Source organism: Lactuca sativa, chromosome 3 (genome assembly GCF_002870075.4).
Source record: "Lactuca sativa cultivar Salinas chromosome 3, Lsat_Salinas_v11, whole genome shotgun sequence".
Taxonomy (NCBI): Eukaryota; Viridiplantae; Streptophyta; class Magnoliopsida; order Asterales; family Asteraceae; genus Lactuca; species Lactuca sativa.
Window position 1 is genome coordinate 36,650,084 of NC_056625.2, and position 72,089 is coordinate 36,722,172.

The 72,089-nt window shown below is 34.9% G+C and overlaps 3 protein-coding genes and 2 long non-coding RNA genes across 7 annotated transcripts; 3 read left to right on the forward strand and 2 right to left on the reverse strand.

Moving 5' to 3' along the window:
- Positions 1-4,748: 4,748 nt before the first annotated feature.
- LOC111876385 (sodium/hydrogen exchanger 1) lies at positions 4,749-8,548 on the forward strand. Of its 2 annotated transcripts, XM_023872897.3 has the most exons (16): positions 4,749-4,923; positions 5,031-5,074; positions 5,139-5,377; positions 5,556-5,674; positions 5,770-5,867; positions 5,989-6,048; positions 6,135-6,181; positions 6,273-6,467; positions 6,593-6,639; positions 6,739-6,805; positions 6,906-7,006; positions 7,091-7,192; positions 7,370-7,508; positions 7,613-7,675; positions 7,772-7,855; positions 7,935-8,548. In XM_023872897.3, the coding sequence occupies exons 3-16, from the start codon at positions 5,171-5,173 to the stop codon at positions 8,286-8,288; spliced, it is 1,683 nt and encodes a 560-aa protein (XP_023728665.1). In that variant the 5' UTR covers positions 4,749-4,923; positions 5,031-5,074; positions 5,139-5,170; the 3' UTR covers positions 8,289-8,548. The 2 variants fall into 2 exon arrangements, with proteins under 2 accessions (XP_023728665.1, XP_023728664.1); XM_023872896.3 differs by lacking the exon at positions 5,031-5,074.
- A 1,213-nt stretch (positions 8,549-9,761) lies between these two features.
- Positions 9,762-16,618, forward strand: LOC128132590 (uncharacterized). Its single transcript, XR_008230723.1, has 2 exons — positions 9,762-10,044; positions 16,383-16,618. It is a non-coding gene; the product is annotated as an uncharacterized LOC128132590 (long non-coding RNA).
- A 1,013-nt stretch (positions 16,619-17,631) lies between these two features.
- LOC111876390 (uncharacterized) lies at positions 17,632-20,207 on the forward strand. Of its 2 annotated transcripts, XR_006189741.2 has the most exons (4): positions 17,632-17,832; positions 18,074-18,186; positions 18,299-19,152; positions 19,238-20,204. It is a non-coding gene; the product is annotated as an uncharacterized LOC111876390 (long non-coding RNA). The 2 variants fall into 2 exon arrangements; XR_002845005.3 differs by having other exon boundaries at positions 17,632-18,186; positions 19,238-20,207.
- Positions 20,208-28,807: 8,600 nt separating this feature from the next.
- Positions 28,808-31,807, reverse strand: LOC128132591 (sugar transporter ERD6-like 16). Its single transcript, XM_052769211.1, has 14 exons — positions 31,736-31,807; positions 31,552-31,617; positions 31,362-31,427; positions 31,185-31,260; positions 31,040-31,104; positions 30,874-30,966; positions 30,671-30,751; positions 30,508-30,592; positions 30,375-30,421; positions 30,180-30,242; positions 29,970-30,029; positions 29,627-29,740; positions 29,296-29,410; positions 28,808-29,096 (listed from the first exon to the last, which is right to left on the reverse strand). The coding sequence occupies exons 1-14, from the start codon at positions 31,799-31,801 to the stop codon at positions 28,981-28,983; spliced, it is 1,113 nt and encodes a 370-aa protein (XP_052625171.1). The 5' UTR covers positions 31,802-31,807; the 3' UTR covers positions 28,808-28,980.
- A 3,929-nt stretch (positions 31,808-35,736) lies between these two features.
- Positions 35,737-39,417, reverse strand: LOC111876383 (sugar transporter ERD6-like 16). The gene is made up of 16 exons (XM_023872894.3): positions 39,085-39,417; positions 38,941-39,003; positions 38,762-38,851; positions 38,187-38,246; positions 38,003-38,068; positions 37,843-37,908; positions 37,658-37,733; positions 37,502-37,566; positions 37,311-37,403; positions 37,098-37,178; positions 36,921-37,005; positions 36,736-36,845; positions 36,594-36,653; positions 36,384-36,497; positions 36,173-36,287; positions 35,737-36,051 (listed from the first exon to the last, which is right to left on the reverse strand). The coding sequence occupies exons 1-16, from the start codon at positions 39,280-39,282 to the stop codon at positions 35,921-35,923; spliced, it is 1,473 nt and encodes a 490-aa protein (XP_023728662.1). The 5' UTR covers positions 39,283-39,417; the 3' UTR covers positions 35,737-35,920.
- Positions 39,418-72,089: the final 32,672 nt, after the last annotated feature.

The following is a 72,089-nucleotide window of genomic DNA, read 5'->3' on the forward strand; positions in this document are numbered from 1 at the left end:
TTGCTTTCATGAAATAGAAATAGGCATTTATATAAGGGTCCTTCATCATCACAAACACATATGATAAATCATATTAGGTATAGTTTATAGTACATTATCACTACGAACATACTAAGGAAAGTACACAATGATAAACTATAATAGGTATAGTTTATGGTACATTATCACTACAAACATACTAAGGAAAGTACATATATGATAAAGTATAATAGGTATAGTTTATGGTACATTAATACTACGAACATACTAAGGAAAGTACACCTATGATAAACTATAATAGGTATAGTTTATGGTACATCAACACTACGAACATAACTCACTCTACACGTAAACTCGTTGAATCAAATTTGTGAGACCACTTCAATATACTCTTAAAGTACTGTTTAAATTCATGTATTATAACCGTAATCTCTTGTAGGGAGAGCATGATACTTGTGTATAGATCTATATTGAGACTGACAATCTCGCACCATGAGCTGCTTGCAACAGTTAGACCGGTAGGTCTGGGGTGACAAATGTCAAAATAGTCCGACGCCTGAAGAACGTCGAAATAGGCTTACTATGTTAACTACATGGTTATAATATTTCACATAGGGAAACAGCGACACATATAGTTTACGGGGATTCTTACATTTCAAAAAGGGTTTTCACTTACTCTACACGTAAACTCGTTGAATCAAATTTGTGAGGCACTACTTCAATGTACTCTTAGATACTGTTTAAAGTACTGTATTATAACCATAATCTCTTGTAGGGAGAGCGTGTGTCTAGATCTATATTGGGACTGATAATCCTGCACCCTAAGCTGCTTGCAATAGTTAGACCGACAGGTCTGGGGTGACAAATGTCAAAACAGTCCGACGCCTGAAGAACGTCGAAACATGCTTACTATGTCAATTGCACGGTTATAATAACTTACATAGGGAAACGACACATATAGTTTACGAGAATTCCTACATTCATAAGGGTTTTATTTATTTAAAACTGCACTTACTATCATAAGTATGGAAGATACTTGTACAATTCGTTCTTTGAGCTTTAAGACTACGACTCATTCTATAAGGAAAATATTGGATTTTTCTTGAACATACATTACATTTACAAAGAAAGAAGTTCTAATTATGCACTACTGCAGTACACTATTTCCAAGAACAAACACTCACTCTTATCGGTCTTAGGGTAGTTAAGACTACATTTCGTCTAGAATGGTTAGATTCCATACATAACTGCTACGGGTATACGGCAGGGTTATATAAAATTTAGACACGATCGACTTGGAAATGGTTGAGTATGCCTTAGATCCTGTTCATTGTTTGGTTGTGGGCTTAGGGCAGACCCATTATATTCGACGGTTTATTCGATCTTGATTTTTATATAACTTATATACACTGGGGGATTATAGAAGGAAATTATAGGTCTTTCTAGGAGTACACTATTTTATGATGCAGACACTCACATATATGGAGTAACTTTCACCCAAGAGCTTGCATACTTAAGGGTTGTATCATCATAAAACTACATTGCACAGTTTTCAAGTATAAAACAACTTTCATTTCTGAAATCATGCATCCAAAGGGTTTTTATACAAATTTAAAATCTACGTAATATTACTACTCAAGAATACGATAACATTTATACATTTTGGTCCGAAGGGACTAAGATTACATTCCATTTTACTAAGAAAATATATGATTTTCTGGAGGAATATACGAACATTTTCAAGGAACAAAGAACTTATTTTCTAAAACAAAATACTTATGAACTCACCAACTTAAATGTTGATACACTTTCAAAATTACTTGTATTCTCAGGAAACCAGTAGGCATGTATTTGCACAGGTTTTCAAGAAGACGGAGCATAATAGCTTATAGTCTTAATTTTTACTATATACATTCAGAGTCATTCAAGCTAGGTTTCAAATACAATGTAACCATTATATTATCATTACAATGGTTGTTGTTGCTTTGATTACTATTATTCAATTGTGATGATATTGTACATGACGTCCTCCGCCCTTGAACGTTTCCACCGTCTCGGTTTGGGGGTGTGACAGAGACCATACCCAACTAAGAGCGGCCATCTAGCAGAGTATTGATGACAATCTCAGACTCTTCTAAATAGTTCAATGGAATACTAGCAAGCTCGCAACCTGTAGGTGTTAATAAATTATACTATCCGTGAGTATGAATTGTATGTTCATTCGAGTACTCTATCCCCCTCATGATTGTCTTACTGACATGTATTGCTAAGGAATCCCCGATGCAATGTTGTCTACTCGTTATAAAGATCCTCTAGGATATGTCTCTTGAGATTATCATTTAGGACCGAAGAGTGAGAATAACGGGAATGTGTAATGGGGATTAATCTATTTGATGTGGTGTGTATATATATATATATATATATATATATACATACACACACACACACTTAAAACAACATAATAATAATAATAATAATAATAATGTGGGTTGGAAACCCTATGTGTTTACCAAGTTTTCCAACCTGACCCGCTCAGTTTCCTTGTATCACATGTAGTGGTACAAAGGTACATGAATGATGAAAGATTGAAGGATATATAGACTGTTAGTCTAAGATACTGTAATGTCTATTTATGTTTATGCTTCTTGTATTAGTTATGACATCTCATAATTTTTAATAATCAATGGAAAATATTTCTCTGGAAATACTTTTATGGGACAAATTTCGCATTTATAAATAAACTCTGTTTTAAATAAGCATAAATAAATATTTTTAAAATGGCCGAAAAGTTAGGGATGTTACAAATAAAACTTGAGAAGATACTTCCTTTATTTTTCTTTTCTTTCCCTGTTTAAGAAAAAACTCAAGAACACCTATTTCTTTCCCTTCCATCCTTAAAAAACTTAAAAACATTCATTTTCTCTTCTTTATTTGTATCTCTTTTCTTCAAAAAGAACTCTGAGAACATAACATATGAGTTTGCAAGATTTTTTTTCGAAAATCCCGTATAATGGTGGATCAATATCAATTTTTAATTAACAAATAACGCCTAATTTTTGTGTTTTAGCAAATAAAAGAAAAGAAGGTGATAGAAACTAAGGAGAGAAAAGAAAAGAAATAAAAGAAAAATAAATTTGTATTTCGTGTCCCTGAATTGAAGAGAATTAAAAGAAAATTTTAACATTTTGTTTTTTTTTTTTTTTTTTTCTCTCTATCATTTTAAATTGAAAGATTTTTTTTTTTCACATTTCTATCATTTTTTTTTTCCTTTTTAAGTTGAATTGGAAGACAAGGTGTAAATGTTTATAACTAAAAACAAAATAAAGAATACTAACCGACCAGTTCCAAAAAAAATTGCCGGCAAAATTAATAAACTTTCAAACATATTGAAAAGATTATAAAAACACAGTGATGTTTTTATCTGTTTTTTCAGTGTAAAAAAAATCTAAAGAATACCAACAGACCATACCAGTTACAAAAAAATTACCAGCAAAATTAATAAACTTTCAAAAAATATTAAAAAGATTATAAAAACACAGTGATGTTTTTATTGTTTAGTCAGTGCAAAAAAAAGATCCGAGGGTAACAAGGTCATTTTTAAAGCAGTTGGTATGGACTTAGTAAAAGAGGCGTGGGGAAGGGCAAAAATGGTGCCTTAAAAGTGAGCGAGTGAGAGCGAAAGTATGACAGTAATGAGTGGTCAGCATGGAAGCATAACGAAAAGGAAATGAGTGCGTGTATCCTGGTTTGAACATTATTATTTGCTTGTGGGTCCTCCAACTTTTGTTTTCTCTATTTTCAGCCCCTTTCTTTTCACGACTCATACATTTGAGACCCATCCCCACTCCAACCAATTATCACCTTTCCAACCCAAACATTCAAAGTCTTCTATATTCTTTCCCTTAAAGAAACTTTCAAAAGTCAATCTTTTTAAAAGGTTCATTATTTAAAATTGCGTACATCATTACAAATGAAGTAGGGTTAATAGTTGTTCTCTCTTACATCCTTATTGAAGATTATTATTGTTGTTTAGTGTAACATAGTTTTCAAAATTATGTGTGACATTTAAATATAGTAAATTTTACAAAACATAATAAAATATTAACATTTTTTTTAAGAAAATGACAAAGTAAAAAGCTTATAATTATAATCTTACTCTAAAGAGTCAGTTGACGTACTAATTGATAGCTGAAAAACCACTTAATAAAAAATAATGTTTGAAAAAAATGCTGAGAAACTAATAGAAATATATAACATGACATAAAAACACATTTAATATACTATATTTTTTTTATAATTAATTATGGATATAATTATAATTTTTTTAAAAAAACTTATGAAAAGTTAGTTTAACTAGATTTTAGTTATTTTAATTGCTAAACATTTCAACTTAAAAAAGATCAAAAAATAAGTTAACTTATCACTTATCTGTAACATGTCAAACACATATTATAATTATTAGGATATCTTAGAATTAAAAACTGTTTCTAATTCATCTTCATGATTTTTCAGTTTATTATCATATATTTTTCTTATGTTAATAATGTTACTAATAGAGTAATTTATCGCTCGCATAAAATTCAAACGACAAAACTTGTAGAAGTTATATAAGGGACTGATCGTCGCATAGTTGATACTTTAGGAAAAACATTGACTATAATTAAGTTGTAAGGACTCAATTTGTACGTGTTGGATAGCTCAGGGTCCTGAAAATTTTGAGCAATATTTAAACTTGCCCCTCTCTTCTCTCTCTCCCTCCATATATGAATACCTCCACTTCTTGTTCGTGGCCTTCCAGCATTCTCCTTTTTTCTCTGGAGAGTGAAACCTAATATTGTCGCCGATCGTTCAGAATTCGTTTTCATTTTTTTGAAGTGTTGAAATCCAGGCCGAATCATCTCTCTGTTACGTTGTTCAAATTCGTCGATCTATGCTATCGTTTTGGTAATTTCAACTCTATACATGGCTCTGTGTGTGCGTCTGCGTCAGTATGTATTCGTTTTTTGGTTTAACGCTAAAATCCGTATGTATCCGTTTTTTATATAATACAGAAGTGGGATTGTATGAATAATTGGAGGTGGCGACCCCCATTGAGGTTTTCATGTGTTTATTTATCGACGTGATATTGTGAATTTCTAATTTACGAATTGTTTTGACAGGTGAAGGGCTTCTGATATTGGTCGTTAGTTTGATGGAAGGGCCTGATCAATTGGCTACAATGGGGGCTGATTTAGGATCATTGGTTGGAAAGATGAATACTACTACACTTAGCACCTCAGAGTACGCTTCCATTGTTAATATGAATCTGTTTGTTGCTCTTCTTTGTGCTTGTATCGTGATTGGCCATCTTTTGGAGGAGAGCCGGTGGATGAATGAATCTATCACCGCCCTATTCATCGTAAGTATATTTATGCTAATCATTAAAATCGAAACAATACGTTTATTTTTCTGGAATTTGATGAAATCTTTATAGATTTAATCACAGGAGTTGTGAATTCTGATCAATTTTTTTGGTGATCAAAGGAGAAAAAGAAATTTGAATTTAATAGTTACTTTTTCGTGGATGACAATGACAGGGTCTATGCACTGGTGCTATTATTTTGTTAAGTACTGGAGGAACAAATTCACATCTGTTTGTCTTTAGTGAAGACCTTTTCTTCATTTACCTTCTTCCACCGATCATCTTCAATGCAGGGTGTGTTTTACTCTTTTCAAAAGTTATATATGATTATGAATTATGATCTGTTTGCTTTGAATGTTTCTATTTTCTTTGCAATAAAAAATCAACAGGTTCCAGGTAAAGAAGAAACAGTTTTTCCGCAATTTCATGACCATTGTGCTATTTGGTGCTATTGGCACTGTAATATCCTTCACCATCATCTCATATGGTATAAACCAACATCTTCACTTTAATACAATCTCCATTTCATATTTTTATCATATGATAAAATATATGTAGATTTTGTAAATTATCACATATGAACAATTTTGTCTAACTTCTTTTTACAGGGGCTATAAACATTTTCAAAAGAATGAATGTTGGCTCTCTTGACCTAGGAGATTTTCTTGGTATCATTTACTCCTTACTTTTTATCACTTTTCATTAATGTCTCTTAATTTCCTAACATTTCCAACTTTTTTTTTTTCCTTTCCAGCCTTAGGTGCAATCTTTTCTGCAACAGATTCTGTTTGCACTTTGCAGGTCAATAAACATCATTAAGATTTTATATAATCATAATTAAAGTATTAGACCCTGTTTGTGAGATAACATATTATCTTATTTAACAATCCAGGTGCTGAATCAAGATGAGACCCCTTTATTGTACAGTTTGGTGTTTGGGGAAGGGGTAGTGAATGATGCCACATCAGTAGTGATCTTTAATGCAGTCCAAAACTTTGATTTAAGTAGGATCACAACAAGTGATGCATTTCAGTTAGTAGGAAATTTCTTCTATTTATTTGTCACAAGCACAGTCTTAGGAGCTGGTGTGAGTCTCATCTATCCATATTCTTAACAATTTTCCTAAATATTCAGCATTTAAAAAATTAAATTCTGTCTTGGAAGACATGATCATGTGACGTCTGACGTGGCATTTTATCTCTCTTTATGCAGGCTGGGCTGTTAAGTGCGTATATCATAAAAAAGTTATACTTTGGAAGGTACATAGAATTATAGATTGCATTTTTTTTTCTTCATAAGTTGATATTTTTATATATATATAAAAAAAAAAAACTATTCTTTGGGTTGCTGAATTATAGACATTCAACGGATCGAGAAGTTGCTATCATGATTCTAATGGCTTATATGTCATATATGCTAGCTGAAGTAAGATTTTTCCCACATTTAGCTTTCAACCTATATTAGTTAATAAGCTTTGGGTAGTTAGTTAGGTACTTAATAAATAACACTTATTCTATGTTTGCAGTTATTCTATTTGAGTGGCATTCTCACAGTATTCTTCTGTGGAATTGTAATGTCCCATTACACTTGGCATAATGTTACAGAAAAATCAAGAGTCACTACCAAGTATGCCTACCTACTCTAATTGTAATACTATATTTTTGAAGAACTCATTAGCTCATCACTATCTTTACTCACTCATATTTTCAGGCATGCCTTTGCAACACTGTCGTTTATTTCAGAGCTTTTTATCTTTCTTTATGTTGGTATGGATGCTTTGGATATTGAAAAATGGAACTTCGTACAAGACAGGTATTTTGCATAAAACTTAGGCCCCAATCCATTTGTTACATCTGACAGAATAGAACAGAACAAGTTGCACTGTGTTGTTTATTGTGCTTTGGACAGAAACCGATGTTAATGATACAAAAGTCGTAAATGCCCTTCTCATCCTCGTCATAATCGTTTCTTTTTTTTTTGGTATGTCAGCCCTGGAAAATCAATCGGAGTGAGCTCAATTTTACTGGGGTTAGTTTTGGTTGGAAGAGGATGCTTTGTTTTCCCCTTATCATTTTTAGCCAACTTAGCAAAGAAGAATGCACACGAGAAAATTACTTTTAGGCAGCAAGTAAGTACTAAGTATGATCTTATTATTAATCTTCATGTTTCCACTTTAAGCATCTTACTAAAAATAAATCCTCAACTTCTTACCTTAAACTTTGATATTTTAAGGTTTTGATTTGGTGGGCTGGTCTTATGAGAGGTGCTGTGTCCATGGCCCTTGCTTATAACCAGGTCAATTATTTAATAATTTTTTTTTAAACCATGAGTTATAACATCTATCATGGTTTTAAGTCTCTACTAGTCTATAACTTTTTGTTCATGGTCCAGTTCACAAGGCTAGGTCATACACAGTTGCGTGGGAATGCAATCATGATAACAAGTACAATCACTGTAGTCCTTTTCAGTACAGTGGTAAAGTACTCTTAATCTTGGTTACTATTTAACATAACATGTTTGTTTGTTTTTTTTTAATATATTTTTTTTTGGGTAGGTTTTTGGATTGATAACAAAGCCTCTAGTGAGGCTATTGCTACCTCCATCTAAAAACATGTCGCGAATGGCTTCGTCAGAGCCAACGAGCCCAAAATCGTTTGTGGTCCCGCTTTTAGGAAATGAGCGGGACCCGGAAGCTGGAGGGGGTCAAGAAGCAACATCGGTGCTCCATCCAGCGAATCTACGTGTGCTTCTTTCAACACCTTCTCATACAGTTCATTATTATTGGAGAAAGTTTGATAATGCTTTTATGCGTCCTGTTTTTGGGGGTCGTGGTTTTGTCCCGTATATTCCGGGGACACCTACGGAACAAAGTGTTCATAATTTGATCCCTGAAGGGGGGAATAACTGAAAAAACAAAACGGCTTTTAATTTTATTTATTTTTGGGATATTATATATGGTGCTGGGTTTGTTGTTTTATAGGGCAGACTTAAAGGAGGCAATTAATTAAACAGATAGTCAAGTGAAGTGAGTGATGGTTTGATTCAATTTTGGTTTTGTAAATTATGTTGTTTTATTTCATATTTATATATGTGTAACAAATCTCATGAGTATTTGTTTGATTTTGTATATCTCATTACATATATCAATGAATATGGATATTAATATTGTACGCTGTCCATTATCTGCCTAGCTATCTGTAGTGTGATATCATATATAAATTAAATGGAAAACATATAGAAACTCAGAATTTTCAGTGTTAATTAAATGTCGTAGAGTAGCAACATATTTTCATATATGTTTCGTTTTCTGCTACCTTCAATTTGTATACCATATCTCTTTAAACATGGAAAAAGGTTCCACCTTGCAGCTTGATTATATTTTTAGCTTGCACAACTAATGTTGATTATGTGACATCTACATGACTACATGTCATATGTGTGGCGATCGCTATGTGTAAATGTAACTTTTAAAAGTCACAAAACATATTTTCCGGTTTGTCTAACTTAGGTCGTTCTTTTTTCTTACACGTTTACTCATTGTACTTTCAAGATCTCTCTAACCTTTATAGTGATAAAATAATCATAATGCCCCCTCAGTTGTGTACCTCTTTACCAAACACCCTTTTTGTTGCCCCTTGTGATCTCCTCGCTGGCCACCACCTTCCTAATTTGGTCTACTCTGTGCTTCACACACCACAGCAAATCTGTCGCTGTGGGATGGGATTTAACAACGGATTTCCCGTGGATACAAAGCCGTCGCATAAAACGGCATAGGAAAACTTTAACCATGATTAGCGACCAAACTAGCTGTCGCTAATTCGATACCAAACAAACAGTCACAACTTTGTCGGAGGTCAGCAACAAATATTTTGCCAACAAAATAGCGATAGATTGTGATAGACTTGTTAGAAATGGAAAGTCGCAATGCTAAATTAACAGGTTTTTTGTTAGAAAATAAAATATAAATTATATCCATATATTTCTATATTAAGACATAAAAATCTAAAAAACAAACAAAACCTTATCAATCTAAGCAATACGCATAAATCTACAAACATAAAAACAAAGCCGGTTGGTTGATTATGAACGCGTGCAAAAATAAAAAAATGGGCCCCTAACAAATTTGGATTAACAACGCCGCCGACTCCATTTTAAACTCATTGAAATCAATCTTTCTTGTATGATGATTTCTTCTTAATGCTAAATGGAACTAGACATGAAGAAGACCAAGACCAAGACCAAGACTAAGAAGAAGCAGACCATCGATTCCAAATGGAACCTGGACGAAGTCATCCAATACTCCATAAATGATTGTTCATGAAGATTACCATTAATAGAATCCGATGGTGGTAATAATTTGATGGCAGGATTTGACCAACAAAACAACGTAAGTTGTCGAATCAAAAGCGCATCTTCAGGTTCTGAAATTTTGTTTAATTGGATTTGAGTAATTTGACCAACAAGATAACAAACGTCGTCGAATAAAAAAACACATCTTCAAGGATTCTATGTTTCGTTACTAACTTTTCAACTTATTGTACTTAATTGATTGGTTCCTTGAAATGTTTTCCCTATATATGAACATCAATTCTATGTTTGGTTACTAATTTGCTTCTTCTCCTTTTGTTTTTGTTATCAAGGAGTGCATGACAATGGAAAAGAAGGTACACAAACTGTCAAAATAATTCAGAGCCTTTGTTTGTCATTATGCACGTTTTATTTACCCTTTTACCAAGTCTAGCTAATTGAATAAGTCCAACCCATATAGGCATGTGATTACTGTTTTTATGCAGATAGGTAGAGTCACTTTCCTAGTTTTTAGCTTTGCTTTAGTTGTTTAAATAGGATGGCAATATGCCCATTTAGTATTATCTCCTGTTATGTGAATAAAGTGCAGAATTTGCCCTCCTGTTATGTGTTCATTTTTGTTTTACTTTCCTGCCCTTTAGACTTGTGTTCCTCTTTTGTCCATGTCTAATACCAACATTTGTTATCAAAGCAAACCTGGTGCATGCCCAAATATCAATCTCTTGAAGAGATGACAGGAAACAATGGTAATGGTGAAAAAGATAGTCAGGTCACACTTCATTATCCAATGTTGTCAAGGTCCAACTATGCTGCTTGGGCAATCAAGATGAGGGTGTTCATGCAGGCCCAAGGAGTTTGGGATGCTGTTGAACCTAGGACTACAAACACAGTAGTTGAAGTTAAGAAGGACAAAATGGCATTGACGACTATTTATCAAGGGATACCAGTGGATTTGCTGTTGTCATTTTGAAGACAATGTTTATGGGGGCAGACAGAGTGAGAACAGCAAGAGTTCAAACTTTAAAAGCAGAATTTGAAGCCTTGAATATGAAGGAGTCAGAAAGTGTAGATGAGTTCACTGTAAAGGTGAATGATATAGTAAGCACTATGCGTGCTCTGGGTGACACCATGGAAGAAGAATATGTAGTGAAGAAGCTATTAAGAGCAGTTCCATCCAAGTTCCTATAGTTTGCTTCTACACTGGAACAATTTGGGGATTTGACTGTGATGACAGTTGAAGAAGTAGTGGGAAGATTGAAGGCCCATGAAGAACGTATGAAAGGCCATAGTGAACCAGATGATAAAAAGCTTCTCATGACTTAACAAGAATGGACTGAAAAGAACAAGAAGAAGGCTGAAGGTGACTCCAAAAGCACCCCAAAAGGGAACCGTGGTGGATCTTGGTCATCACGGGGAAGAGGAAGGGGTCGAGGCAGAGGTGGTGGACGCAGTGGTCGTGGAAGAGGCAGCTCTCATCACCAAAAGAATGGGAACAATGGTGGGACCATTAGTCAAGACAAGAGTAGTGTACAATGCTATAATTGTCAAGATTATGGACATTATGTTGCTGAGTGTAAGAATCCAAGAAAAGAAAGAAATCAAGAAAATAACTTGATTCAAGAAGACAGGGAACCAGCCCTCCTATTGTCATATCTTGAAGATAGAGAAGTCGGTGAAGTATTCTTAAATGAAGAAAGTGTGAATCCAAAGTTAAGAACAAGGCAAGGAGAGTTGAACCAAAGTAAAGTGTGGTACCTTGACATTGGGGCAAGCAATCACATGACTGGTGACAAGGACAAGTTCCGTGATTTGAACAAAAAAATTCAAGGGTATATAAAGTTTCAGAATGCATCCAAAGTTAGAATTAAAGGAAAAGGCTCAATTGTGTTTCAGTGCAAAGATGGTGGTCAATGAAAGCTGAATGAGCTATACTACATTCCTGATTTGTGCAGTAATATAGTTAGCTTGGGTCAGTTAGCAGAGGGAGGAGATGAAATCAGGATTAAGGACCCATTTTTATGGGTTCATGATGCTACTGGAAAACTGTTAATGAAGGTCCAAAGGTCACCCAATAGAATCTACAAGATAGAGCTGGAAGAGGCTAGAGCAGTGTGTCTGACTGCTCAAATCAATGACCCAACATGGTTGTGGCATGCGAGATTGGGTCAGATAAACTTCAATTCAATGAAGCACATGGCAGAAAAGAAGTTGATTGAAGGGATACCCAAGATAAACATTCCTTTACAGCCTTGTGAAGGGTGTTTAGTGAGAAAGCAGACAAGGAATCCTTTCCCCTCACACACGAATTACAAATCAAAGAAGATACTGGAACTTGTTCATGGGGATCTTTGTGGCCCGGTTTCACTTCCTACACCCTCAGGGAACAGGTATTTCATGTTACTGGTTGATGACTATAGCAGGGTGATGTGGGTTTATTTGATGAAAACGAAAGATGAAGCTCTTCAAATCTTTAAGAACTTTAGAGGGAAGGTAGAAATCAAAACAGGTGAAAAAGTGAAGGTTCTTAGAACGGACCATGGGGGTGAATTTCTGTCAAACCAATTCACCTCATACTATAATGAGACAGGATTGGAGAGACACTACACATCACCATACCCCCCACAACAAAATGGTGTGGTGGAGAGACGAAACCGAACAGTATTGGAGATGGTTAGATGTAATTTGAAGACCATGAGAATGTCAGACATCCTGTGGGGCGAAGCTGTAACTCACTCGGTTTATGTCCTAAACAGGGCACACACGAAAGCATTGAAAGACACAACTCCTTACGAGATGTGGACTGGGAGAAAACCACATGTCGAACACCTTAGGGTGTTTGGTTGTGTCGCACATATGAGAATTGCAAAAGGCCACCTGAAGAAATTAGACGAGAGGAGTATGAGATTGGTTCATCTAAGAATTGAAAAGGGAACAAAGGCTTATAGGTTGTTGGACTTGGATACTGGGAAGATATATGTGAGCCGAGACATACTCTTTGATGAACAACAAGGTTGGGTGTGGGAGAAGTGTAGGAAGATTAAAGCGATACCAGGTATGAGTTTCACTGTCGAAGATTACAACCTAGACGAGGTTTATGATGATGAAGTCGAGTGGGAACCTAATACACCACAACAAGAACATGGTCCATCGCAAATTGATAGTAATTGGGCTGAAGGTTCCCAACCCATTAATTCTCCCGTTGACTCTCAGTCAAGCCCACAAAGTATGTCGATAAACACACTGGGTACGCCCAATTCACCCATCACTTTAAATTCCCAAATTCTGATTACATCCCCGAGCACTACTTCGAGCTCCACAGACGATGGTGCTCCAAAACGTTACCGGCTACTTAGAGACTTGTACGAGAACACAGAAGAAATTCAAATACCCATAGAAGAACTCATGATGATACGCAACAATGAAGAACCTGCATCATATACAGAAGCGAGTAAGAAAAACAAATGGATAAAAGCAATGGACGAAGAAGTGGCGTCAATTGAGAAGAACAACACTTGGAGTCTAGTTGATCTTCCAAAGAATCGAAAAGCCATAGGATTGAAGTGGGTATATAAGTTAAAACAAGACCCAAGTGGAAAGATTCTGAAGTATAAGGCAAGGATTGTGGCAAAGGGATACGTTCAAAAACACGGAGTTGAATACGATGGAGTTTTCGAACCAGTGGAAAGAATCGAAACAGTACACGTAATTATGGCCCTAGCAGGTACCAGTGAATGGCGAGTGCACCATCTTGATGTAAAGTCTGCGTTCCTAAACGGGAACTTGGAGGAAGAAGTATATGTTTCACAATCTGATGGTTACAAGAAAGAGGGTGAAATATAGAAGGTCTACAGGTTGTCAAACACGCTCTACGGGCTAAAGCAAGCACCGAGGGCCTAGAATGCATGTCTAGATAAGTATTTGAAAAGTTTGGGTTTCATAAGATATGCACTGGAATACTTTGTATATACGAAGAAGGAGGATGATGGCATTTTCATTGTGGGAGTGTATGTGGACATTTGTTGGTAACAGGTAGCTGTGATCAAAGTATTCAGAACTTCAAGAAAGATATGAATGTCAAATTCAAGATGAGCGATCTGGGTTTTTTACTTACTACCTGGGTATTGAGGTAAATCAACAAAATATAGGCATCACACTGAAGCAGGAAGCATAAGTAAAGAGTATCCTTGCCAAGACTCGAATGCTAGACTGCAATCCCACTAGAAGCCTAATGGAACACAAATTGAAGCTAAGAAAAGATGAAGAAGGAGAATTGGTAAATCCCACAAAATACAGGAGCTTAGTTGAAGGACTAAGGTACTTGGCACATACCCGTCCTGACATCACATTTGCAGTTGGAGTGGTCAGGTTCATGGAAAAACCAACAATAAAGCATCTTCAAGCCGTGAAAACCATACTAAGGTATGTAAACGGAACCTTAAACTATGGTTTAGAATACACAAAAGGAGAAAGAGAAGTCAAAATCATTGGGTACACGGACAATGATTTAGCAAAAGATGAAAATGACAGGAAAAGCACGGGTGGTATGGCGTTTTATGTAAATGGAAATTTAGTGTCATGGGCATCTCAGAAACAGAGATGTGTAGCTCTGTCTTCCTGTGAGGCAGAGTTTATGGCAGCTACCATGGCGGCTTGTCAAGGGATATGGCTGAGACGACTTCTCACTAATATAACATGTCAAGCTATAACACCTGTGACCATGTATGTTGATAATAGGTCAGTCCTTGAACTCATGAAAAACCCTGTGTTCCATGGCAGGTAAACACATCGACATAAGATTTCATCTTATCAGAGAATGTGCGGAGAATGGTGAAATAGCTGTGACTCACGTATGTGGAAAGGAGCAGAAAGCAGACCTGCTCACAAAACCATTAACAAGAGTGAAACATGAAGAAATGAGAAATCTTATTGGAGTGAAGAAGATTGGAAGCTCTGAATTAAAGGGGAAATGTCAAAATAATTCAGAGCCTTTGTCATTATGCACGTTTTATTTACCCTTTTACCAAGTCTAGCTAATTGAATAAGTCCAACCCATGTAGGCATGTGGTTCCTGTTTTTATGCAGATAGGTAGTGTCATTTCCTAGTTTTTAGCTTTGCTTTAGTTGTTTAAATAGGATGGTAATATGTACGTTTAGTATTATCTCCTTTTGTTATTTTCCTGTTATGTGAATAAAGTGCAGAATTTTCCCTCCTGTTCTGTGTTCATTTTTGTTTTACTTTCCCGCCCTTTAGACCTGTGCTCCTCTTTTGTCCCGTCTAATACCAACACAGACATAATTGCTAAGTGAAAGATAATATATTATATATTTAAGTGTGGTTTTTTTTTTGTGTCTAACCTTTCATCACTGATATCCAGATAATAATATCATCATTTGCTTTAATCTTTACACCTCTCCTTTCCTTATACTTCACATTTCAAGAAAAAAAGTTTATGGCTATATATATGGAGCCAAAAGAAAAAGATGATGCAATTTCAATCAGCTTGTTATAGTTTGTTGATTTAGGATCATTATGTAATTTTGTTTTATACTACAATACGCAATCTAGACTATTTTTCATAATTTTCTAAATACCTTAATAACTTTTAATGTGATATATATATATATATATATATATATATATATATATATATATATATATATATATATATATATATATTGACATCTGTTGTGTGGAAATGTGGATAATGTTATTATGTGAAAATGACAAAGAAAATATGTTATTTGATAATATGAATACGTTCAATCTTACATAACTATTGTTATTATCACACATTCTCACTAATTAAATCGTCTATAAAGTTATTATAGACTTTTTATTATTATTCTCATTCTGTCAGAATGTTGTTAGAATGTTTATTTAGTCGTATTCTGTAAGAATGAAAAAGAGTGAAAAACGATGTGTGAGAACAAAAATGAATAAGAATTAGTGAGAATGCATGAAGATGATGATATTTGTTTGAGGTTAAACATATTCGCATTACTAAAAAATTTATTCTCTTAGTAATTCTCATAGAATAACACTGTCCACACGTCCGCACAATAGTTGTCCATCCACATTATACCTACCCCTATATATATATATATATATATATATATATATATATACACACACACACACACACACACATACTTATAAGGCTAGCATTTTTTTCTTGAATCTCATGCATTTGAAACCCTATTTTTTTTAACTTTCTCAAACCACATTCATTTGAAACCCCCTTTTTTAACTAATACAACTCAAAAGTTTTCTTAATTATGATTTAACACTCAAAAGTTTAATAACTTATATTATGTTTAATTAGCATTTAGTGAAAAGTTTACTATATAAAGGCCAATCTTTTGTGTCTTTTGTTTTATATAAAATCTTACATGTAAGAAGGATTTGAAGATATTATGATTCAAAAGTTTTCATATAGTTGAAGCATTCACGATCCAAATATGATGATTTGAAGAAATGGGTTATGTCGCATCGATGGTAATCATAATATGATTTTTTCTTTCAACCAAAAGAAATGAAGCTTTTCTATTCTTTCTTTATATTCAATTTCTCATTTAATATTTATATGTGATTTGTGTGTATTACTCAATCTTGAATGTGGCTCTCCAAACATCAATGTTTTGCTTCGAATATCTTTCTGATTCTTCTTTTTCAAGAAAAATATTTTGATTGCAGGTTAGTGAAGAATTGTCATCAAGTTTCTATGGTTGAATGGTGTTAAATGAAGAAAGAAGATTCATAAAATGGATATAGGTTTTTTTGTTTGAGCAAAGTTAACAAATGTTAGTTTTTTCTTTTGATTTAAATGTATGTTTATGTAACATCTTTATTTATATATTCAACCACTCAATGCTCTTATTTATTTGATTGTAGTTTTTCTATTTCATTATGTTTATTTTCTATTATTTTTTTGTTAGGTTATCCTACACAACATATTTAAAAGACAATATTTAAAAGATAACATAATTTATTTAAAAGATAACATAATTTTGAACGTTTGATATGTAATTATAATAGACTTATCATGATATGTTCTTCATATGAAAGTAATTTATCCATATTACTACGACAAGGATTACATATGACATTTATGAATATATATATATTATATGTGATTTGTTTAACATGTATATGCACCTATGTATGTTATAAATTTATAATTAAATATATTTATGTCTAATAATTGAAAGGATTAAAATGATGCATCAAAACCAGTTATTTAGACGAATATAATAATAATAATAATAATAATAATAATAATAATAATAATAATAATAAATATACATTTCCAAGTATCGCATTCATTTGAAACTCACACTACAACTCAAGAGTTTTCTAATTTATGTATATTTATTAGTTACAACTCAAGAGTTTTTTAACTTATGATTATTAATTAGTAATCACTAATAACTTTTTATTTTCCTTTCTTTTATAAGGTTGTAAAGAGTTGCTCATTAAAAACATTAATGTATTTGAAGAGATTTGTGATTTAAATATGAAGAGTTAATATAAATGTTATAATAGATGTTTTAATGTTTTTATTTTATTAAAAGTTATAGTGTTTATTTTTCATATTTTTTATTATTCGTTGTATATATATCTTTTTTAATACAAATGTTATAATAGATGTTTTTCTATTTTTATGTTACTAAAAGTTGCAGTTTATATTTTTGTTCATACATTTTGTTACCCGTTATATTATCATTCATTTGATATATAATTTACACAATTATAAACGGTTTATAAAATTATCAAATAATCTACTATCCTAATAAAACAGTACCAATATGACACGTGTCAATTACTCAGCCTTTCTCCACCTTTTTCTCCCGCTCAATTTTCCAATGTGATGTTCCTATTTTGCCCTTTTATGCTTAAAAGTCACGTAGATTAGGATTAGGAAAGTGAATCCTTGGATGAATAATATCAAATTTCAAAATGAAATCCTACTTTATGGCACAAGATTGTAACTGACTAAGAGTTTCCAGTTTTTTTCCCGAGAAATCAACTATGTAATCACGAAAAATTTGTGATCTGATTACGAACATCCCAATATTTGAGGAACGAAATTGAATGGTTGTGTTTTTTGTTATTGTTCAAACCAAATCAAATCTAACTCTTTGTGGTAATGTCTTTCTCTCTCTTCTTCTTCTTCTTATTCCACCATAGCTCCATTCGTATGTTAGATTAAGATTGTTTGATGTACAACAACTATTATGTAATAAATCAGTATAAGTTTGGGTGGATTTTGAAGAGGTATTTCCAAAAGTCAACTCCTGCTTCGATTTTGCGGAGGGTATTTATTTCTAAGAAGCGATCTTCATGAGTGACCTGGATTGATTCTATTTTGAGTCTCTGTGATTTAGGTTGTGGAGAAGGACATCATGACTGGAACATGAGGGTCATCGACAGGGATGAGAGTTGCCCGCAGAAGGAACAGAGAGGGAAATAGGAGAACGAGGAGGGTTGCCAGGGCAAGGTAACTATACCTTTAATTTATAGCGAATATAACTTTATTGTTCATGACGGTCATAGGAAAACCTTCTAATTGACATGCATTTTAAGTCCTGATAAATATTGTCACGATTAAGTTGGCAGGTTTGAAGATGCACACCACATGCTTGATGAAATGTTTGAAAGAAAATGGTTAGTGTAGTTAAGATTAGTTTGGTTTATTGATTTTCTTTGGGCTATAAAGAAATCTATAAACAGTATTTTCATCAGCTACTCAAGCACAAGGTGATGATAAATTCTGATTTCCCTTTTGTTAATAAACTCCTCTTACTTCTTATGGTTCCATTAACATGATACTTTTTTTTATAGACGATTGAGATGGCAAACAAGACTCTGAAACCAATTCCTATAAAGTAAATTCTTAATCATCTTTCTTTTTATTGAATTATTAGGTTTCTTTTAAATTTAGAACCATATATAACATTTGGACCTGCATTTGACTAATAAAGATTGCATCTCTCTTTTGGGGTAATCAATATTCATATTCTTTGAACTTTTTTTATCATCTATGTATATGTATATATCAACCATCGATCCAATCCATGGTACTTTTATGTGTTACTAATTGGCAAATTACTCCATATGCTTGAACTTGATTATGATGCAGATAAAGCATTTAAAAAATTAAATAATATCGAGCTAGAATTTTTGTGAAAATAATTTCATGATGGGGACAGACATGATGTCAAAGAAAAAGCCATTGATATTCCATCAATTCGACCAGGATTTGAATCTCTTACATCTTTTACTCTAAAAAGAGTTAAAGATAACAATGTTCTTGTCCCTATGAGTATTTTTGAACAACATCCAAGAACGAAGCATATATTGAGAAAAGTGACGATGAAAAGATTAAGATGCCTGTTAGGCCTAGACCTTGGATAAACTATGGCTAATTGATAGCAATTCACAAGATGCGTCTACATTTGAAAAGGTTTGTATTAAAATATTGTTTTTAATCAATTAAATTTATTAATAGTGTATATAAGATGTTTGTCGATTGTACGGTATTAATGTAGAACTAAACTTCAAACAATCGGATCTCTGAAGCGGTTATTCGTGGATGTGAAGAGTGTAGTCATCGCCAAAAGGTTAATATAATTCAATATTACAATTTTTTACTTTATACTCTGAAGGGGTTATTCGTGGGTTTCTCCATTTTAATTGTTAATTTGTTAATTTGTTAATTTGATGGGTTTTTTTCTTAGTAAATATCATTTTCGTGTTTCTTGGATTATATAGAATCTTGGGTGTAATAGTTCAAATTCAGTAATGAGCGTAAGATGGCTTTGAGTTCCATCGCACTCTTCTGTTTTAGGATCTGTATTGGCTGTCTGGTAGAAATCAAGCATAAAGAAAGTCCTCATGAATATAATCATTATGTTGTTTATGATCCTAAACAGGTAATTGTTGTTAATTTTAAGAGTATATGTGCTTTTTTAATCAAGGGTAAAATGGTCATTTGTTGACCATTTGTTCTTTTTGGGTTTGAAGGTTATTATAAGGTTTTTGGTTGGAGTGAAGTTTGAATAACAATATGGTTTGTATGAAGAAGTTGATCTGCTTATGTTGATGCTCATGTTATTTGATGTGGATAAAAGTTTTTGTTTGTCTTTTCTAGAAGGATTGAAATTTAGAGCCTATGGAATATGGGTAGTCTAATGTATTTCGACGTAAAAGGACATTTCAGATATTATAAGTAATTTAATATCTACATATGTTTAATCTCTAAACAATTAAAATGTTTCATATAGAAATAACTTAAAACAATAGTAGTAATTTATTAACATGTGTAAAAGAAGCTAAGAGTGTCATAATGATGTTTAGGTGCATCTCATTTATCAAAGCCATATATACTAACTTTGTCATAAATTCCTAAAACAAGCATATGATGGATTGGATACAGATTAACCGAACGTGAAAGGTAATAGTCTTTTATCATTTTAAATCAACTAATGTGTTAATTATATTAGTGAAAGGTAATAGTCTTATATTATTTTAATTCAAACGCATCATATTTTTCTATTTTTATATCATTATAAAACCAACCTACCTAAATCTGTTTTTTTTCAAAACATTCTAACAATAATTATTATTAACTGTTTGCAAATCCAATATTAATTATTATCATGCCTATTAAGTTTTAAAGTTGTTTTAATGTCTTAATTATTGTGTTAGGTCATTCTTTTTTAGGCTTAAACGATTATTTTAAAATTTTGAAGGTAAGCAATTTTACATTTATACATGTAGAATGTTGAACAGATATTCATATCGGTATATATTAATTTTAACTAATCATTTTAAACTTATAAAAGAAATGTCAAACTTTGTAAAATACTATTCTTTTCAAATCATTGATTAGTCATTATAATTTGAAATTATCAATAGTGTTTTTTTCTCATCTGTGGTTTCCACGGGTATTAACCTAGTTGTATATATCACAATGACTTAAAAATTAAACTATAATGCTTAATAAAACTAATATGTTAACTATATGTTTGCTTTACTACTAACATTTTATTTCAAAGTAGAAATATTAAATAATAATTTGGTAAAAGTTATTATTTTAACTATATAATTTTATTCTCCCGCAACGCGCGAGGATTCGCCTAGTATACTTATAAAGGAAGCATTTTTTCTTTCACCACATTTATTTGAAACTCCCATGACTTTTCACTTTCTTTCTAATAATGATTATAAGTTGGTTAATAAGGATAAATAAATATAAAACCTAAAGTGTAATCATATATAAACTAAATTTCAATAAAAGAATATATTTTCTTCTACTTATAAAGTTATGTTTTTAACTTTTAACATATTATACTTAATTTATTAGGTCTAATATGTTATTGTATGTAAACCATTATCACTTTAAAGCTACAACTTTTGAATAATTTGTATACAATATTTAAACTGTTAATTTAAATATAATCTTACGGGATCAACTTAAATATAATTTTAGTTCAACTTATACAATCTAAAGAATATTTTGTAAATAGTTAAAAGTGATAAATTGTACTGTCTTTCTAATAATGATTATAAGTTGGTTAATAAGGTTAAATAAGCATCAAACCAAAAATTTAATCATAAATAAACTAAATTTCAATATTAAAATAATATTTTTACTTCTACTTATAAAGTTATGTCTTTAACTTTTTGACATATTATTATTAATTTATTAGATTTAATATGTTGTTGTATGTAAAATATTATCAGTTTAAAGCTACAACTTTCAAACAGTTTGTACAAAATACTTAAATTGTTAATTTAAGTATAACATTACAGAGTCAACTTCAATATAAATTTCAGTTTCACATAACAAACTTAAAGAATATTTCGTGAATAGTTAGAAATGATAAATTGTAGTGTTAAATGCAAAAAACTAAATTGTAATATCAATTTAACTAATATTTCCTATTGATATTTTTATAATCGTTAAAAGTTTTCAAATAAGTAGCTTAAAATAACTAACAATAACAATAGTTAAAAATAACTCTATATAAATGATTATATTGTTACCTTTAAAATAAAATAAAAATGTTTGATATTTTAAATAATTACAATGATAGAAATTAAAACGTTAAGCAAATAAATTTTAAAAAATTAATTAACAATAACAACAACTATAAATAATATTAAACCATATATTATATTTAATTTTATTCATGAGTAACTCACAGGTAGAGATCATTCAAAAGATTGAGATTATGCAGTTTTAATAGATGTATATATTACCATATAATTCAAAATAATCAATATATTATATCAACTTAGTATACGAATTATTATATTAAATTTAACTACAACATTAATGTTATATTAAAAAAAAAACATATATTTGTAAAGAGGTCAGTTATATAGATGCTTCTGCGCAACTCGCGGGCATTCGCCCAGTCATTATATACTTATAAAGCTAATATTTTTTCTTTCACCAGATTCATTTGAAACTCTCATTCATTTTTCCTTTCACCACATTCATTTGAAACTCCGATGACTTTTCAATTTTTTTCTAATAATGATTATAAGTTGGTTAATAAGGTTAAATAAATATAAAACCTAAAGTGTAATCATATATAAACTAAATTTCAATATTAAAAGAATATATTTTCTTCTACTTATAAAGTTATGTTTTTAACTTTTAACATATTATACTTAATTTGTTAGGTCTAATATGTTGTTGTATGTAAACCATTATCATTTTAAAGCTACAACTTTTGAACAATTTGTATAAAATACTTAAATTGTTAATTTAAATATAACCTTAAAGGATCAACTTAAATATAAATTTTTGTTCAACTTAAATAACCTAAAGAATATTTTGTAAATAGTTAAAAGTGATAAATTGTAGTGTCTTTATAATATTGATTATAAGTTGGTTAATAAAGTTAAATAAGTATCAAACCTAAAGTGTAATCATAAATAAACAAAATTTCATTATTAAAATAATATTTTTACTTCTACTTATAAAGTTATGTCTTTAATTTTTAACATATTATACTTAATTTATTAGATTTAATATGTTGTTATATGTAAACCATTATCAATTTAAAGCTAAAACTTTTGAACAGCTTGGACAAAATACTTAAATTGTTAATTTAAATATAACATTACAAGGTCAACTTCAATATAAATTTCAAGTCCACTTAAAAAACCCAAAAAATATTTTGTGAATAGTTAAAAATGATAAATTGTAGTGCTAAACGCAAAAACAAAATTGTAATATCAATTTAACTAAAATATTTCCTAAATATATTTTTATAATTGTTAAAAGTTTTCAAATAGTTAGCTTAAAATAACTTACAATAACAATAGTTAAAAATAACTCTATATAAATGATTATATTGTTACCTTTAAAAGAACAAAAAACAATTGTTTGATATTTTAAATAATTACAATGATAGAAATTAAAACGTTAAACAAAATAAGTTTAGAAAAATTAATTAATATTAACTACAACTATAAATAACATTACTATATATTATATTTTATTTTATTTGATGAGTAACCCGTAGGCAGAGGTCATTCAAAAGATTGAATTATCATATAATTCAAAATAGAGTAAATTACATGGATGGACCCTATGTTTTAGAGTAATTTACGTGTTTGGTCTTTGACTTATTTTTTTAACTCGGAAGGTCCCTACTATTTTTTTTGTTTTCTTTTTTTTTTTTAGTAAAAGGCAAAAGAATAGTTCGCTTTGTGCTCACCACATGGCTGCGTGCTACTATTTTTACTATTTTTTTTGTTACGCACTTGGTCCCTATCTTACCTAAAAAGACTATTTTTCCCTTGATTTTCTAATTTATTTAAATAAACACACCCTCAACCCCACCCATTCACCTTACCTTACATACCCCATCATTTTTCCCTATTTAAATAATAGTCTTTTTTAGGTAAGACAGAGACCAAACGTGTAACAAAAACAAATAGTAGAGACATTCCGAGTTAAAAAAATAAGTTAGGGACCAAGCGTGCAAATCACCCCAAACCATATGGACCATTCGTGTAATTTACTCTTCAAAAATAATCAATATATTATATCTCCATAGTATAAGAATTATTATATCAAATTTAACAATAACATTATTGTTATATTTAAAAAAAAACATGTAAAGATTTCAGTTATATAGATGCTTCTGCGCAATGCGCGGACATTCGTCTAGTATACTTATAAAGCTTGCATTTTTTCTTGAACCACATTCATTTGAAATTCCCATGCATTTTTTCCTTTCACCACATTCATTTGAAACTCCCATGACTTTTCAATTTCTTTCTAATAATTATTATAAGTTGGTTTTGTAATCATATATAAACTAAATTTCAATATTAAAAATATATATTTTCTTCTACTTATAAAGTTTGTTTTTTAACTTTTAACATATTATACTTAATTTATTAGGTCTAATATGTTGTATGTAAACCCTTATCATTTTAAAGGTACAACTTTTGATCAATTTGTATAAAATACTTAAATTGTTAATTTAAATATAACCTTACATGATCAACTTAAATATAAATTTAGTTCAACTTAAACAACCCAAAGAATATTTGGTAAATAGTTAAAAATGATAAATTGTCGTGTCTTTCTAATAATGATTATAAATTGGTTAATAAGGATAAATAAGTATAAAACCCAAAGTGTAACAAAAAAATAAACTAAATTTCAATATTAAAATAATAGTTTTGCTTTTACTTATAAAGTTATGTATTTATATTTTAACATATTATACTTAATTTATTAGATGTAAAATTTTGTAAAGATAATAAATATAAATCCTAAAGTGTAATCATATATAAACTAAATTTCAATGTGAAAAGAATATATTATAAAGTTATGTTTTTAACTTTTAACATATTATACTTAATTTATTGGGTCTAATATGTTGTATGTAAACCATTATCATTTTAAAGCTACAACTTTAGAACAATTTGTATAAAATATTTAAATTGTTAATTTAAATATAACCTTATAGGATCAACTTAAATATAAACTTTAGTTCAACTTAAACAACCTAAAGAATATTTTGTAAATAGTTAAAAGTGATAAATTGTAGTGTCTATCTGATAATGATTATAAGTTAGTTAATAAGATTAAATAAATATCAAACCGAAAATGTAATGATAAATAAACTAAATCTTAATATTTAAATAATATTTTTACTTCTACTTATAAAGTTATGTCTTTAACTTTTAACATATTATACTCTAAGCAGTTATTGCGGTTGAAATTTCAATATCGGTCACATGCCGCTATTTGAAATTGCGGTTATCGTGGTGCTATAGCAGTGGTATAGCGGTTTCGTAATTTTATGTTTATTTTATATTATATATTTATACAAACATTAGATATTAGATTATGAATACTATATATAATTAATATCATAAAAATCATATAAAAACATAACAAAATCTATATATAATATTCTAATATACTAATATGGAAACTATAAAGTGTCAAAATGTCATCGCAGCTCAAGTCATTCGTGGTTTCTAGGTACTGAAACGGATGAGAAAGGGAAGTTGTCATTTGTTGCTTTGTATTTTGTAATTAAATATATTTATTATTTGGACTTATTAAGACAAAAAGTTTAGAGAACCAGTTAAAAAAAATAAAGATTTAATATTGAAATAACACACAATTGTTTTTTTCTTTGTCAATGTAGCCCAATATGTACGAAAATATAAAATCGGTTGTAGCGGCGCTATAACGCTGATGAGGTTCGCGGTAAATAGCGGTCAATAGCGCCGCTAATAGCGTCACCGCTATTCGTAAACGCTATTTCAAAATAGCGGTTCAGTAACACCGCAAAACGCTATAGCGCGCTATTGATAGCATAGATTATACTTAATTTATTAGATTTAATATGTTGTTGTATGTAAACCATTATCAGTTTAAAGCTACAACTTTTGAACAATTTGGACAAAATATTAAAATTGTTAATTTAAATATAACATTACAGGGTCAACTTCAATATAAATTTGAGTTCTACTTAAAAAACCCAAAGAATATTTTCTAAATAGTTAAAAGTGATAAATTTTAGTGTTAAATGCAAAAACTAAATTGTAATATTAATTTAACTTAAATATTTCCTAAAGATATTTTATAATGATTAAAAGTTTTCAAATAAGTAGCTTAAAATAATGTAACAGCCCGAATTTCCAGGTATCTTTATTGTTTTTGATTTTGGTGTTTTGAGAGGGGACTCGGCGAGTTGGAGCTCAGACTCGCTGAGTAGGGACGCGATTCTGGACGCGGGATTCGCCTGGACTCGGCGAGTTCGCGCTGTTTAATGAAACCCTAATTTCTCGGGTTTGGGACCTATTTAAAGGGCCTTATGGCCGTCATTTGTACCCAGCAGTCCATAGAGAGAAACCCTAGAGTGCTTTAGCGATTTGAGAGAGAGAAAGGAAGCATTTCTTGACCTTTATGTGTTGTTTGGCAAAGAAGAGGGAAGTCCTAGCTAAGAGGAAGCAAAGGAGGTTGCTATTCTGTGGATTTGAAGCTTAGATCGTCGATCTAAAGGTATGATTTCGGCTCATCTTCTGTTTTGTGAAGCATATTTGGATTTAGGGCTTCTTGTGGCCTTTGTTGGGTTGATTTGATGGTCAAATAGTCCCTTGCTTGTGATGAGGCTTTGGATCTAGATCCATAGAGGTCCAGAGAGCCTCATTCATCAAGCTTTATGAAGAACAATAGAGGTTATGACCTTGAGTTGTGATATTTGTTGATAATTCTTCATATATGGACATTTAGAGGTTGTATGTACACCAAGTTTGGGGCTTTACGTGATGAATCAGTCTAGGAAGGCCAGATCTATGAATTGTTGGAGCAGATCTGACCTTAGAAGCGAGTTTGAGTGATTGCATGGTATGGACTCGCCGAGTCAGATGAGCAGACTCGGCGAGTAGCTTGAAGATTGCCTTGAGTTCGCTCAGTGAGTGGTCCAGACGAGTCATAGGTTGACTCAGTGAGTCAGGGTGAGTTAGAGAGGGTTGACAGGAGGACTAAGTCGACCTGGGACTCGCCGAGTCGTTCTTGAGACTCGGCGAGTTGAGTCGGGGTGGCCCCGCGATTCTTCCAGGTGGAACTCGTCGAGTCAGGGGGAGTACTCGACGTGTAAGAAGGGAATCCTAGAGAGTTGGTGAAAACGTCTAGACTCGCCGAGTTGCCCTTGTGCACTCGCCGAGTCCGGTCAAAGTTGACTGTTGACCGTTGACCAGAGTTGACCTGTGTTGACTTCTTAGGGATAGTCAACCTTAGAGATAAAAAGTGTTAATAAGAGATGTATGATGTTATAGGGAGATTGTAGCTCAGAGGATCGAGCACGAGTGATTTCGGGATTTGCTAGCTATCGATATTCACGAGGTGAGTCTTCTCACTATACTGTACCCGGAAGGGTTTGATTGTGTGACCGGAAGGTCGGATATGATATGAGACATATGTGTTATATGTGATAAGTTAATTGTTATATGTGCTATGTATGATATGTTTAATGTGGGCCGGAAGGCGAATATGTTATGGGCCAGAAGGCGTTGTAATGTGGACCGAAGGGTTGGCGTGGGTAGGACCGGAAGGTTTACCCAGCAGGGACGGAAGTCCCCTGAGACACATGGACCGGAAGGTCAGGGCCTGGAAAGGCGTATGTGCGTAAGTTGTATTTTGGGGAACTCACTAAGCGTTTATGCTTACAGTTGTTGTGTATGTGTTTCAGGTACTAGCGAGGACCGTGGGAAGGCGCCGGCGTGATCTGTACACACTGATAGATGATTTATGATCTTGGGATTCATATGATTTGTATTATGATATGACACGTTGAATGTTTATGCCTTGTTTTGGATGAAAATACTTCCTTTTGAAATGAAAATTTTGTTTAAAAATTTCCGTTGTTACAAATTAAAATAACTTACAATAACAATAGTTAAAAATAAATCTATATAAATAATTATATTGTTACCTTTAAAAAAAATGTTTGATGTTTTAAATAATTACAATGATAGAAATTAGAAAGTTAAGCAAATAAATTTTAAAAAATTAATTAACAATAACAACTATAAATAACATTAAACCATATATTATATTTACTTTTATTAATGAGTAACCCGCAAATAGATGTCATTCAAAAGATTGAAATTAAAAAAAAAAAAACATATATTTGTAAAGATTTCAGCTATATAGATGCTTCTGCGCAACGCGCGGGTATTCGCCTAGTATATATATATATGCTACATTCTATGAGCATTCATTTTTTTTGGTCCATGGTACTTTACTAGACCATGACACTTTAATAAATAGTGCTTATACATAATTAAAAAAAAATGATGTGGTCATTCTAAATATCATGCTTGTATGTAATGAGAAAAAGATGATGTTGTAATTCTTAGTGAAGATTAATTAAGATATGGTAGATGGGGTATTGGTAAAGGCATCCCCAATACATTAAACTTATTAGAGTTTAATGGATTGACACATCATCATTTTACTTACTATACAACTCTACATTAATTTTTCTACAATGTATTGAACTCAATAGAGTTCAATAGAATATATATTTAATAATTAAAAGGTTTTTTTTTCCTATTGAAGAGTTCAATGACCATTGAATTCTATATCCATTGAATGCCAACATGACATCCCACAATGGTAGAGTTTAATCCATTGAATAACAATTAGACATGTCACCTCATTCAACTTTTCCATTGAACTATGCATTGTGGATGCTCTAAAAGTACACATTGTTTACAAAGAAGCATTTGTTGTAACGTATCCGTCTATATGCTTATACTAATAGTAGAATATGTTATTTATAGGTTCTATATTTGTGTGAACATTAATTCCCACATATTTGAACATTAATTCCTACATATTTGAATATGTTATAATCTTATTCTTGCGGCAACATGCCTAGTGTCACATAATCCAAACTTCCTTGAAATAGGCAACCAAATCTTAAAAAAAAAAAATAGCAAATTGGAACACATTTTTCTATTATGTATTGGAAAATATTTTCATTCCTCCAAAAAAACCAGTATAGATAATTTCATTACAAGTCGACAAGCCATCGATGCTCTAATATCGCTACAACAAAACATACCAAAAGAAACATATAAAATATATATAACTAATTAACATATAAAAATGAATAATGAAAAAAACCAAACCGAAAATTGACTAAAGCAGCCCGTATTCGTCTATTAGATGTTACATTCTTGAATATCGGTCTACGACTATTATGCCTTTTCTTTTAAACTCCAAATAACAAAATTACGAATTGATAGTTGCTTGAATTTCTTCCAAGCTTTTTCCTTTGGTTTCTGGCACCATTTTCACTACAAACACAATGGTAATAATACCAAATCCTGAAAACAACCAAAAGGTACCTACACCAACACACAAATGCAACAAAATTCTTTAGACCATGAATTGAAATTCTAACTATGTACACTAAATTAATCTGCAGGATTGATTGTGAATATATATATATATATATATATATATATATATATATATATATATATATATATATATATATATATATATATATATATATATATATATATATATATAAGTAGTGCGTACCCTCAGGACTCCAGTTGATGAGGAAGTTGAAACTGTAAGAAACCACCCACGCACCCAACCAATTCACTAGCACAACAAGACTCCCTGCTGCGCCTTTTATGTGCAACGGGAATATCTATGTGAACCAAAATACAAAAGGCATGCATTCACCCGTTTGTTAAATGAAACTAGGATGGATGCTATAATATAATATAATAAACAAATAAATAAACAAAAGTATATATATATATATATATATATATATATATATATATATATATATATATATATATATATATATATATATATATATGTTGCTATTACTTAACGTAACTAAATTTTGAAAGGTTACCTCAGACATGATCAGCCAAGGTACTGCTCCCATTCCTATTGAAAATGCTGCTATGAATACCAAAACACCCGAGGCAGCCAAAAGTGGAGCCCATCCAAGGAACTTGGCTTGGCCCTGGATTAATCAAACACTTAGATTTTTTTTAGCGTAGCAAGAAATAACAATGTACTTTAATTTATTTGTTTATGATATATAACATCTTACTTTCATTTATTTCTATTACAATGTTGTAATAGGAAGAAATGAATGTAGGAATTAGGATGCTATATATATTAAGCATATAAATAAAAGTATGTTGCTATTTCTTGCAAATATACAACCCATATAAGCAACGAGCGTGAACCATGAAATAAAATGCAGTTCCGGTAAGAAAAACGCCTAGACATGTCCCACATGAAGAAACCTGATAGAACAGCAAAATGTTACTTATTGCAATATTTATAACCAAATAAATCACAAAAACGACTAAAAAGTTGACTTTTGAGAGTCAAAGGGGTACAAATTATAATTAGTTGAAAGGTAATCTGTAAAGGGTTAATTGCTCTGTACTTACCAGAAGGAGAATTCTTCTTCCTGATATGTCCAGCAAGATCATGCCAACAATTGTGATAGGAATCTGGATTTAAAAATAATATATTAACGCGATATAAAAGATATAAAACCAAGAAAAAATTAGGACTTAATAAGAAAGACTACTTATTCTCTATTAAGTCGTTCTTTCTGCATTAAGGTACGGTGTATATCTTACCTGAATCAAGGCATAAGCAATGGTTCCAGATTTCCCTGAGGCAAATCCTGTGGATAAAAAGTGATCACAAAATCATTAAACTAAGCAGTTAATGATCATAAGTTCCAACTTAAGCAGTAATTTGGGTAATTACCAGCAGTTTTAAAGATTTCACTTGCATAGAATCCAATTCCATTGATTCCACACCATTGTTGGCATACCATCAATCCAACACCAATCTAAAAACAAATTCTAATTGAATAAAATTTACAGTTCATCAAGGAATTAAAGAAAAAGGAAAAATGTCCTTTGCTTACAATAACCGGTTTTATGTATCTGGCATCAAACAAATCCAGTACTCCAGCTTGAGGAAGTTTTTGAAGATTAATTATAGTTTCCTATATAAAACAAAAACCAAAGAAACAAAGAAAGAATTCGTCTTTTTGGTAAGACCAGAGTTAATTATAGTATATATCAGTTTTTCTTTGAACAAAATATAGCAGAAAAACTACAATCATACATGTATCTCATCGGCTTCAGCAGAAATGTTTGCTTTTGCACCACGGAGTTGGCGTAAAGAAGATTGAAATTCTACTTCACGTCCGACTTTTGCCTAAAATATAATACAATTATCATCTCCTACATTACTAAAAAAACCCTAATTTTTCCAATTTGTAAGAACGTACGAGCCATCTTGGGGATTCTGGGATAAACATTAGGCCAATCACCAGAAGAACAGGGGGAACGATTCCTGCAAATCAAATATTCAACCTCTCGTAAGTTTTTGGATTCATGGTTAAATTTTTTTAGTACTTTTACTGTTTTACATACCGATTAAAGCTAAAGATCTCCATGTAACAACTGTTCCCACCAAAAACGATATTGACGAACCAGTTACAATCATGAGCTGCATAAATTGATTAACAGAAAAATATGAACTACTGATACTAACTGAGCTCCACGCTTATTCATGATAAATAGTATGGAAATTTAAGGGTTTTAATTAACCTGATTGATGGTTGTTAGCCCTCCACGAAGCTCTTTTGGCGATATCTCAGCGATATATATTGGGACCTATACATATGTGAGTTAATCAACAGTTTAATTTTGATATGTTTGTGAATTGTGGATATTAATTTGTGGAGTTAATATATAGCGCTTATTTCAAATTTGAATGTAATTTTGGCAATTTAATTACCACATAAGAGAAAATTCCTATTCCATATCCAGTGAAGAACCTGCCTGTATCAAGCGAAACAGCTCCCTGAAGTAAGAAAATAAAGTAACATGAAAAATGCATGATTGGTTTGATATGATGTTGCAATTTGAAAATTAATTAATAAACTTAGTTATTATTATTATGATAATTGTGATTTAATTACCATGGCAAAATAGATTGCAAGCCATCCTGCTACGCAAAACACGGAGGACAATGCCATTGCCTGCATGTGTTGTTTTTTCATCATCATTATCGATCATCGATTAGTAGATAATTAATTAAACACAAGTGTCAGGCAACATGAATCTCTGAATATATGTCGTAGGTTGTACTTCATGCAGATATAGTTGTACAATACCATCACATGTATATGACAGTCATGTGCATGTGTACATGTACATGATAATACTATATTATTAAAAGGCCGTTCGTCAATATGCATGCATGGGGAAAAATCATTCTTGAAACTTGAAGAAAAAAATTAAAACAAATTGAATTAATGAAATCGTAACACAGAAGCTAGAGATAAATCAATGAAGCACTCTTTATACAAAATGTTATAATTCATACCCCTTTTCGACCAATTGTGTCTGCAATTCTACCGCTGGTGACTGCTCCAATCATCGCACTGATGGTTACTATCGACCCGAAAAGGGCATACTGCATGCATTCATGATAATATATTCAACGATTAATTATAGAATCTATCACAATTCACAATCAGAATACAATCAGTAATTGTGATCAATTGATGAAGAGCAGTAACGATTTACCTGAGCAACCGATAAATTTAAATCAATGCTGAGAGCGGCTTGAGTAGGAGCAGTATATCCCACCTGCACAAGCACAACGATTTAAAAATCAACCAAAACAAAACCCTCGTTCTTCTTCGCAGATTCAATTCAAAATCAAAATCAAAATCAAACAAATTGTTTTGATCAACTTACACACGTTCCGAATTCGAGAGAGCCACACACCGCAACAGCCGTGCTTAGAAGAACCATCGCGATTGAGCCTGCAGCATTTTGATCGGTTTGTTTAGAACGATGAACGCCTTTTGAACTATCGTCTATAAAAGGCTCCGCCAATTTTTCAAGCCCTTTTTTATCCCCTCTCTCAACGTCTCTATGCGTCGCCATATAATTAGTTTGTGTGTATTTCGCCTAAATGGGGACAATGAAAACAGGCCTAGATTATTATATATGGGGAAGAAAAGAGGTAAAGGTTATGGTGGCGATAGGTCGATAGGAGAATGACGATTTTATAATGAGAATGATGAAAACTTCAGAAACACCACCAACATTGCCTCATGCATCCATCAATGGCACAATACAAAACAAATAATGGGTGGGATGAATTTACGCTGAAATTCATGAAATTTTGTTCGTTTTTGAACCGTCTACACATAAAACATTTTTTTAAGTACTCGGTCTTTCCATGTCCATAATATCTCTGACCAAACACGTTCCAAATTTAAACATATTTTAAGTAAATTATAAATTTCATCCATAAATGTGCATGTTTTTGGTCTATGCCTAAGAGTGATCATGATTTTGATCATTTGAGTTGAAGAAAATTGACAAACCATATTCTTTGAGCATCATATGCGGAAATCTGTCCCGAAGTCTGTTTATGATTCATGTTTTTCTTTTTTGGGACATGTCATGATTTGAACAACTAGAACTCCTACATTAAATTTCACACTTTAACAATTAGTCTCCTTTGCTTATGGTTAATCAAATTGTTGGTGATTTTAGTGTTACTAGATTTTTAGGAAGTGGAAAGTGCACTTGTATAAAAAGAATTTGATTTTGGTTCGATCAAAATGGTAGGTGGGTTCTAGGGGCAACAATCCTAGTGGAGTCCAAGGGACATCATCGGCCTTAGCAGGTTCAAGATCTTGAATACTTTAAAAGTTATAACAACTTTTTTCGATTCTAAGCTAAAAAGTTATTTAAATCTAATACTAAGACTAGAGGGTGTATTCATCCCTAGATCCTTCACCTCTCATTTTTACTTTGTCACCTAGATGCCTTCATATTTTCCTTCAATATTCTCTCACTCTTTAAACCTATAAAATAGTCCTTTCCTACTTCCTCTAAGGCCATTTTCAATGCATTGAACTCTTAAGAGTTCAATGTATTGCCACATCACCATTTCACTAACTATACAATTTTACCTATTAAACTCTACATTCCATTAAACTCTTAAGAGTTTAATGGATTGTCACATCAACATTTTATTATATTTCTTTTAAATAATATTAATAAATAAAAGTAGAATATTACATTAATTAAAAAAATCAAAGTTACAATTACTAAATATTAATTAAAGATTACTGTTTAGGAATTAAAAGTTTCGAATTAAGAAAAAAATATGAAAAATTCAATCAACTATATATATATATATATATATATATATATATATATATATATATATATATATATATATATATATATATATATATATGGTTTGTTTATTGAAAAAAAAAAGTAAAATCAAATTTTACTTTATATAAATTGTTATATTAAATTGAGTAAAAAAGGGAAAAAAAAGAAAAAGAAAAAGAAATTCTCATGACACCGTTGGGGATTAAACTCCTTATTCATTAAACTCAAGCTATAATGTTATTTTTATTCTATTCAATGTCACATCATTATTTTTTATCCATTAACCCTCCTTGATACCCCCATTGGGGATGGTCTAACTTTATTTTCTTTTTATTTTAAATAAAATTAAGATACTATAATTTAATAAAAAAAATTAATAAAAATTTCTTAATAAACACAAAATAAAAAAATGACAATGTTTCATTACTTGAAAAAAGGCACATAATTAAAATAAAAACGAGGAACTAAAACATAACACAAATCAAAATAAAAACAAAACTAATAAAACATAATATGAAAACAAGCCTAGACGATATATTTTTCCTAATGTGAGTCTTCAACATTCAAACCATTTGGAGTTCGTCTCCTAAAAAATGGTCAATGTTTGGCCTCAAAAATTTCATATCTTAGATGTGTTGTTTATCACGTGTCTTTTGCTTTTCTTCGCATGCTTTTTCCTTTTTTTGCCGATTTGCTTTTCTCAAATGACAAACGTTCGCTCAATTTCAAATTGTATTGTTTGAAGCTAGTTATCATTTTCTGCATTTCCTATGCTTGGCTGAATCTTGATACATTTGAAGAATACATTTTTTGTTCACTTTGTCCCTACCCATCAGTCGAACAATTTCTTCTAATTCGAGCTTGTCGTCGTTGTTTAAGTCTAACTTGACACGAACGTAAGAAGAAGTTGTATAAGTTGTCGTTGACGTTTTTGTTCTTTTTGTGCAACGGATTCAACTTCTTTCTTCTACATATTTTCCATCTCGGACTCATGGCTTATACTTTCCAAGCCTCACCATATTTGAATATTTGAATGGCCTTCCCTTTGGTCATCACAAAATAAATCATAAGCCTCGTTGAGAATATCTTCATCACTTTGTCCATTTTTCCTTTTACTTTTTAGGTTGTTGTACAACATGTGTTCACCTGTGTGATATTCTTGTTCACCTGTGTGATATTTTTGTCCATCTCCTGAAATTTTGTTCTCAATTGGTGTTTTGTACGGTATTCACCAAGACCTGTATCATCGCCAAATCGTTCGGTAATACGTAGTAAAAATGACATGTGGATTATGAATTTTCGATCTCCACATCCTCGGATATGTCGACCCATGATTTTGCCAACACAAATTATTCCTTTGGAGTCTGCGGTTTAGGGGATGTCTTTCCTTTTCTTTTCTTTTTTTGTCGCCGGCAGGGGGTTGGTTCTCGAAAATTTCTTCGGGTGGTGGAGGTTGAGTTTTCGATAAGAAGTTGTTATCCGGCTCGTCGGGGGTTTGGATTTGTGGCTCGGTTGGGGTTAAACTTTTTGTGGGGCTTGATATGGTTGGGTTCACGGAACATGATTAAAAAAAATATTTCTAATTGGTGTGATTGAACTAGTAGCATGAGATTTCCCCTGACCGGATTTTAGAATCCATATTGTTATAAAAATAAATGAATGTGAGAAAATATAAAAGGTGGTGTATGATTAAAGATTAAAAAGAGTTGATATTTTATAGAGTTGTGAAATAGTTTTTAAAAAATCAAAGAAAAAAAAAACAGAACAATTCAAATATAGGTAACTGACTAAAATTTTATATATAAAATTGAATAATGATTAATGAAATAGATTACTGGCTCAACTACACAAAACTGAAAACAACTAATAATACATTTTAAAATATCTACCTATGAGCTATGACTACAAGTACAAGAAGCTTTTCTGATACGACAAATAACTAACAAGTAACAACACTATCATTTGGAGTTGGAGTTGGAGTTGATAGACGCTTGAATTTCTTCTAAGCTTTTCCCTTTCGTTTCAGGCACTAATTTTGCTACAAATACAACCGTAAGAATACAAAACCCCGAGAACAACCAAAATGTACCTACAATAAAACGTGACCAAATTCTTCATTAGATTATTATAGAAAAACTAAAAAACGTGACTAATTAATTAATTAATACAGCTGCCAGCTGGATGGTGAATAATGAATTATGAATACATACCCGCAGGACTCCAGTTGATGAGAAAGTTAAAACTGTACGAAACCACCCACGCACCCAACCAATTCACCAGCACCACCACACTCCCTGCCGCCCCTTTTATATGCAGCGGGAATATCTATGTCAACAAACCACCGGTTAACCTTAACCACACTCTGACATAAGTGGACCCCAATCCACTTTATAATTAAAATTAGGTTTTTTCGATGGTTACCTCGGACATGATCAACCAAGGGACTGCTCCCATTCCGATTGAAAACGATGCTATGAATATAAGTACACCCGAAACTGCAAGAAGTGGGACCCATTCGAGGAAAATGGCTTGGCCCTGTTTTCGGATACTAAAATCAGTCGTTGATGGTTTACAAAATATGAAGGAAAAATATTCATATTTTGATTATTTGGGTTATAAACTAATAAGGACCTTGAGGAAAAACGAAGTTCCAGCAAGAAAACACCCTAGAAATGTCCCGGATGAAGATACCTGAAGAATATGAGGGGAAAGAATAACTGTTAATTATATTAAGTCAAAAAGAAATGTCGTCCATTAAGTCAAAAAAGGTTACCAGAAGAAGAGCCCTTCTTCCAGATTTGTCCATTAAGACCACACCAAGCATTGTTACAGGAATCTGTATTAAGGCATATGCGATGGTTCCAGCTTTTCCCGATGAAAGCCCTGTTGTTTATCAAAATTATTAACTGAAAATCTATGAATAATTGAGAATCTTTGTGTATAAAAATTTAAAAATACCAGCAGTTTCAAAGGTTTCGCTTGCATAGAATCCGATTCCATTGATTCCTCCAGATTGCTGACATACCATCAATCCGACACCAATCTAAACCACAAATCAAACACAAGTTATATACACCCTTTATTATAAAATCCTAAAGTCAAATTCATCAAGAAGAGAAAATGTTTCATGCTTACAATAACCGCTTTAATGTATTTGGCATCGAATAAATCCAGTAGTCTAACTTTAGGAAGGCTTTGAAGAGTGAGTATACTTTCCTATAAAAAGAAACAAGCAAAAAGTTAGCAACTTTTGACTTTTCGGTGTGTAATTCTTTGCACAAATTTTTGTCTGAAATTGCACTTCAAACACACCCTTGTGATAATATAGCAGAAAAATTATTACTATACATGTATCTCATCGGCTTCAGCAGAAACATTTGCTTTTGCACCACGAAGTTTGCGTAAAGAATATTCGGATTCCACTTGACGTCCCACCTTTGCCTAAAATTTATAATCACATTTTTATATATATTATGCATTAATTATTATTAGCTCTAATTGTACAAAAACTCATCATTTTCAAAGTAGTTAGAACATACCAGCCATCTAGGGGACTCTGGGATAAATAGTAGGCCAACAAGCAAAAGAATACAGGGAACAAGTCCTGGAAATTAAACACAAAAAGATTTTAGATTAATTTTCACAAAAAAAAAAAAAAAAAAAAAATTTAGTTTTTCAATACTTGTTGTACATACCAGTTAAAGCTAAAGTTCTCCATGAAACAACTGTTCCCAACAAGAATGATATTGATGAACCAGTAACAATCATGAGCTGCATGAATTAATTAACAAAAAAGAAAAAGGGAAAATTTCAAGTTATACAACTCCATGTTCATCGAAAATTTGCAAAGAAAGTGGAGAAAATTATGCATTTCAAGTACCTGATTGAGGGTGGTGAGTCCTCCACGAAGATCTTTTGGTGCTATCTCCGCGATATATATTGGAACCTATGAATTAAAGACAAGTTTAAAACATTTGTATATATTGTGAAGTTAATAAATAGTAGTGCATCGAATTTGAATGAAAATTTTGGTAATTTACCACAAATGAGAAAACTCCTATGCCATATCCGGTGAAGAATCGGCCCATATCAAGCAAAAGAGCCCCCTACATCAAACAGAAGCAACAAAAATTTAAGTAATAGTATAAAATAACATTAAAAAAATATGTAGAATTGTTGTTTTGACTTTTGAGGTGGAAAAATAGGGTTTTGTTTGTAATTTACCATGGAGACAAAGATTGCAAACCAGCCTGCTATGCAGAAAACCGCGGATAATGCCATTGCCTGTTTTCATCAATAAAAATATAAAATAAACACGTGTTTCAAGCTGTACTTCATGCACATATGCACATGTTTATGACACCCATGTGTACATGATCAACTATAAAATGACATTTGTGTAATATAAAAAGGTTCATGATTTTTTATATCGGAATTGACCATCTGAAAAACCCATCATAGGCATAAGACAAGACTAATTTATTGTATTGTATGGAGAAAAATCATTATTGAAATTGAAGAAACAAGATCCGCTGAAAATCTTTAAAGAGTATAATATAAAAAGATTCGTGATTTTTTTAATTAGGAATTGATCATAAGTTTTATAACCCAAAGTTTCTTCAAATAAGGAGAAATTACAGTGTAAAATTTGGTCAAACAGAGGTTCCAAATAGTCTTTTATAAATATTGTATCGCTTTATATGTTCTTTGATCTTCTTTTTGTCATGTAGCATAAAGCAAAAAAAAAAAAAAAAGCAATAGGCTAAAAAGTATAAACACAAATTTGTGAAATCTCATACCCCTTTTCTACCGATTGTGTCTGCAATTCTGCCACTTGTGATTGCTCCAATCATGGCACCGATGGTTACAATGGAGCCAAAAAGGGAATACTACAAAAAGTGAATACACCATTCAACAATCTCTTTAATTATAAATCCCAAAAAAAACGGGAAGAATCGACGAAGAACAAATAATCAACCTCAGCAACCGATAAATTCAAATCCATGCTGATAGCAGATTGAGTAGGAGCAGAATATCCCACCTTCAAAACAATTTCAAAAAATCAGCCAAAACAAAACCCTTATTTCCAAACACCTAATCGAGGAGATTACTTTCAACTTACACACGATCCGAATTCGAGAGACCCACAAACGGCAACAGCAGTGCTTAGAAGCACCATACCGATTGAATGATTCTGATCGATTTCTTCTTCTTCAGAACCCTTCACATTTTTCGAACTATTGTCGAGAAAAGGTTCCACCAAATCTTCTAGCCCTTTGTTATCCCCTTTCTCAATGTCTCTGTGCTCCGTAATCGCCATTGCTTAACAGAGCAGGAGACGAAGAGGGGAGATATTTGTATTTGTATGAATTGGCCCCAATTGGCCGCAACAGAGGCAGGAGATATTTATAGGGAAGAGGCAATGATTAGGGTGGCGATATAAAACGACAATTTATAAGGAATGCATGTGAGAAGGAAGAACTGAAGAAGATGGAGACGCCATGTGAGAGGAAGCTGTATCTGACGTGGTTTTACGTGTCCGCCCGCTTCTCTCACCAATAAGGCCATTGTTTCCCTTTGTCACTTGTTTTTCTTGATTCAAAGTTTCGAACTATCCTTGGATTTTTGTTGTCAACTTGTCATCATCTTTAACCGGGTTCAAGATAATTAAAACATTTTCCTAATCTTAAAAGATATTAATTTTTTGAGTTATTATGCTTTCCATACTATTATTTTTTATTTACAAATGATTTAATTTTACTCTTATTAAAAATATCTTAGAAAAATTAATCATTAATTAAAAGATCTTATTGAATTATGTACTAAATAGAATATAATATTTTAAGATAAGTGTGTGATATTAAGAAATATTTAAATATGTTATTATCTATATATCTTTTTTTTTAAACCGACTAATTTATTATTTTACTTTCAACTATTGATATTTTTTACTTTGATAATCTTCGATTTTGATTGATGATACCAAATTATTACCAATACACCAACAACTAATATCCTACGCCAAATGCTTTTTGACGTTATTATATCTCCATATTTAATAAAAACCTCTCTTACATGCCATGTGTCCATCATTTATCATTTAGATAGCCTTCTTTCACGTGTCCCTTTTTTAAGCCTAACCTTTGGTTTTTCCCGCTCATCTTCTATTTCAACGTCAAAATTAAGAAAATTATAAAAACATTTGAAATTTAATCCCTTTAAATTAGCCACCAAATCATAACCGCATCTTCTCCGATTTCTCCTATATGTTTTGGAAACAAAATCATTGATTCAAAATTTAAAATATGCAAGATCAGGAATAATTTATCTTCATATACCAAAACGCCCCCGACTCCCTTGCTTCACCCATCGGTTTTACTCTTTCCCCGTCTCCATGAACACCCTTGAAATTTTAATGAACAACCTTAACTCCACTGCTACACCCTACCATCGCTTATTGTAACGCCCGCAAATCCGGGCTAGTCAATTTAGAGGCAATAGGGGTCGAAAACGACTTTTCGACAAAAGATTATTTAGAATAAATAATCTTAACCAAGTTGTAGAGTATGTCACAAGGTTTCCGTACATATAAGAAACGCCGAAATCCGAGTTATAACGAAGAAGTTATGGTCCGTCGAAGTTTTACGGCAAAACCGGCACGACACCGGGAAGCGTAAATAGTGAATTTACGATAGAGCGAGATTTAGCCTTAGCGATCTAAACGAAAGTCGTAAAATATGTTAAACTAAGAACATCGATAAAAAGAACGCCCAAATCTGACTTCGTATGAAGAAGTTATGATTTTTCGAAGTTTCGGAATAGCAGTGTACAGCCCGAAATTCGAATATTAGATCGAGCGGTTTTTAGCCGACACGACCTAAACGAGAATCGAAGATCTCGTTGAGAGTAGCGTAACGAGAAAAAGATGGGCGAAAACGGATGTCGGATGAAGAAGTTATGAGGATTTAACGGACCAATCGTGTCCCGGCCCGTTAATAATATAAAATTTAAAATCGAGCCAAAATTAGCCGACGAAGTCTAAACGAAAGTTGTAGAGTACGTTCCCACCTTCTCGTGGATATAAAGAACGTCGAAAACGGAGGTCGTACGCGAAAGTTACGAATTTTTAAAGTTGGAAAGTAAACTTGCGAAGCTGATGCATGAAAGGATGACGTGGCCGAACTCCCAGCCGTCGGATGAAATCGCTTCGGATGGTGACACCTGGTGCGAGGGTTACGCCCAGCGTAGCAAGGTTACGCCTAGCGTCCGAAGAACGCCCCGCGTCCGAGGCCAAGTACGCCCTGCGTACTTCGGTTCTTATCCGTCCGATGGAGTGCAAGACAGCTGGTCCGAGGCTGGCAATCTTATCCAAGGAGTACGCCCAGCGTACCCTCGGTACGCCCAGCGTAATGTCCGAAGCCAGACCCTATAAATTGAGGTGCGAGGCTGCCATTTCTCTTCACCCCAAAACCTCTTCTTTCTCTCAGTACTTTCTCTCTCTAGCACCTCTAAACATCCGTAAACCCTAGAAAAACCCCTTAGCACCCTAGGGAAGCCCCGAGGCTCCCGGAGTCCCGAGAAAAAGGAGTTTTTCGGTTTCGAAACGCTGCTCCAATTAAATCCCGGTTTTCGATAAAATTCGCTGTAAGTGTGCTACGCTTACGCAATTTTTTATATAGCTTTCAAATAATTATAGGAATGTTATTAGGTCCTTAAAATAATTATTTGGGCTATTATTATGAGTTATACTGAGCGTTATTAACGCTTAATAATAGTCAGACTAATTAATTTGTCGCGGTTATCGTTAAACTAAACCCTAGTGGTATCGGTACTAGGTTTTATCGAAGGAATATCGTTTTGAGAGTATCGAAGCGCTGTCCGAGTACTGAGTCACCACCTACTCAGGTGAGTGCATGGTCCCTTTCATCTTACACATAGATATGAAGTATTTTAATATAAATTACGTGCTATGTGTGCATATTGTTTGAATACTTGTTATCTATGCTGGATGAATGATTTATACATGTTTTAAATGATTTAAACTGTATATTTATTTTATATCTACGAATATGTTGGGATAAAACATGGGTAGATGAAATAGTTGGTGAGTGATGAAATAAAATAATGAGAGATAGGTGATGATAGGAAGATGATGATAATTAGGTGAGGATAGATAGGTGATTATGAATCGGTGATGTAGGATACTACAACCTTGTCCGACAATTTGGAGATGTAGTCATCCACTAGACTATAGATGGCGACCACGGACTATTATAGACAACCCCGTGGAAACACCAGCAGGCTAGTAACCTGTAGGTGATGAATTACGAGTTCAGGCGATGTTGAAACTACGTATTCATGCGATGATAGTCTAACCCTTATTATGAAGTACGAGTCCAGGCGATGTTGTGGCTACGTATTCATGCGATGATAGTCTAACCCTTATTATGAAGTACGAGTCCAGGCGATGTTGTGGCTACGTATTCATGCGATGATAGACTAACCCTTATCATGATTTACAAGTCCAGGCGATGTTGTGGCTGCGTAATCATGCGATGATACCCTAACTCTTGCTAGACACATATTGAGGGAGTAATCCCCGGATTAGTATTGTCTATGCAATGTAGGCGATGATCCTTAGGTAAAGTTCGTAAGAACAATCATATAAGGAAATACGATGTAAGGAGATGAAAAGTAAATATGATATAGGAGATGACCCTTGAGATAATATCTTTTAGGAAGACTAAAAGAAGATAACGGGGATGGGTAATTGGGTTGATTGTTTGATTGTTTAAACATAATAACTATATTATTGTGGGTTGAAAACCCTATATACTCACCAGGTTTCCCAACCTGACCCACTCAGTTTATTTACATCACAGGTGACGATATGAAGTGACATTACACTGAGAGATTTAAAGAGATGTAGATCACTAGTGTAAATAATTGTAAGTTCTGTTTATGCTTATGTTTCTGTATTAACAATGACATCCCAAACGTTTTAAAATGAAATAAATACGTTTCTTCGAAAATGTTTTAATAACGTATTTATCGTGTTTTTCTGGGAACAAATTCCGCAACATTTTTATAAAATGAAGTACTCTGATTTTTATAAAGCATAAACAAAATCGGTCTTTTCTGGCCGTGAAAATGGGGATGTCACCCTTATGCTAATCTAAACCAATACCCAAAACACGATAGCTAAACCCACCGCGTCTCTTCCACCATCGCATGACTTCCATCACTACCCAATTTCTGTTGTGTTATATTTTGTGCCACTTCCTTCTCAGTCTATTTTACTTCCGACTTGCTTTCTTTCTCAAACATCTAACGGCTACTAAAAAAGATACAAAAGAAGCAACAAATCAACGAGTTTGAAGGTAAGCTGTGTATGTTTCTAACTCCTAATGGCCTTTCAGATTGTGAATCGTTCTTTCTTTTCTTTTTATTATTTCAACATTTTCCAAAAAAAAGAGAGTGGGTGATAAAAAGAGTGTAATTGAGGGGAATTTGAGATAGAATGGGTTTTTTCTCTTAGGAACTATAATCCTATCTCTTTCTCCCTCTCTCTCTCTCATTATTGTTGTATGTTTTTAGCTTTATAAGTAGTATTTATGGAAGTTCTTTAAAATGGTGAGTAACTGGTAAGCACACCATGTGTTTGTGAAAATGTCTCACATATAGTGATGTCGTGGGAAGACATGGTGCTTAATTTGCAAGCAACTCTTTGTATCCAGGCATGTCTGCGTTGTTCTACTAATCCTAAACCTAACCCTAATCATATTAGTTTCTCAAATCATTCAATCCTATTTGATATTCTATTACAAAACAATTAAAAGATTTTCTAGCTGCAATGAAGTCTAAATGTAGGTACACTACTGTAGCTCTACAGGTAATGAAGCCAGATTAGTTTTTCAAACAGGTGAATGTTTCAAGTTGAAGAACACCCGATATTATAGCTCTAAATAATGGAATGATACATGTTCATATCTTTATAGCTTTTCATTTGCACTCTTTCTCTCAATAAAATATATATAATTATTTTAATTTGTTGTTCATTCCAATAAGTTTATAATACAAATATGCAATATAGGATCCTTTAGAAGTTTAGTTAAAACAACTGTCAAAAAAACTCAAATCAATTAATAGCAGCGGGTATTATTCAAAACCAATTGTTTCTTTCTTTCTTTTATTTATTTAATTTCAATGAATAATTAATTAAATTATGTTAGTTCCTCATGTCTCAAGGCATATTGTTGTTGGGTTTCATCTACTATTCTCAAATCAAAGTTTGAATCAAACAGAAGCAAAATGAAACAATCCTATGCTACAAATGTTAATGAATCATGGAGTGGTAATCTCTTCTCACATGTTTTTTTTGTTGAAAATTTATAATAAAAAAAAAGTTTCAACTTTTGTCAAATTCCTAAAATACCCTTCAAGAAAAAACAAAAAAATGTTAAAGAAATCTTATATCCCTGAATCAAGAACATTAACTTTTTTTTCTATGTAATGATACTAAAATTAGAAAGCAGGCTTTTTAAATAAAAAATCTTATTATAAAAATAAATGTTTAGTGAAAAAAATCAAAACATCATGTTTCATATTTATTTTCAGGATGCTTATTTAAGTGGACACTCATGTGGTAACGAAGCTCATATTAAAGGACCTTATTTAACAGCCATAAGCCAAGGATAACTTCCTTCCAGGTGAGTAAATGCAATGTTTTTTCCTTTATAATATTTAAATATAAAATAATGGCTGAAAAATATTTCTATTACAACATCTCAGTTTATATATAAAAGTGGACACTTATGTTTTGTGCAGTGTAATATCAAATATGTTCCTTCTTCACAAAGTGCGGTCTCTGAGGCCAAGTTTACTAAGCAAAAACGAAAGTTGATGCCCCTTATTTTAAGAAATCAGTCGGCTTTTTCCCTAGCATTTCTTAGTAGTTGCTGTTGCCTATATGAATTTCTATAGTAAGCTGCTACAACCGTCGCTAGGAGTAAGCCTTAGGAGGGAGACTCAAACCCCGATATAGGACAAGTAGTGCTTTAGAGCGGGTGTTTACTTGACTTTACTTTAGAAGGCTTCTACCCGTTCCACTTTCACTCTTAGGAGAATCACTTCGCTACACTCCTTATGGCCCTTCTCTTTAATCAATGGTTGTAGCAGCTTACTATAGAAATGAACATAGGCTTTAAAGGACTAACAACAACTACCTAACTCAAAAGAGCAAGTGCCGACTCATCCTTCCTTCTTCACAAAGACCCCCTTGAAATTGTGAGCTCTTATCTTTCTTTTAAAAAATTTATTGACATTGTTATAATTGGTTAGATATTTTTTTTATTCAAAAGTAAATATTCAACATAAAATTTTTTAGAACTATAGCTTCTTGATTCGGCATTAAAGAATTTAGCTTTTTTATTTAAATGTGAATATAAATCTTTATAATTATAATACTGATTCATCTTCAACCTATTTAACAGGTAACATATTGTGTTAGTTTTAGAGGGAATATTGTTCATGAATCTATATTTAGACAAAAGGGAAGGGAGGTTATGTAATTGGTAAATCATATGATGTAGTTGTGAAATCTTATCATTATTAGTGCATATTCTTGATTTCTTGTGGTATTTTCAAGATTATTTGTTTTTTTTTAATTATGAACTCTTTAGTTTACAATTCGATTTTCTTGAGTCATCTTATGAACATACGAGCTTAAACATTAAATCAACTGAGAAGTATATTAGTTAATACCGAACAAAATACAATACTAAATCAAATGTGTAATACATTAGTTAAAAGGGTTAAAGGTTTCTTTAATACATATTAAATATATAATCAAAAAAGTAAAAAAATTATTATGAATGGCAAAATAGTCATTTTCAGTTTGTAAGGGCCATAAATGCAACAAAACCAAACGATAAGCGACCATTCGAGCTAAAAAAAATAGTTAGAGACTAAAGACACGGATTACCTCAAATCATAGGAACCATTCTTCTAAATCACTACTTTCTTTTTAAAGCATTTTACTTTGAAAATTTCAACTGAATTATTAGGTTTATAGCATCTCACTTTCATTTATTTTAACTTTGATATTGTATTTTCAAGTGGGTAGCTTTCTTAAAGCACAATGTTCTAATATGAAGAAGTTAAAGTACGATGTAATAATTAACATCACAATATGAATTAGTTAAACTATCAATAATCAACATATGTATGTTTTTTGTTATCATCTATTTTATTTTAATTTTTCAACATGCATTGGTTTTAAATGTTATTTATATATATAATATTTGTAAACATATTCATTGTGGTTTCCACGGGTTATAACCTAGTTTATATATGAATCTCAATTAGATGTAAACAATTGAGTAAATTACTCCCATAATTCTTATCGTTTGGGTTAGTATGTTTAACTTTCCTTTTTTAAATTGGGTATGATTTGGTTTTGTTTGGCTTTTTGTTTTTAATCAATGTTAAAAGACTTGATTTGCTCTTACTTTTTTTTTTTTACATATTTTCTACACAAAACTTCGTCCATGTGATTTTCTATAATCCAGGTATGTGATTTTCTATAATCTAGGCTTTAGTCCTTAACTTTAAAAAACTTATGGAAAAAATTTGTGGTTTTATTTCTATTGTGTTTGATCTCTTACCAACATATATATTTCTCATTTCCTTTTATCATTAATTTTAACTAAAATATTAAAATAAATAAATATATAACCTCTCTCTCTCTCTCTCTCTCTCTCTCGTTAGTAAAGAAAAAAGTCAAAAATATCCTCATCCCCATCCTCTTCTCCCCTAACCCATCTTGTTCCCCTTCCTTTGCACCATCTTTTTAACAGACCACTCAACTCGGTAGGAGCCACCGTCCCCTATCGCAACTTTTTCCCTTTCACTCATCCGTAAGTTGTTGAAAGTCGGTTACGATGTGTGTTACGTGAGAGAAGTGGGTAGTGGGTTGCCATTTTTCAGGTAGGCACAAAAGTATTGTCCACCTTCCTCTACGTCATCCTTCCTTTCACCTTACAGAACAAACCCAAGCTTCATATTTGTTTCTGAATGTTCAAAGAATTAAAGTTTGACAAGAAATCGCACCATATCAAAACCTATATCACACTCACAACCAAAAATCATCACCCCAAGCACCTGAACTCCAAACACTGCCTCTGTGATTGTCCTCATCTCATTTTCTTCTTCTTTCACTTATCTTCTCTTTCCTTTTCTCTTTTATTTTCAAAAACACCTAGATTATGGGTACAAACACAAACCCTTCATCTCCCTCACATGTCTGCTCTGATTTACTTTGTCATCCGACAAACCACCACAGCACCACTCGCCATCAAAGCCAGGGTTTATAGAATAGAGATTAGCCTTCAGCGACGACGATGTTAGGATGAACTTGAAGAAGGTACCTTCTTTCATACACACACATACTCAAGAACATACCACCTATACTTCCATCAGCAGGGAATAAAGAGAACCCCCGTAATACGCTCATCCCCCTCTTCGCCTTCTTCCTTTCCTCACGTCACCTCTCACCCCCTTACAACCACCTCTGACAACCAAAAAAACCAAAGAGATAAGAAAACAAAAAAGGGTATACAATATTGGATTTAAAAATTGAAGATACATGACATGACCTCAGTTATAATATTGAACATAGGGGTTTAAGAATGCTCTAATTTGTATATACTCATCTTCTTCGTTTCATATTTGATATAAAATATATGATTTTGTTTTCCCTTTTTTGTATCTAACCAAGTTGATTCCAATATTGGTTTGTACAAGAGAGTGCAAGACTAGTTGGATACAAAGGTGAAAGGGTGGGATAATGGTTTCTAGTTGTGGGTGTGATAGAGGTTTTGATATGGTGTAATTTCTTGTGAAACTTTCTTTGAACCTTCAAAAAAAATATGAAGCTTGAGTTTGTTCTATGCGGTGAAAGGAATGACAACATAGAAGGAGATGAGTGGTACTTCTGCCACATACCTGAAAATTGGCATCCCATTTCTCTCGTATAACACACCTCACAAACGACTTTCAACAACTTCGTTTTTTACAGATGAGTGAAAGAGCAAAAGTAGCAACGGAGGACAATGACTCCTCCCGAGTTGAGTGGTTTGTCAAATAAAAAAATGTTGCAAAGCGAAGGAAACATGGTGGGTTGGGGAAAAAGAAGATCATATTAGGGGCTTTATTTGACTTTACTCTTTACTCTTTATGAGAGAGAGAGAGAGAGAGAGAGAAAGAAAGAGAGAGAGAGAGAGAGATGTGGGTCCAAAATGGGGGTTATTTATTTTGTTTTTCTTTTTTTAATAGTTTTAGTTAAAATTAATTATAGAAATAAATCAAAAGGGTATGAAAGACCAACCACGATAGAAATTGAAAACCACAGGGACCTTCATTAAGTTTTTTGAAGTTAAGGACTAAATCCTAGATTCTAAAAAACCGTAGAAACCATTTATGAAGTTTTGTCTATTTTATATTATTAATCTTTTGAAAGACACTAATAATATACATGGATCCCTTTATCCCCTTTTTTACTACCATAAAGACATCGATGAACGTATAACGATGTAACACCCGAATCTTGAGGTGGTGCTCCAGACTACCGAGTTGATCCAACTGGTGCGCAGAAGATTGTAGACCGCACAGAGCCAGCAAAAGAGTTATGTTGATAGGTGCAGATTCAGGTCAGCGATATGGTACTCCTGAAGGTGTCACCTTGAAAAGGTGTCATCTGGTTCAAGAAGAAGGCAAGGTGGGCCCTAGATATATTGGTAGTGCATTGGTCAAAACTCGATGCTCGAATGCTACTTCCTTTATGATTTTAGGAACCACTAATAAAACCAGTTAACTATCAAGTGAATATGCTAGGTTACATGTTACAGAAGTTGGATAATTTTAGAAGGATAGGTTTTAACTCTATTACACAGCTCTTGTTTGAGTCCATCCATTGTAGTGTGAGATATTGCAGTCAAAGTATTATATAGTGTATGTTGCATGTAATTATATTCGTAAGATAGTTAGTGGGTGTTAATGGGGGTTTCTGTAACATCTTGATTTTCATGAATTTTACCTTTTAACCCTTGGTACGAGTATTGTTTGCAAATTTGGTCCCGTGTGGCATTTTTATAATTTTGGGAGTTTCTTGCGTACGTTGGGCATATGTGGTCTTGACCAAAACCTTAATATTTAGGGTGTGTGCATTATTTCTACATGCTTAACTCTCAAGGTTCCCTTCATTTATCAGCCTCCAACCTCATATTCGACCCTTACAAACCTTAATCCATTTTTAGAGCATCTTTGAGCCTTGAGTGTGTATTTTGGTGATCTTAAAGGAGGAAGAAGGAATAGGAGACCATCTTAGAGGAGTGAATCACTTTGGATCTAGAAACACATCATCATTTGACACCACTTGGAGGTAAAAAAAAATCTGATCTTGGTGAAGTTTTGCTTAGATCTTGATTAGCCATGGATTGTGTTCATTTTGGTCCCATAAGTTTGATGTATTTGAGTATGGGTTACTCTAACTCATTTGAGTTGTCCTTTCATACACTTTGGAGTGTTTAGAGCCACAAAAATGTGATCTTGGTCCTTATTTTTCCCCCATGCATGGATTAGGATGTCTTAATGAGTTAAGAAGTTAGAGTTTTTGGTTTGAGCACATAATAGCCATGAAGATCATAAAGCTTGAAACTTTATGATTAAGGAAATCATTTGAGGACTAGATCAGGATTATGGACGAAAGGGCTTAAGGGATTAAGCTCTTAATCGAAGGTGAAGCTGGCTGGAGTACATTTTGGGCATATGTTGGAGTACATTGGGTATACGTGGTCAACATCCCAATTTTGGATAAGCTTTGAGTACTTTGAGCATACAAGCTGAGTACGTTGGGCATACTCAGCTGAGTCAACTCGGTTGACTTTTTGAGTTTTGAATTTGACCACATTTTGACCAAGTTTAACCTAGGGGTATTTTAGGTTTTTTGGTGTTGTGATTAAGATATGGTCATTTCTTGTTGTTTAGGTAACCTATAGAGCCGGTATCTGGAGTTGTCTTCTGTTCAACTATCTTGTATATCTGTGAGGTGAGTTTTCCTCACTGTACTTATGGGTCGAAGACACCAATGTCGGCTTACTGGATTATGTATCCTGGTATATCAGATTGACGTTATATTGAGTATGTGCTAGATTGGTAGATATGTATGATTACCTGTGTTCACTAAGTATGTGTTAGACTGGTAGATGTGCATGATTATATGTGTTGCTAGTTATTGAATGTTATTGTATACGTCGACATGTTGTGGTTTTTTGGGTTGAGGCGGTCCTTCTTAGTGTTGAAGGCCAAGACACACAGGGCGGTCTGGATAGAATAAATGTCTGCAAGGCAGTCCAGTTAGGCCGAAGGCCCAAAAAGGGAGAGTTTTTTAGTATCGGGTCTTTAATGATAGATATGCTGCTTTGTCTGAGGTTGTTGTTGCATCCATCGCAGTCGTCGTGGCTGCAGGGATTGGTATTGGGCAGGTTTTTCAGTATCAGGACTTCGACAATACGAATCCCTCGACTGTTAATGGAGTTCATGACCCGATCATAGCCATGAGGTGGCTATCTGATGTTGATGGATTCTTTTTCACCTGCTCTTCCCCAGTTGACCAGAAGGTCAGGTGCACTCTGAACCTTTTAAGGTCTGGAGCAAAGGATTGGTGGAGAGTTGTTACGGGATCGTATTATACTGAGCAGAGATTTGTTGTGCCTTGGGAGCAGTCCTCGTAGATGTTATGTGCTAGATATGTGTCGCGGGTGGAGCGCAAGCGATTGGCCCGTGAATTTTTGGATCTGAGGCAAGGGACATAGTCGGTGACGGAGATCACCAGGATGTTCACAGAGAAGGCCATGTTTTGCCCTAAGTTTGCTTTTGAGTAGGCTCATATGACCCGTTAATTGAGCGTGCTCAAGATGGATATCAGGCAGTTTGTTTCCACCGAACGTTATGATACCTTGTTGGAGTTGCAGGAGGCCGATAGGTGGCGTGAGATTGAGATAGAGCTTCAGTTGAGGGAGCAGAGACTGGCCACGGCGCGGTCGCAGCCATCACCGAAGTGGTTCAAGGCCGTTGATTCTAGATCGAGAGGACAGAGGGGCCACACTTATGGAAAGTGCGGCAACGTTCATGAGGGGGCTTGTCACCCAGTCAGTGGATGCCACAAATGTGGCAACGAGGGGCATGATGCAAGGGATTGTCGTCAGTCGGCCCCAACTTTGAGTTCCAGGATTTGCTATCATTGTGATCAGGTTGGCCATATGAAGGTCAACTGTCCATTACTCGCCGCCAAGCTAGTGTAGGCCCCGACGTCAGCTACTTTGAGGATCACCGATGGGGGCCAGGGGAGGGCGGATCTCCTGAGGGCTTGAGGTCGCGCTTTTCAGCTCACTGCCGAGGAAGTAGAGCAGCTCCAGATGTTGTGACTGGTATGTATCTACTCATTATTCTGTTTATTATGTTTTGTGTTATGCTTATATATATGCCTCTATTAGGTACATTCCTAGTGAACTTTGTATCCGCTAATGTGTTGTTCGACTTGGGTGTGAGTCGGTCCTTTGTATCTCATTTGTTCATTATAGAGTTTGATATGCCTATTGGGGAGTTAGAGTGTCCGTTGCGGGTTTCTATCACCAATGAAGATGGGGTTTCTACATCGTCAGTATATCAGGGTTATGTATTGGAGATCTTCGGGGTGCCTTATCTGATCGATCTGATCCCTATTCCCATGGGTGATGTTTGCATGATTGTGGGCATGGATTGGTTGAGCCGGTTTGGTCATGATTGATTGTGAGGACCAACACGTGGTAGTTCGAACCCCAAGTGGGGGAGAACTAGTTATCTATGGAGAAGGCACCAGGATGGGTTCAGGGTTTTGTTCAGCAGCCAAGGCTTGATAGTATATTCAGCATGGGTGTGCGGTTTACTTCGCTTATTTGGTGGATACGCATGTGGGGGATTAGATTTCAATTTTAGAGGTCCCGGTTGTCAAGGAGTTTACAAATGTGTTTCCGGAGGAGTTACCCAGTGTGCCTCCTGAGAGGCAGGTCAAGTTCAGTATTGACCTTGTGCCAGGTTAGGCCCCAATTGCCAAGGCGCCATACTGCTTGACACCACCCGAGATGCAGGAGTTATCATCTCAGTTGTAGGAGCTGCTAGGAAAGCAGTTCATCAGGCCGAGCAGTTCTTCGGGGGGAGCATCGATACTATTCGTCAAGAAGGATGGTTCACACCGAATATGCATTGATTACTGGGAGTTGAACAAGATAACAGTAAAGAACCGTTATCCCCTTCTGTGGATTGATGACCTATTCGATCAGTTGCAGGGTGCATCCTGGTTCTCTAAGATAGATATGAGGTTTGGGTACCATCAGGTTAGAGTGAGAGAAGAAGATGTGGAAAAGACCGCGTTTCGAACTCGTTATGGGCATTACGAGTTCGTAGTGATGCCATTTAGGCTCAGCAATGCGCCTGCGATGTTCATTGATTTGATGAATCGGGTATGCAGGACGATGCTCGATTGTTCCGTTATTGTGTTTATTGATGATATATTTGTGTATTCAAAGACCAGAGAGCAACATGAGTAGCATCTTCGTGAGCTTCTGGGGTTTTGAGGCGAGAATGGCTTATGCTAAGTTTTCAAAGTGCGAGTTTTGGTTACGAGAGGTTCAGTTCCTTGGGCACCTTGTTAACTAGGATGAGATTTTGGTCAATACAACCAAGATCGAGGCCGTGATGCAGTGGGAGGTTCCGAAATCTCCCTCGGATATCAGGAGTTTTGTAACATCCCGAAATATCAAGAGTAGAGTAGAAGGGCTAAAAGAGTAAATTGGGAAAGAGTGACTCGGCGAGTCCATGGGTGGACTCGGCGAGTAGAGTCGCGACTGGGTCGCGTGTTAAGTAGCCCACTCGGCGAGTCAGTAAGATGGACTCGGCGAGTAGGCGCTGAGTGGAGAAAACCCTAATTCTCAGGGTTGAGCCCTATATAAAGAACATAACAGCCCTCTCTCAGCCTCTTTATTCATCCTCAAGTCCAGAAACCCTTAGCCTTCGTGTGTGAGTGATCATATCTCATTTGGGAGCTTGAAGGAGGTGTTTGTTGAAGGAATTTTGGGAGTTTGAAGGCTTGGAGCAAGGGGCTTTGCTTGGATTCGAGTTTCATTGCAGTTGGGGCATTCCTTGGAGGTAATATCTCGTTCTTGGGCTGTTGTTATGTTGTTTCTTCATTTTGGGGTTTGTGGGGAGCTTGTCTTTGGAGGTAATTGGAGTCTAGAGGTTAGATCTGAGGTTGCTACCTTAGATCTAGAATGGAGAAGGATCAAAGAGCATGAAAGTCCCTGTGTTGGAGTGTTTAGTGGAGCCATCATGTCCCAAACCCTAGCCCAATGTGCAAAAGGCCTAGATCTCTTTGGATTCACGTAAAGTTTGCCACTTTACGTGATGGATGGGTTGTAGGAGGCTAGATCTATGTTTTGGATCAATTGCATGGCCTGGAGTGCTTCTGTATGGATTCAGATCGGTGGTACTCGGCGAGTCACATGGGTGTACTCGACGAGTTGCTTGAAGATGAGCTGGAACTCGACAAGTTGGAAGAACAACTCGGCGAGTTGGATGAAGATGGCCTGGAACTCGGCGAGTTATATGAACAACTCGACGAGTAGGTTGAAGATAGCCTTAGACTCGACGAGTCTGTTCTTGGACTCGGCGAGTCTTGTCGAAGAGTCCCGATATTTTCTGGTCGAGTCGAGAATCGGTGAGTCAAGGGATGACTCAGTAAGTTGTGTGCGAGTGGACTCAGAGTGGTTGAACTTGACGAGCCTCGGGGTGACTCGGCGAGTTAGGTCGCGGATTGAGAGAAGTTCTGAGTATGGGGACTCGGCGAGTCATCGGGTTGACTCAGCGAGTAGAGTCAGTCAGGGGTTGACTTTGACCTTGTCTTTGGCCAAGGGTTGACCAGTGGTTTCTAGGGGCATTTTGGTAATTGTTGTTTATTGTTTTGAGTTCAATGCATTGGTGGTTGTCCAGTGGTGGAGATCGTATCAGTGATCGGAGCAGCTTGGGTTATCTGTTCAGTCGGCAGTTTCGAGGTGAGTTATCCTCACTATATCAACAGGGTCTAAGGCACCAAGGCCGGCCCTTATCGGATTGAGATCCGGGTAGTTGTTATTATGTTACTGCTTTGATATGCTTGCATCCTATGAGTTAGGATGGTATATGTTAGAGACCTGATTGAGAACGGTATCCTGAGAGATAGGGAGATGCTGTGTTAGTGACTTGTAGGTCGGTATCCTGGTTAGGATAGTGATATGTTATGTGATCTGTTGATCTGCTTATTGACTGTGAATTGCTGTATGATTGTATGTATATGTGCACATGGTTGTTGGACTGGAGTTGGGTTGAGGCGGGTCCTGCTGCGTGCTGTAGGCCAAGATACCCAGGGCGGACCGGTTGTTCCGAAGGCCCAGCAAGCGGTTCGGATAGGCTGTAGGCCCTGAAAGGGCAGACCAGACGTGCCGAAGGCTCGGAGAGTGGACCAGATAGACTGAAGGCCCGGTGCGGGCGGACCAGTCATACTGTAGACTCAGAGAGTGGACCAGGTGGATTGAAGGCCCGGGAGCGGGCGGACCAATCACACTATAGACTAGATGTATAGGGATAGACTCATAGGGTGGACCAGGTGGACTGTAGGCCGGTGCGGCGGACCAGTCACACAGTAGACCCGAAGTGCATGGCTGTTCTGTGATCGGATATGTTATGGCATGTTATGCGTGTATGGTATTTATGGTTGGTATTTTGGGGATATCTCACTAAGCTTTCGGGCTTACAGTTGTGGTTTCATGTTTTTCAGGTTCTTCAGGAGACTGTGGCAAGGCAAAGGCGTGATCGTACCGCTCCTCATGATTTTGTAGTATTGTGATTCTGGGAACACGTTAAATGTTTTGTATTGAAAACCTTTTTGTAAAGATCTAATGGAAATTGAGATGTTTTTGAAAAATTTAAATTGATTGTATTTTTCGGTCGTTACAAGTTTCTTGGGTTTAGTAGGGTACTATCGAAGATTTATTCGGGATTTCTCCAAGATTGTTGTACCCGTCACTCCTCTAGCAAGGAAGGGTGGATTTTCGATGGGGCCTTGCGTAGCATTCGACATTTGTGACTCTTCGGCAGAGATTATATGAGCCCCGATATTAACCCTCCCAGAGGGAATTAAGGATTTTGTGGTATTATGTGATGCTTCCATCATTGGCTTGGGGGCAATCCTCATGTAAAGGGGGCGTGTGATTGCTTATGCTTCGTGGCAGCTGAAGTCGCACAAGACGAGGTATCCCACTCATTATCTGGAGTTGGGGGTAGTGGTTTTTGCCCTCAAGATTTGGAGACACTATCTGTATGGGGTTTGTTGTACTATATTCACAGGTCACAAGAGTCTGAGGCATATTATGGATCATCCGAACCTGAACATGAGGCAGCGTAGGTGGTTGGACATAGTAAAGGATTATGACCGTAAGATCCTTTACCATCCGAGTAAAGCGAATGTAGTGGCGGATGCTTTTAGCCGCAAGTCGGCTGGGTCTTCAGACATGGTGTCATGTATGAGGATATCAGTGGATCCCTCGCTTTTGGTATTGATCAGGGAGGCTCAGGTTGAGGGTGTGCTGGAAGATAATTGGAAGAAAGAAAGGATCAAGGGCGAGATTGTCAAATTTGTCTCAGATAGTCGTGGGTTATTGAACCGATATGGTTGGGTTTGGGTTCCGATGTTTGGTGGGGTCAGACAGATTATGTTAGAAGAGGCTCATAAGTATCATTTTTCTATTCATCCGGGAGCCACCAAGATGTACCGGGATTTGAGATTGAACTATTGTTGGCCGTGTATGAAGAGAGAGATAGATTGGTATGTTGAAAGATACATGACCTGCAGGATGGTCAAGGCTGAGCATTAGATGCCGCATGGCAAACTGCAGCCCTTGGAAGTTCCCATGTAGAAATGGGAGCAGGTTTTGATGGACTTTATCACCAAGTTGCTGAAGACGGCAAAGGGTTTTGATGTTATCTGGGTCATCATGGACCAATTGACCAAGAGTTCCCACTTCCTAGCGATCCAGGAGAGTTCTTCGGCGGAGAAGTTGGTTGATGTGTATGTTCGTGAGATTGTTGCTTTCCATGGGGGTTCCGGTCTCCATTGTTTCAGACTGTGATATTCGGTTCACCTCCCGCTTCTTGCAGAAGTTCCATGAGGAATTGGGCACGAGGTTGCACTTCAGCACTGCTTATCATCCGCAAACCGATGGCCAAAGTGAGCGGACGATACAGACCCTTGAGGATATGTTGCGGGCCTATGACCGGGAAGAGATGTCGTACCCCGGTTTTTTGGGGAGAGGTTGGTCATAGGGTTATGAGGCGGACTGAAGTGGTCCTTTACACTACAAAGCCGATTTAACAAATCAGCTAGAGACTGCAGACCGCTCAGAATTGACAGAAGAGTTATGATGACCGGTGTCGACCCAAGTTGGAGTTTCAAGTTGGCGACATGGTATTATTGAAGGTCTCACCCTTGAAGGGTGTGATACATTTCAACAAGAGAGGAAAGTTGGGGGCCCGATATATTGGGCCTTTTCGGGTGATTGTCAGGGTTGGCAAGGTTTCTTACAGATTGGATCTTCCTGAGGAGCTCAGTCAGATTCACAACACTTTCCAATTTCCATGTTTCGAAGCTATGAAAGTGAGTATTGGATGAGGATACAGTGATTTCCTTGGATGATATTCAGGTAGATGAGCGGCTAAACTATGTTAAGAGGCCGGTGGATATCCTGGAAAGGAAGGTGAAGGTTTTACGTAGCATGGAAGTACCTTTGGTAAAGGTATGGTGGCAACTCCGGAGGGGGTCCGAGTGGACTTGGGAGCCGGAGGTTGAGATACGAGAGAATTATCTAGATTTGTTCACCGTAGCATACATCGAGGACGAAGTCTAGTTCGAGTGGGGGAGAATTGTAACATCCCGATGTTCAGGTACTTCTTAATATATCCCTTTAAGTTTATTATATTACATTTTGGTCCTTAAAGTCCAAGAGAATGTGCCTTGAAGCCCTGGTGACATTCTCATAATTTTGGGGTAGGAGAAGTATGCTAAGCATACATGTGTGTATGCTAGGTGTACACTCATGTACGCGGGGCGTACTATAGAAATATGGAAACCCTATATTTTTAGGGTTTGGGTGGTATTTAAGCATCTTATTGGCCTCATTTCTCTTCACCTAACCAGCCTCTACCCTCTCTTCGTGATTTGAAACCCTAGAAGCACCTTGTGAGGACATTTCAAGCATAAAAGAGTGTTTGTGTGATTTGAAGATGAAGGAAGAAGATCAAGCTCAACTTGGAGAAAGAAGTACCTTAGATATGGGATTCATCATTCATTTGCAAGCTTTTCAAGGTATAATGCTTGCACCTTTATCTCTTAATCTTGTAGATCTATTTATGAGGGTTTTATGTCATATTTTTGGTCCCAAAAGTCTCATCTTGAGCATGGTATGTTCTGGACGTTTTGAGTTGTCCTTTCAGACCCTAGGAGGGGTCCTTAGCCATAAAAATAAAGTCCCTTTAGTTAGTTTAGCTCCATGCATCTTGTAGGAGGTCTTAATAGATTAAGATCTTGTGTTAAGCTCTTATTAGGCGTGGGAAGTCATAAAGTTGGAAACTTTATGACTATAGGGTGCTTTTGGACCGTGGATCTAAGTATGGGCTTGAGTGCTTAAGCCATTAAGCACTTAATGAAGTTTTGAGGTTACGAGGTTACGCTCCACATAAGTAGGAGTACGCCCTGCGTACTCGGTCAACCACCCCGATCATGGTCAATGCGAGGCTTCGTGTACGCTAAGCGTACCTCCAGGGTACGCCCTGCATACTCGTATGGGTCAACTTTTTGAGTTGACTTGGTTGGGTTGACTCATTTGGCTTAGTGGGAAAAGCTCACTAAGCGTTGGCTTACAATTTTGGGTTATGTTTCAAGTACCTCAAATGATCGCGAGAAGGTGAATGCGTGATCGTGCACCTCCTCCTGTTTTGATTTATGATTTTGGGAAAACTCTGATGTTAAATATGTTTTGAAAACTAAATTGTAAACAATGATGATTTGTGGATTAGTTTTAAAAATTTAATTTTTTCATATATTTTATGAATATTACAAGAAGAGAATAATTATTTTAGATTTTCAAAGATTTATTTTTCCATGGTTTTTCGGTTCTTTTTTCATATATATATATATATATATATATATATATGTGTGTGTGTGTGTGTGTGTGTGTGTATGTGTGTTTTGTGTTGGAATTTACACTGATAAGGAAGAAGTCAGTGTTGATTTTTATTTTTAGGTTAAGGATAAAATAAGTGTTTAATTTTGGTTTTTGTTTTACTTTTGTGTTTAATTTTGCAACTGGATAGTCGATGGTCATGGTTAGTGGTGGATGATGATCATTGATGAAGGGGTCGGAGTTGCATCTAATCTTTAACATTGAAAGGATGAAAGGGCGAGGATGGGATGTGGGCCCTATTTAATTTAATATTACTGAAATATAAAACCACTAATAGAAATGGTTAAAAAAGTTAAGAAGATAGAGATAATCATCATTTCATCTCTACTATGGACTAAACGAAAAATAAAACCAAACTATAGGTATGACCCGAGTTTAAAAAAAAAAGTAAGGTACCAAACACACAAACTATCCAAAACATAATTACCATTTGTGTAATTTGCTTTATATTCAATAAAACAAAATATTGTTGGCATGTGCGTTAATTATTTATAGATCAAAACAAGTCTTACTATTATGAATCATCATATTATATCATATCATACTATATTATAAAGAAAACATTTTTTCTTTCACCACATTCATTTGAAACTTCTAACTCTTCATATTTCCATATAATATACTTAATTTATTAACTTAAATATGTTTTCAGTTATAAACATTATCATAAATGGAAGACTTCATGACTTATCAATATCATATATTTAATTTGTTAACTTCAATATATTGTTAAATAAATAATGAACATTAATATATCAAATAAGATTAAAAATTTAGTGTAAAATTTAAACCTAAAGTAAAATATCAAGTTATGTTAAAAAAATTTCAATATATAGTTTTTTAACATAGTTAAAAGGAAAACATTAAATATAATAAATATAAAAGAACCCAAATCTATTAATCAAATTAACTAAAAGGTGTCTAAAAACTATATTTTATAATAACTAAAATTCAATTAAGTTGTTTTTAAATTAATTTATAATAATAATAGTTAAAAATAATATAAACTTAGAAAATAAACTCTGTTAGATTACAAACAATTGTTGATAATTTAAATAATCATCATGATGAAATCAAAACACCGTCAATTTTTTTTAAAATTAATAAATTACAATAGTAATAAATTAAAATAGTTGACAAATATAATTAATATTATACACACGTAAAACATGAGTAGAGACCATTAAATGATTTCATTTTAATAATCGTTATTTTATCTATTATTCAAATTAATTATAATTTTACATAAACTAAATGTAATAATTATTATTTTATAGCTAATGGATTGTCTATTATAAAAGGTGAATCTCTTTGAGTAGACACACAAATACCAATCACATACAAAATTCATAAAGAACATATGTTTAAAGGTTTTTGTGTTGGTTTCAGGGCTTTGGACCAATTTTCGAGCCATGTTATTATGTTAAAGTTTTTAATTTGTAAATTTGTTATATACTAATTCTTTTTTTTTTCTTGCTTTAGGTATTCTTTTAGGACAATCATTTTATGTTGTGGTTGAAATTTTAATGTAAATTAGATTAGTTTAGTGTTATTGATCATATGTTATGGAATGTTATGTATATAATATTTAATTAAATATTGTATATATGTATATATTTTGTGTTGCTTCAAAGCAAAAGTTAATTAAAAATCATAGATATGTCATATTATCCATATTATCCATGTAAGTCTCTTTTAAAATGCAAATTGTTTATCTTATCACTTTATATTTTAGTATATGTTTAACATTTTAAGTATAATAATAAGCGTTTTTTAAAAGTTTTCTTTCCCTTATTAATAATAATAAGTGGTTTTAAATTTAACGAACAATAGTTATAAATAATAAAATCAAATTAAAAAATCATGGATATGTCATATTATCCATGCAAGTCTCTTTTGAAATGCAAATTGTTAATCTTATCACTTTGTTATTTAGTATATGTTTCATATTTGAATAATAATATTAAGTGTTTCTTAAAAGTCTTCTTTAACTTATTAATAATAATAAGTGGTTTAAAATTAACGAACAATAATTTTAAATGATAATTACATCAAATTATAAATTGCACAACGTTAGCTACAAATAATTGTATTTTAAATGAACATCATTAATGAAATTACAAAATAATTGCATAAGTAAAAATATAAATCAATCAATCATAACAATTGTTAAAAATAATACTAAATAGATAATTATATTTAATTATATTAATGAGGAAGGTGAGTTGATTTTCAATGAATATTATTGTCAAAATAGTTGAGATTTTATATATATATATATATATATATATATATATATATATATATATATATACACACACACACACACACACAAGTTACTGTAAAAATATTATGTTAAAGTTAATGTCAATTAAATAACCATTATAAATATATATTTTTCAATATTCTAACAATATATTTTTAACCTGCGTCGCGCAACGCGTGAGAATTCGTCTAGTCATAACATATAAGCATGTGTGTATAATATTCATATAAAAAAATATCTAAGGTTAGACATATAAAGGATGCTACTTACCTCCCTAGTTAGGACCAATTAGAACGCTTTTAGCCTATTCGAATGGAGAGAAATCTACATGGAGGGATCAACATAAGAAAATCATAATTAGACCATAAGCTTATAAATTGATGATTTATTTGTTTATAGTACTACTTCTCGATCCCTAATGATTTCTTTCAAAGCTTTGAGAACATGCAAACAAATTTCATTTCATTGATCAGCTGTGATGTGTTCGTCATCAAGTTATAGATCCTTGAAATCACCTTCAATGACCCTTGAATCACCACATCCCTATGTTTCTCTCTCTTACATCAAGATGGTGGGGTGACAGTTGCATGGAAGTGACGTCAATGTGGTGGGTTGAAGAAGAAGACACAAAGCAACGATGAATAGATACATGGCCAGGGAGGTTAGTATTATGTGGGTGTATAATAGTCAACGCAAAACAAATATTTCATATATGTTGGGGACAAAAATTGAAACAAAATCAAATTGATCTGAATTAAAATTTCTTTATAGGGATGAAGTATGCAGATTGGATCGAACCACAAGGGCAACTCATGTAATTGACTAAATAAGTGATTACATTTCTTTACCTCAAAAGAAAAAAACATCGAATTATAAATAAAAGATTTAGATATAGAAGTTGATAACATCATTTGCTAATTGGGATAATGAATTAAAATGATATTATACTTTTCGATTTGTACACATTTGGTCACTAATATTTTTTGTTCGTGTTTACCCCTTCAACTCATTTAAACTGTACACATTCAGTCTTTTTGACCGACTATTCCAGATAAGCATAGAAAAATGACTTAATAGAGTAATATATTTTTTACTTTATACACATTTAGTCTTTATATATATATATATATATATATATATATATATATGACTGATTTTTTGTTTACATTCAGTATTTATGACTGATTTTTTAAGTTTTTCTCATGACATCGTACGTGAGATAATCATTAATGAGGTGTTTGGGGTTGTTGATGTTTATGGCCCCAGCTGCCTCGGCTGCTTAGTTGCTTAGGTCTTGTGATTTGGCTTAGGTCTTGTGTTCTGAACGTCGTAATTTTTTTATACAATATTCGATTATAACGATCTTTATATTCGCACGTTCGTATTTGAGTCCACTACAACTTTCGTTTAGATTACTCAAATTAAAAAGTAATGTATTTTAACTTTAGTTTAGATTACTCAAATTAAAAAGTAATGTATTTTTACTTATGATCTTCAAATTCATGCGTTCTTTATGAATGTATGTATGAACGTTTTTTTATAAAATCATAAGTAAAAATATATTACTTTTTAACGTTAATAACTTGAGTAATCTAAAGTAATATATTTTTTACTTACGATCTTTATATCCACACATTATTCACGATTCATTGGACTGCTAATAAAAAAATATTCATGCATACATTCATAAAGGACACGTTCATATAAAGACTGTAAGTGAAAATGTATTATTTTTTAACGGACGTAATCTAAAAGAAAGTTGTAGTAGAGTAAAATAAAAAAGCGTGAATATAAAGATCGTTAAAATATGAGATCATATGAAAAAGTTACTTGGAGTAACCGGTCATAAAGACTTGAAATATACAGTTTAAACAAGTTGAAGGGATAATTATGAACAAAAAAATACTCTATGGCCAAATTATACAAATCAAAAAATATATTACTTTTTTAAATCATTATCCTTCTTAGTTATAATAATTAAAAAATAAAATGATTCGTTATTTGAATATGTATAACGATACCTTAAAATTTTTAAGTCGGAAACAATTAAATAATTATGTCGATATCTTTTCTCTACAGAACATTACACTAACATGTTTGATTTTTTTTAGTTTATCTCACAGCTATTAAAATATATGTTTAAATTTAAGGCTTTTGACTTTGAATAATCATGTACTTACTCTTGGTTTTGTTTGTTTTTGAAAACGTTCTGTGAGCTGGAAGAAGATATACATTAAAAGCTTGCATTATGTAAAAAAAACAATTTATTGTTAGACTAAAATAAAAAAAGCACAGCCATTTATGTATTAACATTAAGAAATATTCCTTATATTTTATTTATATTTTGAAAAAATTTTACATTTTTAATTATCTGTGGTTTTGTAATATAACATTTATCTTTGTCGATTTTAGGTTAATATGAAAAAAAAAAAAGTAAGTAATGTTGTGCCTTGTCTAAAGTAAAATGTGAGAACTATACAATTTACTCAACGACCAATAACACAAACAAAAATAGGTGATATCGCTTATGTTTTTTCAATGTCAACTTAAAAACAACACAATAAATGTCAGGACACAAAAAACGGCTAACTTCTTAAAAAATGATTATTTAGATAAATCTGAAAAGTAAATGAAAAATATAAAGGTTTTTTTTGCATATAAACAAAATGTAAGAGTTTTTCTGAATGTTTGTAGATAAATTGTTGGATTTTTCAGCATTTTTCCCTTATTTTTAAAGTTTACACACTACATACAGTGGTTTTGTATGATTTTTCCTATTAGAAATTTACGAGTAAAAGCACTTAGAAATTTTCAATTGGATAAGACTCGGAAAAATCAGAGAACAAGAATAGAGAATGAGAAGTATGTTTTCCGTGTACCAGAAAGATATGACAAAAACAAATTATCTCTTGTATGATAATTTTGCTTCAACTTATTTAACATTGTTACGATTACATTGACAATTGTTGAATTAGATCATGATAGAAGGAATGAGATAATCAACGCAAAACTTAGGGTTTAGTTCAAACGTGCAACAATTCTCATCATCACAAAATAAAAAATGTTTATGAGAAATCTAAAAGTATCGATGACCAGGGGTAAGAAAAAAATATAAGTGATACGAAAGGGGATAAAACAACAAGTCTTTAGAGGCAAAGAAAGATATACACATGTGTGGAGGTGTGAACATCAATTCTCATGAAACGCGGTAGAGATTGAGGAGTGGGCGGTGGTTCATCGCAATGGTAGTTTTAATAAGGTTGTTAAAATCATTTGATTTTATACAAAAAAAATTATCTCAATTTATACAGAAAATAGAAAATTCAGTTTGAGTATGTTGTAAATTACTTTAAAATATTGCTTTGTGGAACTAGATCATAGAGTACCAAAAATTATGGAGTTTTGTTTAAAAGAGAAAGATAGTAATCAATTTAATAACATCACAAAGCGATAAGCAACCCTGCCCACCCGAGCCAAAACCCTGAAAGGACCAGTATACCCGGGGCCCAACTTGCCCCTCTTCCTGAATCGGATGACACCTTTCCAAGGCGACACCTTCAGGAGAACCATATCCCCAACCTGGAACTCTAGAACTGATCAACGCTTGTCGGCATAGCTCTTCTACCGACTATGAGTTGTTTGAAGTCTACCCCAAACCTGTTGAATCAACTCGGTAGTCTTGAGTACCGCCTCAGTACTCCCTATAACTTGCTGATCGACCTCACCCCAAAATATCGGGGTCTTGCACTTCCTCCCAAAGAGCATCTTAAACGGAGGTCGATCAATGTTGGCGTGATAACTGTTGTTATAAGATAACTCCGCCAAATAGAGATACGTATCCCAACTCCCACCAAAATCCAATACACATTCCCGAAGCATATTCTCCATGGTTTGGATAGTCCGCTCACTTTGTCCATCAGTTTGGGGGTGGAAAGTCATGTTGAAATGTAAACGAGTAACCAGCTCCTCATGAAACCTCTTCCAAAACCTGGAAGTAAACCAGACATCCCTGTCCGAAACCACTGAAACCAACACTCCATGTCGCGCCACAACCTCCCTGATGTAGATATTGGACAACTTCTCCGCAGATATAATCTCCTGAATCGGAATGAAATGTGCTCTCTTGGTCAATCGATCCACGATGACCTATATCAAATCCACTTCGTGCGTTGTCCGTGGTAACTTTGTGATGAAATCCATGGTAATCTCTTCCCATTCCTAAACGGGAATGTCTAACGGCTGCATCTTGCCATGAGGTCTGTAACACTCTAATTCAGGTATCACTCTTCAGACCCCTGAAAAGGAAAAGATAGCATAAAAGGTCCCTTAGTACGCGGGGGCATACTCCAGGAGTATGCTTAGCGTACTAAGGATACATGATCGTGGAAGGTGGCCGCGTACGTAGGGCGTACACATAGGTATGCGGGGTGTACGCGAAAGAGGGCCAAAACCTTAATTCTCTGACTTGACACCTATTTAAACACCCTTAAGCCTCTTGGACTAAACCCTAGTCAGCCTCCCTAGTCTTATTTCGCCCTTCTACACCAGAGATACTTTGTGAGAGTGTTTTTAAGCTTAAGCAAGCTTGGAGTGGCATTGGGCTTCAAGAATCTGCATCTAGTTAATCTTGAAGAAATTCTGGAGGTATAAAGCTTTGATCATGCCATCTTATTCATTAGATCTAGCTAGGGTTTTCTATTTTGTCCCTTTAGTTGCTTTTGGACATACTCTTGAGAGTTAAACAACTCTAGAGGCTGAAATGGCTAGATCTGAAGTTTGTGAGCATGCTAGATGCATAAGGGTGCTAGCTTGAAGAATATCTAGACTCAATGCATGAGTTTGAATCTTTATATGAAGTCCTAATGTGAAGAGTGAAGTTTTTAAGTCCCATATATCATGCAAGGGCATAAAGTTGCCAACTTTATGCCCTAGTACGTCTTAATGAGCTCAAATATGATATTGGACGTTAGCACAACACTTAATGGAAGAAAGTTCTTAATCTATTTGTACGTTGGGCGTAAGTTAGAGTATGCCAAGCGTACAACTCAAGGACTCAGCACACTGCACGTACCAAGGTGGTACGCAAGGCGTATGCACCTCAGATGGGCTCAGACTTGTTTTGGGCTTATAAGCTTTTGGACCTTAATTAGTCATTGGGCCTGGTCACGCTTTGAGTTAATGGGCCAGTATAGCTGTTTTGGACGATGGATACTATGATTAGGCTTTATTGGGCCATGAGGCCCATTAGTGATTTTGGATATGGATTTTCGGCCCATTAGCAAAGGAAGACTTTTTGGGCCATTGTGAAGGGACTTGATATTTGGTTACTTCAACTGGATTGTGTTCAGTCCTAATCTTGGGTAGTGGTATTATTGTTCAGCACGGGTGGTTACAGATTGTTCGGAGAATAGCTTTTGAATTTAGCAAACAGAGGTGATACTCCTCACCCTACCATCGGGTCTAAGGCACCAAGGTCGGCCAATTAATTGTTATGTGATATACTGGTTGGTTAGGGGATATGTGGTATGCTAGTAATTTGAGATACTTGCATGAAAGACCTTGGGGGATTCTCGAGGCATTTGGGCTAAGACCTCGGGGGTTCCCGAGGCACCCAGAGTAAGACCCTAGAGGGGTTCCAGGGCATCCTTGGGCTAAGACCTATGGGGGGTTCCCGAGGTACCCAAAGTAAGACCCTGGAGGGTTTCCAGAGCATCCTTGGGCTAAGACCTCGGGGGGTTCTCGAGGCACCCGGAGTAAGACCCTGGAGGGTTTCCACGACATCCCTATATGTTGTATGCATGGCTTATGTGATTTATATAGCTTTTATAGCTTATATGATTAGGTGATTATGTGGATTGTGTAGGGTATGCTCTGGGAACTTACTAAGCATCAGCTTACCGTTTGTGGGTTCGTTTAGGTACATCTGAGCCCAAGGGCAAGGGCAAGGCTTGATGGCGCGGTATGCACTCTTTGGCATTTGTTTTGATGGGACACTTTGATATTTAAAATAAAATGTTGATATTATAGATTTTTTTGATAAAAGTTGTCATTGATATTTCATATGTATGGAAATGATTTGGTTAATTAAAAATGAAAAATTCCTTTTGAAAATTATGTCGTTACAAGTTGGTATTAGAGCCTTGGATTGAGGGATTTGGGCACACACTCGGGTGTGTCAGGACTCAAACTAAGGAACTGGAAAAGAGGAGAGTGCAATGCGTGTGATCGACCAAGCCAAGTAAGTAGTTCCCATATATGTTAGCCATGTTATACTGATATTTGAGTTATGATAGTCGTATGAATCTTGCTATAATACCCACAAAATTCGAGCCAATTTCAAACTTTCAAATCATTTGAACCATTTGATTATTACAATTTGTTTTCGAAATATTTTATACATCAGAGTTCCCAGAAATCATAATCGTCAATCGAGGAAGTGTACGATCACGCCTTCGTCTACCCGCGGGCATGCGCTGAACCTGAAACAATAAACTGAAACTGTAAACCCGAAAGCTTAGTGATTTACCCCCAAAATAGCAACCTCATGTAACCATAATCATATCATATCAACAAATACGGAACAACCATGCATCTCGAGTCTACAGTGTGACTACTCCACCTGCACCGGGCCTTCAGTCCACCTGGTCCGCTCTCTGAGTCTACAGTATAACTGGACCGCCCGCACCGGGCCTTCAATCTATCTGGCCTACTCTCCGAGCCTCGGCACATTTGGACCACCCTCTTGGAGCCTTCAGCCTATCCGGACTGCTCGCCGGGCCTTCGGCCTGACTAGGTGCCCTCCTAGGCCTGTAGTCTATCCGGTCCGCCCTGGGTATGTTGGCCTACAACACGAAGCAGGACCCGCCTCAACCCAACCCCCAATCAAACAACCATGTGCACATATAACAGATAATCACATAACAGTCCATAGACAAACAAACTGATCTAGAAGATCATATAGCATAGAAACATCCTAACTAGGATACTGACCTAACCGGTCACTAACATAGCATCATCCTATATACCAGGATACCAACCTAAACTAGGTCATTAACATAGCATCATCCTATATACCAGGATACCGACCTAAACCAGGTCAGTAAACATAGTACCGTCCTAATTACCAGGATGCCTATCTAACACATCAATAAGCATATCAAACAAATACAAGTATACAATCTGAGAAAGGGTCGGCCTTGGTTCCTTAGACCCTGTTGATATAGTCAGGATAACTCACCTTGCAATGACGGACTGGACTACGAAATCACGCACCCGAAACACCGCCCCAAACTCCAACACCTATTACCACCAAAGATCCAATTCATAAATACCCGCTTACCAATTATCCGCAAAAGTCAAAACGGTCAACCCTTGGTCAAAGTCAAAGTCAAAGTCAACTATCAAGGTCAACAGTCCATGTTGACCTCAAATCTTCAAGTACCCTCAGCTACTCGCCGAGTTCCTTGCATAACTTGCCAACTCGCCAAGTCACCATGCCACTCGCCGAGCCCAAGGCAATCTTCATCGGACTCACCGAGTTGTTCATCCAACCCGTCGAGTTCATGACCATCTTCATATGACTCGCCGAGTCTACCATGCGACTCGCCGAGTCCCTTCAGTCCTTCATCCATACATATGCTTTTTAAGCCATGCTAAGGCTCCATACTGCAGATCCAACTTCCCAAGGCATGTTTATCACGTAAAGTTGCAAACTTTACGTGCATGCAAGGCTCTAATGACCAAAAATGCGAAAACCAAGCTTGAAATGGGGTTTTACACTTAAGGAAGGATTGATACTTGCCAATGTTGATAGCTTTATGGACTTACAAATCAAGGAGAGTTCAGATTTGAAGCTACAACTTCAAATCTGATCTCATACCCAAGAATAGCTTCATAACCAAGCCAAGAAGCCCTAATTTCATCCAAAGAGATATAGAAAGGAATGAGGACAAGATCATGAATTGATACCTCAAATGAAGCTAGCTGAGATAGAATTCAGACCCACAAACATTCTTGCCTCCAACTTCTTGATCTTCAAGCTTCTTGCATCGAGGTCTTCTTTCCAAGCTTGAAATTTACACTAATATGGAGCATACACATGAATTAGGGTTTCTGGACTCTCAAGTGGCTGCAAAGGAGATAAGGGAGGCTAATGATCCCTTAAATAGTGTGCCAAACCCCGGAAATTAGGGTTTCACCCTCCAGCTACAACTCGCTGAGTCACTCTTCCGACTCGGCGAGTTGGTCACTTAAACACGTTACCCAAACCCGTTGCTACTCGACGAGTCATGCAACCAAATCGTCGAGTAGATCTTGAATTCATGAGAATTTATAACCATAAATTGATATTCGAGAATTGAGGCGTTACAATTCTCCCCCACTTGAACTAGACTTCGTCCTTGAAGTCTGCTGTGGTGAACATCCTCGGATAGTGCTCCCGCACTCTGCCTCCGGCTCCCATGTCCACTCGGACCATCTTTAGTGCTCCCACTGTACCCTTAACAAAGGTACCTCCTTGTCCTGCAGAACCTTCACCCCTCTCTCTAGAATGGCCACATGCCTCTCCATATAATCCAGGCGCTCACCGACCTGAATGTCATCCAACGATACCACCGCCTCCTGATCCATGACGCACTTTTGCAAGTGTGAATCGTCAAAGGTGATGTGAATCCCAATTGAACCTTTTCATAAGGTTTATCCTTCATGCCACTTTGCCAACTTGACAAAATCCTGATGATCCAAAGTATCGGAAAGCTAACTTTCCCTTTTCCTGGAGCGAACCCTCTTTGCTGACACGATAATGCATCCTTCAGCTCTCAGAATATCATACATAATCAATCCACTAATGAATACAAACACTCATTCCTGGCCCAAACAGCCTCAGGCTGGAATACTAGGCGAGCCTACAACGACTCCAATCATCCCTAGGAGGGAATAGCCTCGTATCCCTCACATGTTTGGCCCAATCAACCCTCAGGTTGGAATACCAAACATATCAAATCCAGTACATCATATGGTCCGGTCATCCTCATGATGGAATACTCTAGTTTTGAATACCTCCATGAACATAACTCGGGTCTACTCATAATCGGAGATCCAAGGATCTATCCTTGCGTCTCATCCACCATCCTCAGATTCGTCACAACCGAATGCAACTACCCCGAATCTTCAACAATACATCTAACCCAAACGAGCTCCTACAACAGACATAACCAACACAATCTCTATGCCCACACCCTATGACTGGAATACCCTTACGTGGTCCTCAACATAGGTCTGGATTGCCTATGAGCCCACAACATGAGTCTGGTATGCCCTCCCCGACCCTCAGCTCATGACTGGAATGCTCCCGATAACCGATCGACACTACTTTTGTCACTTCAGTTGCCCAACACTCTGACCCTGCAGATGTCCACTTTCCTCTGCCACTCGAAGGGCCTAATCGACGCTCCTCTCATCATTGAACAACATAACGATACAAAAACTACTACCACATATGAATCCCAAGACACATCACAATAACTCAAACGATCATCAACATACCTACCACTACCGGCCAACCAGCACGACACTCATATCTAACCCATATCACCCCTTTAGGTTAGAATACCAACATGTCTAATTAATTCAACTATCGAGTCAAAGTTCTCAGGGTTTGTTGGCCTACCGCCTCAACCCTACCGCTCCCTTCGAGCCTTCATGCCTACGACTAACAGTCGGCCTGCACCGGGTATCTTGGCCTACTGTATAGAGCAGGACCGCCTCAACCCTATCCATCTGCCATAGAAATATCTAACCCGGTTCCAAGAACCTGAATGACAGGATATTCTAATCCCAAACCTTCCCAAAACTGTTGAATACCCATTCAGATCCACTCTCAGTCCCTAACTGGAGTATTACCCGATCCAAGAAGATGAAACCGCAGAGACACTCCGAACTGATGAGATCACCAAGATCCTCTGAACTCCGTCCAACCACTAATTAACAACTTCTAATCAACCAAAATACACTGGAGTCCTCAACCTACTCCAGCAACATATTCAATACTTGGAACAGACCTATTGATTGCTATAGCATAGCAGCCCACTCAATACCCGAACATAGATCTACAAACATATACAAAGTCTTCAGCATGATTGGACCACCCTACCAGGACTTCAGTCTATCTGGACCACTCTCAGAACCTTCAGCATGTATGGACCGCCTCTCTAGACCTTCAGCCTGTCTGGACCGTTCTCCAAGCCTTCGTTCTGACTGGTACGCCCCATGAGGACGTGCATAGGGCAGCACGGCAGAAGCACGAGCCGGGCACACCAACCGGGCCCAGCCCAGCAGGCTTAGCGTCTGCTGGCGCCCCCCGGAGCGGAATGCACATGCGAAAGGCTCACGCCCGCCAAGGGATGCTCCCAGCTCCAAGACAAAAGATGCGGTCAGGAGACAAGCAGGAGGATCAGGCCATTACCGTCAGAACCAATAAGAGCGCCCTAACGGTTGAAGGCGCATGAGCCTCCAATCAGCGCCCATGATCCTGTCTCCCCAAAAAGCGATCTTTTCTGGTACGGATCAAGCAAGGGAGCTAGGTATAAAAGGATACGCTCTCAGACCTACGAGGTAAGCTCTCTGGACTCTGTAAGAGTGCACACCCAAAGATCCTAAACACTCTCTAACTTGACCGTCAGAACGTTCTTTCGGGAGATCCTCCCAGAAAGCAGCTGACGGCCTTCTTTCTTTGTGATCTTGTAGAGGCAGCCGAGAATCCAAGTGAACAATATCAACCGAGCCAAGTAAAGGTCGCATCACCCCACTAGCCTTCAGTCTATCCGGGTCGCTCTAAACTGTTGAGCACCTTCCTTGACCCCCTCCTGATGCTCTCTCCCATGCATCCTGTTCTCACCCACTTGGGCTTCGAACTCCGGATCTACTCTATGGAATATATCCCCAGCGTAAGCCTAGGCCTCATGTCGATCGTCCACCCTCTCAAAAATCCGTGGTCTGTTCCCTAACCTGCGTGTCCACCACATATGCTAAATCACTCGCACTTTCGTGCTGAATGCACTACTGAGCCCTGGAAGCTAACAAAACACTCAGAGTCGTGCGGTCCCTCGACCGGATACTCGAATGAACTCAATCACTTACTAGAAATCCAACCTGCTTCCCTAACTTCTGCTATCAAGCACCCAGAAGACGTGTTATTATGCTGGGGAGTTTTGTCGAACCCCCAATCAACACAACCCTCAAACCAGTAGTCACTAGGGCCTCCATTCTCCCTGCCGAGTTGTGAAACTTATCCCCGTTACAAAACCTCTTCCACTCCCACATCTCGGGGTAATGCCCCCCCACTTAGATTCGACTAAGCCTTCATAACACATGAAAATTGGAGGATTCTCAATACTTCTCTCTTCCCAACGATTGATCTAATGACAACCAACTCCTTCCCACCAGTACTCCATTGCTAGCTAGTCCCAATTGATCACATACTTCTAAGAACCAGATGAA

Bases quoted from the DNA above. Each gene is read 5' to 3' on its own strand.
- LOC111876385 (XM_023872897.3), top strand. From the start codon at position 5,171: ATGGAAGGGCCTGATCAATTGGCTACAATGGGGGCTGATTTAGGATCA. The intron at 5,675-5,769 runs GTGTGTTTTACT...AAAAATCAACAG, and splicing joins CCGATCATCTTCAATGCAGG to GTTCCAGGTAAAGAAGAAAC. The intron at 6,640-6,738 runs GTACATAGAATT...GCTGAATTATAG, and splicing joins AAAAAGTTATACTTTGGAAG to ACATTCAACGGATCGAGAAG.
- LOC128132591 (XM_052769211.1), bottom strand. From the start codon at position 31,801: ATGCAGGCAATGGCATTGTCCTCCGTGTTTTGCGTAGCAGGATGGCTT. The intron at 31,618-31,735 runs GTAATTAAATCA...TTCTTACTTCAG, and splicing joins TTGCAATCTATTTTGCCATG to GGAGCTGTTTCGCTTGATAC. The intron at 29,411-29,626 runs GTAACCTTTCAA...TGGTTCACATAG, and splicing joins CTTGGCTGATCATGTCTGAG to ATATTCCCGTTGCACATAAA.
- LOC111876383 (XM_023872894.3), bottom strand. From the start codon at position 39,282: ATGGCGATTACGGAGCACAGAGACATTGAGAAAGGGGATAACAAAGGG. The intron at 37,567-37,657 runs GTATGTACAACA...TTTAATTTCCAG, and splicing joins GAGAACTTTAGCTTTAACTG to GACTTGTTCCCTGTATTCTT. The intron at 37,404-37,501 runs GTATGTTCTAAC...TATAAATTTTAG, and splicing joins CAGAGTCCCCTAGATGGCTG to GCAAAGGTGGGACGTCAAGT.